Source organism: Spinacia oleracea, chromosome 5 (assembly GCF_020520425.1).
Source record: "Spinacia oleracea cultivar Varoflay chromosome 5, BTI_SOV_V1, whole genome shotgun sequence".
Lineage (NCBI taxonomy): Eukaryota > Viridiplantae > Streptophyta > Magnoliopsida > Caryophyllales > Amaranthaceae > Spinacia > Spinacia oleracea.
This window is the reverse complement of record NC_079491.1, coordinates 99,024,227-99,085,174: the sequence shown is the minus strand read 5'-3', so window position 1 is coordinate 99,085,174 and position 60,948 is coordinate 99,024,227. Positions and strand designations below refer to the sequence as shown.

The window sequence follows — 60,948 nt, the reverse complement described above, 5'->3', positions numbered from 1 at the left end:
TCTAAAGTAACATTTTTAATATAAACGTAGAGAATTATCAAGGCATTATCGCCCGTGTGAAAACGTATCGGCTTATTCAGAATTTTGCAGCGGAAAACATAAAACTAACTTTAAGTTTATAAATAATCAACTATAGATTTAATTCTAAAACCAATCAACGAAAATAAAGTAATGTAGCTAGTACGACAAGTTTAAAGTCCAATTTAACAAACCAAAGTCAACTTAGCAAAGCAAACTAAATACGGGCTCTCTAATCCCGATCTCAATGATGCATCATCTTCAAACCTGTAGATGAGCAACGCTTATTGATCCTTAGAGACTTCTCACCAAAATAGGTCATCACAGGATCAATAAGGCATAGCCATGATCAACACACACATACAAAGCACGTAATCAGCAAAGCTGAGTACTACATATTAAATCAACAATAATTCTAACAATATTCTATTAAACAAACAACCCTAACATGATACTAATAACATAAGTAAGGACAACCAAAACATATTCACTTGAAAATCACATTTGACTAGACTAGACTAGACCGGACTAGACTTTTATAACATTAATATTATTTTAATTGAAATAGTCAATGGACCGAGTTGCCTAACTAGAAGCTTCACTAAGGAAGACGAGGTACGGGCGCGACTCTGTAACCTCAGTGACCTGCGATATCGAGGAACTTTTGAATAAAATAGAACACAGTGATCAATCCGGTCCCAGAAAAGGCCATGGGCAACCACCATGAACCCCAACTCCTGTTTGTCTGTCACTTCAGACGTGCACAATCTAAAGCTATTGCTATTCAGTTTCGCTTTACATTATTCACCAATTAATACTTTGTTATGACTCGACAATCACATAAATCATAAAATCAACAAGTATTCACAACTGTTTTTATCTTGGAATTAGGTAAGTGATCACAAAGTTATCAATCAAGAATCCATTCCAATTAATTCAACCTTTCCTTTACCAATGGTTAACCACCTCTATATAGGTGTAAAGGATCAACTTACTAAACAAGGTCCTCGGCCCTCATAAAGTAGTGAAATGCTTAAAAAGGGAACAACGATCAATCGATCTAAACCAATATATATGAAATAATATAATGTTCCCAACCAACATGCTTGCATCAATCATCCACGCTAACATGTTATAATTCTCATAATAAAATCCATGTTCAACACGTTCATCCAACAACATTAAACATGTAAATTTCAACATAACCAAGTTCAAAGGCATAACATAACCAAGTTCAAAGACATAACAACATGGTTTCAACATAAGCACACATCCCCAAGCACACAGGTATGTACGTAGCTTGTGTAAACAAACTGCGAGACCTACTTTAATAATTCAAAAGTCGCATACAGAGAATTCTCCACCTAACAACCAATATATACTCATATCAATTCACATTGAATTTTCAGCAACATTAGGGTGCTATAAACGCTTCCTAAACATAATTAGATCCTTTCCCAATATCAAAAACTTGACTACTTAATCTCCTAGCATAGTGATTACTTCACTAATGACCATAATTTATCACAAACCTCAATAAACATTCCTTTTTAAAATTTCCAGCAATATAAACTATTTTAAAACTTCACCAACACCAAATTGACATGCTTAGAATCATAAAAATCATAACTTTGGTAATTCATAATCAACCTACCATGATTTAAAATCATTAAAACCTTAAAAAATCATACTTTAATAATTAAAACCATTATTTCAATCAAATTGTATAATCTGAAAATTAATAATTTAATTATGCAAAACATGAAATATGAAATTCATAATTAAGTCATAAAAACTATAATTTAATTCAATAAAAAAATGAATTATATTAATAAAATATAAATTAAAACATTAATTAGTTTTAAGGGTTTGAGAAATAACCAAAAGTGAGGGAGATTGGGACGCCGGCCGGAGGGGAGAGGAGGCGGCGAGGGTAGTAGTTGCCGGCGAACAGGGCTCGGTTGGCTGGTGGCTCTGCGGCGGCTGCGTGCTGGGTGGCTGCGTGTGAAGCAAGAAACAAGAAGCACAAAGAGGAAGAAGAATGTTGGCCTGTAGGCGCGGCAACGACGGCTGAAGTGTGGTGCAGCAAGGCGGTGCGGCACGGGGTAGACGCAATAACAGCAACCAGGTGGTGGTGGCTGAGCAAAAACAGAACCCGAGATTAAGGGAAGAAGAAGAAGAAAAAAAAAAGTAAACATGAGAGGGAGGAGTTACCGGCGGCGCAAGCTGCGGTGACAGACCACGGTGGTCGCCGGCGAGAGTATAGGTGGCTGGTGGCGGCGGCTGGGCAGCATCAGCAAAGGGGAGGAGAGAGTTACGTGAAGGCGGGAGGCTTTGGGGTTTTACGTGAAAGTGAAGGGGGGAAGGGTTTTGGTGTTTGATTTCACGTGAAGTTGAAAAGGAAGGGAGGAGAGATTTTGGGTTTTATTATTTTGGGCTTCATCCAATTGGGCTAGAATTAGGATTTTAGGTTTAGAATTTGAGACCCAGAACCGATTAGGATTGTTTTTCAATTTGGAAAGTGTTTTCGTAATTCAAATTATTTTCAACATAAAATTCTAAAATTATTTTGATTTCATAAATCGTTGAAATATTTAAAACGTATAAAAATAAATATTCGTTAATTACATATTTATTTCTAAAATTCGTAAATTCTATTTAAATATAATTAACTATGCGTTAAAGTATAATACTCCCTCCGTCCCAGATTAGTTGTAACACTTACCTTTGCACAAAGTTTTAGGTGATAAGTGGTTGTTTGGTTATCAATTGTTATTTTATTGAAAAAGTAGATGTGATAGGAGTTAGTCATATATTTTTTTTAATTGAATGAGAGAGGGTATGGGGACAAATAAAATTTAGTGAAGAGAGAGACAATATAATAATTGTGGGGTCATTCCTAATTTAGAAGTGTAACAAATAATCTAGGACAGACGAAAAAGGAAAGTGTAACAACTAATCTGGGACGGAGGGAGTAATAAAATATATAAAGTTACGGGGGATTACAAATATCGTAATTCTTAAATGAGAATGAGGAATCTGGCGACCTTTAACTAGGACTCTGGTAATCCTTAAATGGGAATGAGGAATCTGGCGACTTCTAACTGGGGTATAGGTGGCGCTTTACGAGTAGAAAAAACATCAAAGGTGCCGCTTAAAATAGGGGTATAGGTGGCAATTTACAAGTGCATCACATGTGCTGGTCACATTTGGCCAATTCACAAAGGTGGCGCTTTTAGCAGCACCTTTGATTCACAATGGTGGCGCTTATTACAACAAACGCCAAGTTTGTGAAGCTCAAAAGTGGCCCTTATTTAAAAAAAGCGCTACCTTTGAGCTTCACAAAGGTGGCGCCTGCTGTAATAAGCGCCACCTTTGTGAAGCTCAACGGTGACGCCTGTTGTAATAAGCGCCACCTTTGTGAAGCTCAAAGGTGGAACTTATTTTAAATAAGCGCCGCTTTTGTCATTTTTAACTTTTAAAAAAAAAATCTGCAATATAAATTTCTAAGCCTGTGCAATACATATTAATTTATAGCAAACTCTTTCACCAAACATCACCTTGACATTCCTCAAAAATTAGATAAATTTCAAGTTACAATAATATTACCACATTAATTCAAATGTAATTAAATAAAAAAATAACAAAGTAAGTTTAGAGTCACAGATAACTACTAGCTTGTTCTATTTACAACGAGGGTATTTCACAATCGGTGAAGTAAGTAGCCCACTTGTCTCGAACTTTGCATCTTCTCTTTGGTAAAGCGTCTCTCCCTTGGAGTATTGAAAACCTTTAAAAGAACAACAAGCAAACCAATAAATTAAATTAAGTTAAATATAAGATTAGTTGAGAGTTGGGAGAGAAAATGCAATTTTAGGCGCCTTAAACGAGCTTTTAATGTGAATATATAGTCATCTATGAATAAGATAAACCTTAAACAAATAATATTAAACATGTAAATGGTTAAGAATGAGTCCTTAGGTTCATTTTGTGAAAGTTGGGAGCGAAAATGCCATTTTAGGATACATATGACATATAACGATCCAAACGAGCTTTAGATGTGCATAAATTGACCAAAGTAGATGAGAAGGAAGATTGGCGACCTAATACTAAGTGTATTAAACATGCACAGGGATTATAATTCCTATTTTGGTTCATTAGTTAAGAGTTGGGAGCGAAAACGGCTATTTTAGTCAAAATATGACATGTAATGATCAAACGAGCCTTAATGAGCATAAATTGACCAAAGTATATGAGAATGAGAATCGACAACCTAATACTAAGTATTTTAAACATGTTAAGTGTTAAGAATTCCTATTTTGGTTCATTAGTTGAGAGTAGGGAGCAAAAAGGGCTATTTTTGTCAAAATATGCCATGTAAGGATCGAACGAGCCTTAAATGTGCATAAATTGACCAAAGTAGATGATAATGGAGATAGGCAACCTAATACTAAGTATTTTAAACATGCAAAGGGTTAATAATTCCTATTTTGGTTCATTAGTTGAGAGTTGGGAGCGAAAACGACTATTTTAGTCAAAATATGACATAGAAGGATCGAACGAGCGTTAAATGTGCATAAATTGACTAAAGTAGATGAGAACGGGGATTGGAAACCTAATACTAAGTATTTTAAACATGTATAGGGTTAAGAATTCCTATTTTGGTTCATTAGTTGAGAGTTGGGAGCAAAAACGGCTATTTAAGTCAAAATATGACATATAACGATCAAACGAGCCTTAAATGTGCATAAATTGACCAAAGTAGATTATAATGAGGATTGGAAACCTAATACTAAGTGTATTAAACATGCAAAGGGTTTAGAATTTCTATTTTGGTTCATTAGTTTAGAGTTGGGAGCGAAAAAGGCTATTTTAGTCAAAATATGACATATATCGATCAAACGAGCCTTAAATGTGCATAAATTGACTAAAGTAAATGAGAATGAGAATTGACAACCTAATATTAAGCGTATTAAACATGTAAAGGGTTAAGAACTCCTATTTTGGTTCTTTAGTTGAGAGTGGGAGCGAAAATGGTTATTTTAGTTAAAATATGACATATAACGATCACACGTGCCTTAAATGTGCATAAATTGACCAAAGTAGATGAGAATGGGGATTGGTAACCTAATACTAAGTGTATTAAAAATGCAAAGGGTTAAGAATTCCTATTTGGTTCATTAGTTGAGAGTTGGGAGCGAAAACGGCCATTTAAATACATATATATATATATATATATATATATATATATATATATATATATATATATATATATATATATATATATATATATATATATATATATATATTTGCACTCAAATGAGAAGGGAGCTTAAAATGAGAAGAATGAGAAGCGATCTCGTGCGTTCGCTAAAATTAGATCTAACCGCTCCTAAACGTTACTAGTAATGGCATAACTGTAATTATCGCAAAAAAAACAAATTATTCTCCCGACTTCTTGAAACTTATCTCTCTCCTCGTGCCATTTCAGAGTTTTTGGAACTCCGACCTTATTCTCTCTCCTCCATTTGCTCTCCTTCGTGATTCTCTCTCCTCACCGCTACCGATCCTCGTCTGCTACAACCACTGCACCGCCACCATCTCCACGCTGCTATAATCTATGCATCATCTCCTCTGCTACAATGGTTGAGTGTAATCCTTTTTTGATTTATGTAAATTATAGGTTCTGCAATTGATTAGCGATTCCTAATGGTCTATAGTATTTTTCAGCTTTGATTTGATGTTCTTCATGCGAAAATGAAGGAAATGGTGCCCTTGGTCCAAGTATGCATATAATATTAAGTCTAATAAATGCGGTTCAGTATTAATTAACAAGTTAATAATTCAGTGAGATCAAGTGAGCTGAATGCCTAGCTAGAGGCCGCTTCAGTTCAAGTGGAATTAATGATATTAATCCACAGCTTACTCTTGACTGAACCCGTAGGGTCACACAAATAGTACGTAAACGGATCAAGTATTTAATGGCATTAAATACTCCATCTATGGATATTCGGAATCGACGGATCTTGGTTTCAGTGGGAGCTGAGATCGTCACAAGCAAGAAATGAATACTCCGGAAACGATAATATTACCGGAAACGGAAATATGGATCGTATCGGAAATATAAATATTATCCAAGTCGTTATGTTGCCGGAAACGGAAACATGGTACGTATCGGAAAATATTAATGGAAATGGAAATATTGCCGGAATCGGAAATATTGTCGGAAACGGAAATATTGTCAGAATCGGATATATTATCGGAATCGGAAAATAATTCCGGAAACGGAAATATTAAATATTTGTTCGAAACGGAAATTAATTCCGGAATCGGAAATATTAAATATTGTTCGTATCGGAAATAAATTCCGGAATCGGGAATTTAATCGGAAGCGTATCGTACGAATTAGGATCGGACGAGGCCTGCCAGACGAAGGCCCAGCACAAAGCCGGGCCATCGCCCAGCAAGCCAGCGCGCCACAACGCACCAGCCAAGGCTGCGCCAGGCCCACCACAAAGCAGGCCCAGCGCGCGCCAAAGCTGCGGCAGCGTGTGGGCCTCGTGGCAATGGGCTGCGAGTGCTCGCGGGCTGCGCGCGCGCGCATGGCGCCCCTCGTGGGCTGCTGTGCGTGCGTGTGTGTGTTTGTATTCATATACGAATCCTAAATCTATCAGGATTCGATATATGATTAAGTTCCTAATCCTAAAAGGATAAATTAATTAAATAAGAGTTCTACTAGAATTCTAGTTTAATTAATTCGTATCCTAGTAGGATTCCAGTTACTTTTCCATACCTCTATAAATAGATGCCTAGGGTCATAATTTATAGATACAATTTAAGTATTCTAAAGGTAAGATTTTGAAGAAAAAAATCAGCCATACACTTGCACCTAATAGCCGAAATTCCTAAGCAACCTTAAGGGCGATTCTAGTTGGTCAAGCTTAAGGCGGATCCGGACGTGCTGTGGACTATCTACGAAGGGACGACACTTGGAGTCCTAAAGACTTGTTCTTGTTCGGTTCGGGCGCAGCTAGGGAGGGTACGCAACAAAGTGTATGCATCTAAACTATGCTAAATGATTATGTGTAAATAATATGATTTCCTGGCTTTATGGTTTTTCCGCATGATTTATGTTTTGTCATATGAATCATAACCTAACAGAAAAATACTGCAACACTCAATTATTTACTTGAATCTGCAATAATCGAGATTAAAATTGAAGTTAAACGTTCCTAATTTAGTCTAATTAGTTTCTAGGTTTTCAATTTCGTACTTGTGATTAGGAAGCAATTGAAGAAATTGTGAAAAGCTTCATTCGTATTTGTTGTCCTTTAGGTTATCATCCGTACTTGTTATTGGAGGAATTGAAGAAATTATAGTCAAACATTAGTTTTATCAGATTGAGTAGTTGCACTATTAAAAACCAACCAGTAATTTTTCACATTATGATGTTTAAATTAACATAATTATAATCAATAGTCTGCTAATGAAGATGACTGGAAATGAGCAAAGAAAGACAATTGGTGATTATTAATTCTTAAGTATAATGGGAAGACTTCCATAGTTGATCACTTGATCCCTTAAGCAACATTCTCCGAAATCAATGCTGGAAGCCTTGAGAGTTGCAGTGGAAATTCTTCTCTGAGAATATTCATCGACAAGTAGAAGAGGCTTGGAAGATAGCCAGTCGAATCCGGAATTTTACCTTAATTTAATTGAATGACAAGTCCGATACTTCTAGACTGTTAACATGACCAGCCACTTTGGAACTTGCCCCTTGAAGCTACATCCTCCCAAGGAAAGAACTTGTATACCTTCTGAAAATGCAAATGTTTGACCGTCTAGGTTTCATTTCTCCATTTTTGTTTAGTGGCTAGAAACAGAAAATTCTGCAATTGCTCCCACATTCCGGATTAAAAATTGTGTAGTACTTAAAAACTGTGTAGTACTTAGAAACACAAAATTCTGCAATTTCTCCATTTTTGTAGAACTAGGATTAAGGACCGAAACCAACATATCTTTCATTCCAAAATCTGAATATATATATTGATGTTTGTACATATTTTGATATATATGTAATCAATAGCACTGTGTAATCAATATACTAGGGGTGTGGTGATGTATGGACCGATGAGTGATAACCACGCCCTTTCATGTCTGCAGAAGGGCATGGCAGATTGGCAGCCATGATCTCAGGTCTACCTTGCTGCTATTTTTTGTCAACTTGGACCAGCGTTGAATTCTGGCTTTGTTGGTTCATATGTTGTTGTTGCTGTAAGTTTTTGAATTATTTTGCTTTACTTATTTTTGGTTTTTGTTTTACTTTTGTTGATTCTATTTAAAAAACACTAGCCTACTAGCTCAATAGGTAGAGCATTGTGCAAATGCACAAAAGATGTGGGTTCAAATCCCACGTAGGTTAATCTTTACTTTTTGTTTTATTTACTTTTGGGTTACTGTTATTTACACAACAACTATAATACTCGACTTGATATATCCCTACATTTAACAAAGAAAATTCAATTCTATCTGTAAAGAAAGATCTGTATCAATGATTTGCTATTCTTGAATTCTACTGATCAGCAGTCGAAGAACTTGCCTTACATGAGAAACAGGATAGCATGCTTCTCAACAAGCCTACTTGATAAACTGGCCTAACAACACGATCGTGGCACGATATTTCATAGTACTTTACGCTCCGGCAACCTTCAAACATTCTGTCAGATTATGATTATTAGTAGTTGGTGTTGAATTGATAGGAACAGTAGTCTGTTCAAGAAACGGATCGTCCAAGAGGAGACTCGTCGTGGGTCTGTCAAAAGCAGGGTCAACCACTCTTCTTAATGAATCAGGAAATACACCCGAACTCGCCTTCATACGAGCATGATGTTTGTTAATGTATTCGTTGTATGGAGGTTCAAGGGTGATCATCTGTAATACGCACATCCCAAAAGAATAAATGTCAACTGACTCATTACATTTTTCCCATATAACATTTTTTAAAGTTCGGATTTGTTAATATTGAAAACTTTTGCTCATCATGTCTAAACGAGCAAATAAATTTGCTCATTTCTCATAGTTTACCCAAATGAGCAAATATTTTTGCTCATTTTTAAAATTTTAAAGTTCGGATTTGTTAATATTGAAAACTTTTGCTCATCATGTCTAAATGAGCAAATGAATTTGCTCATTTCTCATATTTCACACAAATGAGCAAATACTTTTGCTCATTTTTGAAATTTTAAAGTTCGGATTTGTAAATATTGGAAACTTTTGTTCATCGTGTCTAAATGAGCAAATAAATTTGCTCATTTTTTATAGTTTACACAAATGAGAAAATACTTTTGCTCATTTTTAAAGTTTTAAAGTTCAGATTTGTTAAAATTGAAAACTTTTGCTCATCGTGTATAATGAGCAAATAAATTTGCTCATTTTTTATAGTTAACACAAATGAGCAAATATTTTTGCTCATTTTTAAAATTTTAAAGTTCGGATTTGTTAATATTAGAAACTTTTGCTCATCGTGTCTAAATGAGCAAATAAATTTGCTCATTATTTATAGTTTACACAAATGAGCAAATATTTTTGCTTATTTTTAAATTTTAAAGTTCGGATTTGTTAATATTGAAAACTTTTTCTTATCGTGTCTAAATGAGCAAATAAATTTGCTCATTTCTCATAGTTTACACAAATGAGCAAATATTTTTGCTCATTTTTAAAATTTTTAAGTTCGGATTTGTTAATATTGGAAACTTTTGCTCATCGTGTCTAAATGAGCAAATAAATTTGCTCATTTCTCATAGTTTACACAAATGAGCAAATATTTTTGCTAATTTTTAAAATTTTAAAGTTCGGATTTGTTAATATTGAAAACGTTTGCTCATCGTGTCTAAATGAGCAAATAAATTTGCTCATTTCTCATATTTTACACAAATGAGCAAATACTTTTGCTCATTTTTGAAATTTTAAAGTTCGGATTTGTAAATATTGGAAACTTTTGCTCATCGTGTCTAAATGAGCAAATAAATTTGCTCATTTTTTATAGTTTACACAAATGAGCAAATACTTTTTCTCATTTTTAAAGTTTTAAAGTTCAGATTTGTTAAAATTAAAAACTTTTGCTCATCGTGTATAATGAGCAAATAAATTTGCTCATTTCTCATAGATTACACAAATGAGCAAATATTTTTGCTCATTTTTAAAATTTCAAAGTCCGTGTTTGTTAATGTTCAAAACTTTTGCTCATTGTGTCTAAATGAGCAAATATTTTAAAATCTCAGATTACTTAACATTCAAAAAATTTGCTCTTTTTTTTTATTTACACAAATGAGCAAATATTTTTGCTCATTTCTTATAGTTTACCCAAATGAGCAAATAGTTTTGCTCATTTTTAAATATTTTAAAGTTCGTGTTTGTTAGTATTTAAAACTTTTGCTCATTGTGTGTCTAAATGAGCAAATATTTTAAAATCTCATATTACTTAACATTCAAAAAAGTTGCTCATTTGTTATAGTTTTTTTAAAAAAAATTAAAGTTCGGGTTTGTTAATACTTAATATTTAAAACTTTTGCTCATTATGTCTAAATGAGCAAATATTTTTGCTCATTACTTATTTTAAAGTTCGAGTTTGTTAATATCAAAACTTTGTTAATTGCTGAACTTATAAAAATTTAGCTCATTTTGATATTTTACACAAATGAGCAAATGTTTTTAAAAAATTTCTCATTTTAATATCATAAACAAAATACAAAGAGTTGCCTAAGTAGGATTCGAACCTACACCATTGTGCAACTGCACAAAGCTCTACCAATTGAGCTAATAGGCATTACTAATACCAACTTGACAGAAACATTGAATTTTCAGAAATGGCAAATTCTCAGTCCTCTAAAAGTTGACATCCAAACCTGTATTGGTAAGACAAATAGCCCAACTATTCTACACGATTGCACCGTGTTGCTAATGTTGGGATAATTAAGCATGTCCAGTCTGAAAATATTAAACTAGTTCTCTAAAAATATAAATCAACCCATTTAAATATGAGATGAATCCAGTAAAAATTAGGATATCTACCTGTATAGTGGCAGTGTCTGATGAATCCAAGAAACTGTAACATTGCCATAGCCATAGCCATAAGCATAAAAATGAAGAGCGTACTGAATGAGAAGACACTGGATAAACATCTAAACTCGAAAAGATGACACTGCTAAGCTGCAGAAATTGAAAGATGAAAATGATGTTGAGGTCTCAACACTGAAACAGGAGTTGGAAATGACCAAAAGGATGCATGAACTGCGCTACATGGAGTTAGAGACACGGGCCAAATTGGTGAGATTTGACTTAGAAAAGAGGTTAATGGAGCAAGAGAAACTTCTAGAAGAATCAAAGGTTAAGACAGAAGACCTTGTTGAGGTTTCAACACTGAAACAAGAGCTGGAAAAGGCAAAAAAGACGAATGAACTACATAGTTTGCAGCTGGAAAGTGAGGCCAAATCGGTAAAATCTGACTTGGAGAAAAGGTTAAGGAAACAAGAGCAGCTTTTGGAAGATTCAAAGGTTAAGATTAAAGAATTGGAGATGAATTGTCAGACAAAAGATCAGAGATGGACCAAGAAAGAGCATGTGTATGAAATTCAGTGGTCTGGTTTGGAGGTATGTATTTAATTGTTTAGAATTTAGAGTTATCCTTTCGGCAAGAAATATCAAATTTCGACCGTTCTACAAACTGATATACTGCAACACTCAAGAGCTTAAACACTCTTCAGATACCATCAAGCAAGAAATCTTGTTAACACAGAGGACCTACCTGGAGGAATTGAACCATGTAGGTAAGAAGTGCCATATTGTTCTGTACTTTATGGACAGTATTGGTTTTTTCCATCATCAAACTCAATGGTTTTTAACTATCACAGGTACAAAGCTCAAAAAGTTAGCGAAAGCAGCTCAGAGCTATCATGAAGTTCTACATGAAAATCGCAAATTATTTAACGAGCTTCAGGATTTAAAAGGTTTGTTTTCTTGCTGTTGTTTTAGCCTCGTGAAAGTCAGTGATGTTGGAGCTAATCATGTTGTTTTATCCTACATTTTTTAACCCGTAGTTTTTTCCTCATTTTCACAGGTAATATTAGAGTATATTGTCGAGTAAGGCCATTCCATTCGTGGGAGAACCAAAAGCAAACAATTCTAGAGAAATGACTGTTACAAATCCTATACTAAACCAAACGATTCTCAAAAGTCATTCCGATTCAACAAAGTTTACGGTCCTAGAGTCTAACGAGCTTGACCTAGAATCTAGAGAACCCACCAGCAAACTCGTGGTCATCCCTTTAAGAGAAACAACAGACACTTTGCTCATTTCATACTTTGCTCATTTCATACCAATTATGTCAAAAACAACAGTGTATTCACATCAATCTCAGTGTACTTCTGCATCATAGTCAATGTCAATGACATCAAACAATAAATCACGGTTATAACCGAGAAAAATAATTCCCCAAATCAACTCAATTCGAGCAAAACACCTAGTTGATTCGAGAACATCAAAAGAAAACCCCTAATTCAAAAGATTGAATAACATGAACTCAATTCACATAACTACTCAATCAAAGAAATCACCTGAATTCAAATAAAGAACCTAATCCCACAAAATCAAAAGAAAACCCCAAATTCGAGCAAAATCAGTCGAAAATATCAACAGAGTAAGATAAGAAACACGAATAAGAGAAATAAAACATTAATCGAGAACCTAATTGATCACAAATTAAATTCCACGAACAGAAAAATTGAAGAACAACAACAAAATAATCAGAAAAATCGAAGAACAATTACGGGCTAATTGAATGAAGAGAGAAAAATTAGAAAAAAAAAAAAAAAAAAACAAAAACGTACCTGGAGAATTGGAAGATCCACAAAGAAGCTAAAGGGATATGGAAGGAAGGAAGTTGAAGAAGATGAATACCCATAGCAGAGGATGTACGAGAGGAGAGAGAAAACTTGAGGATGAGAGAGACAGAATTCAGAAAATTCGATGGTGTGAGGGAGGTCATTCAACACGTCCAAAATTACTAATTTACCCTTAATGGTTTCATTTGGTCGGTAGATCGCGGGCCATTGGATTCGGTTACTTTGGACGGTTATGATCGCTTCACATCCTTCTCATTTTAATGATCTTCTCATTAGAGGGGGACCCTATATATATATATATATATATATATATATATATATATATATATATATATATATATATATATATATATATATATATATATATATATATATATACGATCAAACAAGTCTTGAATGTTCATAACTTGACCTAAGTATATGAGAATGAGTATTAGAAACCTATTATGGTTCATTAGTTGAGGGTTGGAAACGAAAACGACTATTTAAGTCAAAATATGACATGTAACGATAAAACGAGCCTTAAATGTGCATAACTTGACAAAAGTAGACGAGAATGAGTATTAGAAACCTAATAATAAGTATATTAAACATGTAAAGGATTTAGAATACCTATTGGTTCATTAGCTGAGAGTTGAGAGCGAAAACGACTATTTTAGTCCAAATATGACATATAACGATCACTTATCAAATATAATTTCACAACATGTATACTGATCGATAGTTTTTTTAGGCAGGGATTAGCTTATGACACGGATAGATCCAGGTGCAAATTTTTATTTACTTTTTTTTAGAATAAAGCTTTTTACTGATAACTAAAACATTAAAGTAAAATTCCCATTAATTTCATACAAATAAACTAACCAGACCACTCTCCACCAAAAACAACCTTTTATTTGTACTAGCTACCGTGAACTGGTAACTAAACACCTACCAAATTTCATTCTAGATATGAAGTTTCTTCATATTCTTAGATGGTACTATAATAAAATAACTGAGCTAAAATAAATGCTAGCAACATTATGACCTTACCTACTTGGAGAGGTGTCAGGGACATTCAGAGCAACACCCTTCAACGTAACCTTGCTAATAAACATTTGTTGAACATAGCACACCCATTGAGTTCTTACTTCGTCAATCTACTCTTTGTCATAACTTGAAAAATGACAACCTGAAAGAACTGCAAAACAACAACAGGGTAACAAGTTTAAAAGGGACCATTGTCAAAGAATTATGTAACGCTAAAACCAAACTTAAATTTGTTGCAAAAGATTTTGCTCTAAATGCCAAAAAGAAGTGTGATTCTGACTTAGATGCATTATAATATATGCTATGCTACATTTCTGGATCTTCTGGATTGTATACGATTTTTAAAAACCAGGATCTGGTGAATACCGAACTGCCCTTGTAAGTGACAAGATGCAAACGGGTGAGTGACAACATGAAAGGAAACTCCAAAAGTAACTATATTCTTCACAGAACAAATTAGGTATAGTCTTCACAATTATGTGGTCTAGCTCTGCCTTTAGTATATAATGGCATTACAGTGAGATTGTGAGAATTGCTTTTAGAAAGAACCGAATTTCACCCCTTACATATTTACTTCCTTTTCTTAAAACAATTTCAAGGGAATGAGTATATGCTTGATGAGAGACAAAATGGTACCTGTAGTTATAATGCTTGACAACAAAATATATAAGAGGTCCAACTCTGAGATGCTTTGAAATATTATTAAAACAGCACTGCAACCACAAGGAAACTAGTGAGACCAGGAAAAGTGGGCAGTGGGATTACATAACATGAGCCATCAAAAAGGTTTATAAGTACCCAACTAGTGAGACCAGGAAAAGTAGGCGGTGGGATTAGTGGATTACATAACATGAGCCATCAAGAACCTTTATAATCACATAAAACCTGTTGATATGAATCCTGTGGAAGAGCAATCAGTTGGTCTAAGCCTGACTCGATCATGGGGCACCAAATGCTCCAGTTGTTTATCTACCACTTCTACATATAAAATCACACTTCTTTTTGGCATTTAGAGCAAAATCTTTTGCAATAAATTTTCTCCAAAAATCGATATTGTTATCCCTGCATAGAGATAACAGTAAATTTACAAACCAACATATGTTAAAAGCATATGCTCAAAACGAAATCAGTCATAAGCCTAGCTCTGACCTCTGGTATGTGCTGCTGCTGATACATATAATGTGTGAGACGACGGGACACATCCCAGGTTAATACATGTGACCTAAGAGGCAAGTTCTGGGGTTAAAACTGTTGATGTTGTTGCTGTAGCTGAATTAATCTTTGTTTCTGCAAGAGACTAAGTTGGGAGGCTACATTAACTTGGGGATTCTTCCTTGGCATTGACATATGCTGCATGAGTTGACGTTGTTGTTGCTGATGCATGACCATGGACTGTCCTGAATTTTCGAGATCCATCTTTACAGGCCCCATAACTCGCATATTCTGCAATGTGGTTCCAACTGAACTTGATTTCGAAACTCTTAAAGACTGTATTTTATAATCAACTTAGTAAGATTAATAAATGTCAAGGTATGCAGCACATTGCAGTGTTAAATTACGGGAGGGGGCTCTTCAAAATTGATAGGCTGATACAGTAGCATAATGTATGAACATGACAGTAGAATCCAGCAACTACAAATATAATCATACTATTTTGATGCAATAATGTCTCATGTTTGACATGAGACATGAGGGAAAAGAGAACTTCCCAACCAAACATAAAAGTGACACAATAGTAAGCCCACTACTTTTTTGTCAAATAATTCCTAGCATGCTCGTACCAAAAGTTTGACCAGGTTAAACGTGGTACCAGTTATCCAACACATGCAATCACTTCCAAATATACACACAAAATGTAATCAAGACCTAGCATCGAGTTCTGTTTACATCACTGCCCTTTCCCAGCTTGTTGCAATCTGTAGAACAAAAATACGATGGAAAATGCGGAAAAAGAAGAGTCCCATTCATGAAATACCATACTAACAATAGAACAAGCATTAAGAACATAAATCCCCTTTGATTGTTGCTGTAATATTAGCATTTTCTTCATCTAACATAAAACTACATGACCTCATTTTCTTCCAAATCAACTTAAACAAGTAAAATACAGCAGCAACAACATCAAAAAAAAAATACAGCAGCAAGTCAGCAACAACAGATTACCTGACAATATGTCTGCCATTCTTTGAGGATCATGGAGCTTAAAATTCATGTTTAAAAAATTGTCTTATCAACTGTAAATACCATAGATAGAGAATAGAATCCACTTGACCAGTGTAAACAAGTAGAAATTGGTAAGAAATTACCATCAAACTGACAGAAGTTTATTCAACAATTACTGTATAATTTTATACTCAACTGGAATCTATGTCACGAATACTAATTCAACAAATGGAGTAATCAGTTCCAACAATATCCATCAGATATTAAAAATTAAAAAGAATACCAGTTGAAGCTAATTACACAAGGTATATCAAGTATAAACTGAACAACCCATTTCAATACGATGAACCCGATTAAACCCAATTAAACCATCAAAAAAATCAGCAATCACAGCAACCAAAATCCTCAAAAAACCCAATTAAACCTCTTTAAACCCTAGAAATTCCCATTCAAATTCAAAAACAACATTCACAACAAAATCGCAAACTAAATTCGTACAATTTATAAATTATATTCACAACAAAATTCGAGGAATATTTCAGCACACTACGCACAATAATTCGCATCTTAAATTACATAATAAATCGAAGTAATTCTCAGCAAAATCCTCTGTAAGTCGTAGATAAATCGAGCAATAATTCGCATAACAATTTGCACAAAAATTCGAAGCAAACAGAAAAAATATCAAACAAAAATCACAAATTTCGAACAAACCAAAAATTCAGAACTTGAGGAGAAAAATTTGAATAAGCTCATACCAAGAAAAACCCCAAATCGAACTCAATTGAAGTCATTGCCGGTCGAGTAGAGAGAATTGCGCAATGGTGGTTCTTCTTGTCGAGGTCGTCGCCGGTAGAGTGGAGATAATCGAGTGTTTAACTGCGAATTGAAGAGCAAGTGAAGAGTGGGCAGAGCAGAGAAGATGGAGAAGAAGAGTAGCGCGCGGGAGAGGCTAGAACAAAGGGGAGCACCAACAACAAAGGGGAAGCAGCGAGAAGTAGCTAGATTTCAAATTAAAACTCAAAGGATGCGCTTCCCGGAAATTGGAAAATTTGGTAATATTAATCCAACCTTTGACCGATTTTCTTTTATTAAGCCCACCTACGACATATTTTTTAATAATCCCACCTTTATTATCCAACAACTTTTATTGGGCCCAACAGGTCATAAAACTGTTGTAAGCGGCATTATTTCTCTACATGGCAGTACTCTCTCTCGATATATTCAGTCATCATCATCAATTCATCACCATCTCGTTGACTTTTTCACCGATTACCGGCCACTTAAGCCCAATAAAAGTCGTTGGGTAGTAAAGGTGGGATTATTAAAAAATATGTCGTAGGTGGGATTAATAAAAGAAAATCGGCCAAAGGTTGGATTAATATTACCAAATTTTCCCCGGAAATTAGGATGGTTCAGTTTTATTTATTTATTTTTGTTTTAATTTTTGTGAGTCAAAGGATGCCCTTGTTAAATAAGGGCCTCCTTTAACTACTCACCTTTGATGGTTTTTTTTTACTAGTGTTGTCATCCTCATTTCACATTATCATCCTAAATTCCTAACACATATCAAAATTTGATCTAACACGTATTACACCGTACAGGATTAGAAGTCAACAGGAGCATGACTAAACAGTTTCTCACCATCCATATGCTTTGAAGAGTAAAACATGTATTTTACGGAATGCTTTTTTTTTTTTATCAATGAAAACCTAATTCATCACTTGTCAATCATACAAGTTCAATGTTACCCCAACTAAAATATGCTTCTTATTCAATAAATCAGCCACAACATCACAGTCAAAACTAGGGAACTCAATGAAACAGATTATTGTGAATTTGTGATCAAGTGTCAAAATTCATTCATTACCCACATTTGTCACGTAAACTGATCACCCTTCGAAAAATACAAATCAACAACATTAAAAAACCAACAATGTTATAAAACGGTGAGAACTTTTCTATTAGTCCGAGATCAGGCTCATTCATGTAAGTTCAACGACTCGAACAAGAATTAAACCTAACATAAACTTGTTCGGAAAAGAAGTTAATACTCGTAGTAAACGTAGTTAGCTGCTCAAGATTAGGTGTCAAAATAATTAGAGTAAAGCTCGCCATGGAACTACTATAAAAACTGATTAATTTCAACCTCCAAAAAGCTACCTCTACTCCATAAGGCGCATTATCGAGCATTACAAAAAAACACTCGGTGAAACTCAACTATTGGGAATACAAGATCAACTATTGTAAGTTTCCTGAAACAGTTGACGGCCTACCAACTGTTTGAGGAAATGCCGCAAAGAATATGAGCTCAAAAGCAAGAGACATAGCCTCTAGTTAATTGGATTTCCTAAACGCATAAATTTTCTTAGAATTTAATAAGAAGAAATGAAATCCCAAATTTGCAGCTAAATACCAAAGACAAACGAAAATGATCAAAATGGTGCAAAATCTTACTTGAAAGTGAACTTCAATCAAACAACAGTAGTATACAAACGGACAATGAAGAATAGGCAAGGTTTTCAATTTGTGTTCATAGATGTTATTCAACTCCACCACAAATATTCCAAAAAATCATGAAATGAACAAAGTCCTAGAATTCTGCTCAAATTCAAAGCAGGGTTTGGAATTTTGGAATTTTGAAAGGAAACATCTTAGGTAGGGTAACTTTTGGAGTTCAAAGAAAATTTTATTAGAGTGCAACTTGTTTTTTCTTTTGTGCAAAACTGCGAATGAGCCGCAATACAAATTGGAGATGGAGGCTTGAAAATGTAATAATTTATGGTGCTCTTAGCCTTAACCAACCACGAGGCTGCGACCTTATTGGCTTATTGGTTTTGGAATGTGATTTGAGCACTTTTAGAGTTTCAAAAAGCAAATAAATTAGGAGTATCTTATACATAAAATGTGTTATTTAAAGAAAAAGAAGTTAAGAAGGGCTAATTAGGCCTTAACCGCGTTGATTTGGTGGAAAAAGAGGTCCACATTAAGCCAAGGTTTTTGCAATACAAATTATGTAGGATAATTTTGCTTCAAGTTACAACAGCTATATGGCCTGCTGGGGAATAAATATAATCCTACTGTAGGCTATAGTTAGATTGCGTGTATAATATACAAGTCAAAGATTTTGCACTTGTCAACCATCCACCTCATCAGCAAGCTTGTTAGAGAAAACGAACCTCACTTCCCAATAGATAAGGCGAAGATCCCTACAATCATTCAACACATTGAAGTATACTCCGTATATAACAATGTTTATTTAGATGGAGCAAATAAACATCATTCGTGCAATCGGGGCTTTCACATAAAAACAGAAACCTTAGTCTTTCAATAGCAAGCAACAACAACCATAAAATGAATTACATAACAGAAAGTTGCATATGTCATATGTCCATTTCCAATGGAGCCAAAGGTTCATTTGTTCTTTTGGTTTTGGAATGTAATGGACTAAATGAAAATGGCTCTTAAAACCTCTTCGCTTCCTTTCCATGAAGTAGAAGATGGTCGTCCCGTTATTGCTTTTGGGTCAATTGGAAACAACCTCTCTGCAATTGCAGGGGTGAGATTGCCTACGTCCGACCCCCCCTTATCCCGCTTCTCGCGGGAGCCTCTTTGAGACAATGGGGTAATGATAATGATAATGATGAAAGTTGCAGAGGTCATAGGAGGGAAACATACTTAGACAAATCCATATGCGCGCTTAACAGAATCCAGAGTATTGGAGAGCAGCATAGAGATTGTTACAGGTCCCAATCCACCCGGAAATGAGTAATTACAGATGCCACTCTTACAGCTTCTTCAAAGCATACATCACCACTTAAGTGGAATCCATGTTCCTTACTTGGCTCCTGCATGCCAGAATTATCAGTGCAGTACACAATTAATGTAATCAAATATCAAATATCAAATATCAATTATCACATGTATATATATATATATATATATATATATATATATATATATATATATATATATATATATATATATATATATGCCTTTCGCATATAAAGACTGCTATTATTGATAAACTGATAAACTACAAGGCAACACTTTGTTTGAATGCACTAGTAGAAAAAACCCCTGTTGCAACCCCCTTGTTGCAGCGTACATGTAATAATACGCTTCAACAACCAGTAGGTCAACGCGGGTCAAACTTTATAAAGGGTTGTTGCAGCGTACAAATTAATTGCCCGCAGCAAGAGAGTTTTTTGCAGCGTACAAAGTAAAAGCCCCCTGCAATAGCCCATTTATTTTGCAGCGTACAGATAAAAGCCCCCTGCAATAAAATTTTTTCGCTGCAAAGCTAATTAAGAAAAACATTTCATCTCAAACCTAAGGACCATTTCCACGCTCAGTACTCCCTCTTCTTCCCTCAGCTTTCCCTGCGTACTCTCTCACCTCCTCATTCTTCTTCTTCTTCATCTGCTCTCTTTCTCTCTCTAATTCGTGGTTTTTTTGGGTTTTTTGCAAGTAATTGTTGAAATTGGGTGAGGAGTGTGGATCTGGGAAGAATGCTCCTGATTTATTGCTCTGCGACGGTTGCGATCGAGGCTACCATTTATATTGTCTTAAGCCTATTCTGGCTGCTGTTCCTAAAGGCTCCTGGTTTTGTCCGCCTTGCTCCGGTGGCAAGAAGCCCAACAGTATGTTTCTGGGTTCTCTTTATTTTCATTTAATTTTATCTGAAATTTTGTGGGTCTTGTTTTCTCGTGCTTATACGCCATTTTACATTAATTTCAGCTAGAAATTTGTGGGTATTTTGATTGCTGAAGTTGGTCGGATTTAGATGTTATAATCAATTGTTCTGATTTTGGGTTTTGATCTATTTTAGGATTAATTGGGTTAGCAGTCTGTTAGTAGTTGATTTGATTTTCTGGGTTTTGTTAATTTGGTGAAATAGCTTAATATTGGATTGAATTGAAATTAGGGTTTGTTCCAGACAATCCCGATTTTAAAGATCGGATTAAATTGGGAAAGTACATTTGGGGAAAATGGGTGAAATGGTTTATTGCTTCAAATTGGAGAGAGAATCTAGTGGTGCATTGCTGGAACAAATGGTGAGATATGACACATTGCAATTTGCAAATAAAAAAATTGAGTGCTTTGCATGTTGATTTGGTTGAATTGTTGGAAATTGATCATTGCTTAGGTGGTCCAATTCTTGTAAAAATCCGTTGTTGGACTTGATTAATTGTCTTTAATTGTTCAAAATTATGGTTTCGAACTTTTGATTATTGAGTTTTCTAATGATTTTCATCCTTCTGGCTTTTGCACATTTAAGGTATCCTTTTTATAGATTATATTTACTCACCATTTTTGCTCTGGTTGCAATAAAGGAAGGGAAAGGTAATTGATTAAGGGGACTGCGGTTTGTTATAACAGCTACTGTGCTTGACTTTTTGTGTTATTTCAGCAAATCAATCAAATGATTGCGGATGTTGACAAGGATGGAAGTGGTGCCATTGATTTCGATGAATTTTGTCACATGATGACTGCTAAAATCGGAGAAAGAGACACTAAGGAAGAATTAATGAAAGCATTTCGTATAATCGACCAAGATAATAATGTAAACCTCTGTTTATTCTTGTTTTAGTGTCTTATTTCAGTCATCAGTGATTTGTTTTGTCTATTTGACCAATCTAGATTTTCCAGGTTTACGTACTAATCTTCTTTTGTGATATAAAAGTACAATCTCTGCATCTGTTTCCAGATTCTTTACTTGTAGATTTCCAATATGTAGTTCAAAATCCCCATATATATATATTGCAGGCCATTTTGGTAATTCCAGCTGTTATCTTACCTAAATATTGTATTGTTATCTGCTACAGGAACACTAATGTCCCTGTCTTCCCTGAAGAAGTATGTGTCACCTAGTTGGGGGCAGCCATTTGTAGGAGCTAGCATTTTGGCAGTTTCAGGGAATGGAGCTAGCATTTGGAGAGAGGCTGAACTTGAATCTTGGGACGACAAACTCAATAAAGGCCTGGTTGTATTTCGTGACGATGGAAGCTCAGAGACGGTGGGGGCAGAAGCAATGTCATTATCATTCGAGTGACAGATCGAAGTAGACTGATCATAAGGTTAGAAGTTGTTCACTCTTCTCTTTTCATGCTATTTGACATCTTGTAGCTTCATTTTTGTAACATCTTTAAAGATTTATTATTATAGACTCTACGAAGGCTTGCTCAGAACCGTGAGGCAGCAAGGAAAAGCCGGTTGAGGAAAAAAGTAAGACATCTAATTTTGTTTCTTGCATGTACTTTGGTGTTGGTTAATTATTTAATTTGTTTTCTCATTTAATTAATTAATGGAATTAGCTGAAGAAGGATTCCATGTGGGGAAAAAATAAGTCATAAAGCTAATATGAAAATCGGCTAAGTTTCTACTTGTTTTTATTTTTTGGTCTTTAACATGCTCTTGTATTATCTTTCTTTTTCTTTCCCTCCCTTTTTCTTTTTTGGAAATAGGCATAGGTTGTTCTTGGATTTGGGTGGAAATAGGCATATGATTAGTTGTAACTTTCCAAGACTCAATCCAATCTATTTATGTACATTTGAGACTTGTTTGACTATATAGGTCATATTTAGGCTAAAATGACATTTTCGCTCCCAACTTTGAACTAATGAACCTAAGAACTCATTTCAAACTTACTATATGATTTATATGATTAGCTTTAACTTTCCAAGACTCAATCCAATCTATTTATGCACATTTGAGACTTGTGTGGCCATTATAGGTCATAATTAGGCTAAAATGACATTTTTCGCTCCCAACTTTGAACTAACGAACCTAATGACTCATTTTATTCTTATTACATGATTAATATGCATAGTATTAACTTTATAAAACTCATTCTAATCTATGTATGCACATTTGAGACTTTGGTCGTTATAGGTCATAGTTAGGCTAAAATAAGTCATTTTCGCTCCCAATTCATAACTAGATAACCTAAGGATTCATTTCAAACTTATTACATGATTAATATGATTAGTTTTAAATTTCCAACACTCGTTCCAATCTATCTCTGCACATTCGAGACTTCTTTTGCCGTTATAGGTCATATATAGGCTAAAATGTCACTTTCGTTCCCAACTTTGAACTAACGAACCTAAAAACTCATGTCAAACTTAAATACATGATTCATATGATTAGTTTCAACTTTCCAAGACTTAATCCAATCTATTTGGTTTAGCATATTTTGGAATTAGTATGTGTTTAAAATTATCCAACCCCAGGCTAAAATGACATTTTCGCTCCCAACTTTGAACTTAAGAACCTAATAGCTCATTTTAAACTTATTATATGATAAATATGCTTAGTTTTAAGTTTCTTAGACTTATTATAATCTATTTATGCACATTTAATGCTTGTTTTATCGTTGTAGGTCATATTTAGGATAAAATAAGGTATTTTCGCTCCCAACTTTAAAATAAAGAACCTAAGGACTTATTTTAAACTTATTAGATGTTTAATATGCTTAGTTTTAAGTTTCTAAGACTTATTCTAACTACTTATACACATGTAAGGCTTGTTTGGTCGTTATAGGACATATTTAGGCTAAAATGACATTTTCGCTCCCAACTATGAACCAAAGAACGTAAGGACTCATTTTAAACTTACTAAATGTTTTATATGCTTATTTTTAACTTTCTAGGACTCATTCCAATCCATTTATGCACATTTAAGGCTCATTGTGTCGTTATAGATCATATTTAGGCTAAAATGACATTTTCGCTCCCAACTTTGAACTTAAGAACCTAATGACTCATTTTAAACTTATTATATGATAAATATGCTTAGTTTTAAGTTTCTAAGACTTATTTTAATCTATTTATGCACATTTAATGTTTGTTTTATCGTTATAGGTCATATTTAGGCTAAAATGAGGCATTTTCGCTCCCAACTTTAAAATAAAGAACCTAAGCACTCATTTTAAACTTAATACATGTTTAATATGCATAATTTTAACTTTATAAGACTCGTTCCAATCTATTTATGCACCTTTAAGGCTCATTAGGTCGTTGTAGGTCATATTTAGGCTAAAGTGCCATTTTCGCTCCCAACTTTGAACTTAAGAACCTAATGACTCATTTTAAACTTATTATATGATTAATATGCTTAGTTTTAAGTTTCTAAGACTTATTCTAATCTATTTATGCACATTTAATGCTTGTTTGATCGTTATAGGTCATATTTAGGCTAAAATGAGGCATTTTCGCTCCTAACTTTAAAATAAAGAACCTAAGCACTCATTTTAAACTTAATACATGTTTAATATGCATAATTTTAACTTTATAAGACTCGTTCCAATCTATTTATGCACCTTTAAGGCTCATTAGGTCGTTGTAGGTCATATTTAGGCTAAAATGACATTTTCGCTCCCAACTATGAACTAAAGAACCTAAGGACTCATTTTAAACCTACTAAATGTTTTATATCCTAGTTTTAACTTTCTAGGACTCATTCCAATCCATTTATGCCCATTTAAGGCTCATTGTGTCGTTTTAGGTCATATTTAGGTTAAAATGACATTTTCGCTCCCAACTTTGAACTTAAGAACCTAAGGACTCATTTTTAAATTATTATATGATTAATAAGCTTAGTTTTGAGTTTCTAGGACTTATTCTAATCTACTTATACCCATTTAATGCTTGTTTGATCGTTATAGGTCATATCTAGGCTAAAATAAGGCATTTTCGCTCCCAACTTTAAAATAAAGAACCTAAGCACTCATTTTAAACTTAATACATGTTTAATATGCATAATTTTAACTTTATAAGACTCGTTCCAATCTATTTATGCACCTTTAAGGCTCATTAGGTCGTTGTAGGTCATATTTAGGCTAAAATGACATTTTCGCTCCCAACTATGAACTAAAGAACCTAAGTACTCATTTAAAACCTACTAAATGTTTTATATTCTAGTTTTAACTTTCTAAGACTCATTCCAATCCATTTATGCCCATTTAAGGCTCATTGTGTCGTTTTAGGTCATATTTAGGTTAAAATGACATTTTCGCTCCCAACTTTGAACTTAAGAACCTAAGGACTCATTTTTAAATTATTATATGATTAATAAGCTTAGTTTTGAGTTTCTAGGACTTATTCTAATCTACTTATACCCATTTAATGTTTGTTTGATCGTTATAGGTCATATCTAGGCTAAAATAAGGCATTTTCGCTCCCAACTTTAAAATAAAGAACCTAAGCACTCATTTTAAACTTAATACATGTTTAATATGCATAATTTTAACTTTATAAGACTCGTTCCAATCTATTTATGCACCTTTAAGGCTCATTAGGTCGTTGTAGGTCATATTTAGGCTAAAATGACATTTTCGCTCCCAACTATGAACTAAAGAACCTAAGGACTCATTTAAAACCTACTAAATGTTTTATATTCTAGTTTTAACTTTCTAGGACTCATTCCAATCCATTTATGCCCATTTAAGGCTCATTGTGTCGTTTTAGGTCATATTTAGGCTAAAATGACATTTTCGCTCCCAACTTTGAACTTAAGAACCTAAGGACTCATTTTTAAATTATTATATGATTAATAAGCTTAGTTTTGAGTTTCTAGGACTTATTCTAATCTACTTATACCCATTTAATGCTTGTTTGATCGTTATAGGTCATATCTAGGCTAAAATAAGGCATTTTCGCTCCCAACTTTAAAATAAAGAACCTAAGGACTCATTTAAAACTTATTACATGTTTAATATGCATAATTTTAACGATCTAAGACTCGTTCCAATCTATTTATGCACCTATAGGCTCATTGGGTCATTATAGGTCATATTTAGGCTAAAATGACATTTTCGCTCCTAACTTTGAACTAAAGAACCTAAGGACTCATTTTAGACTATTAGGACATTGTCATTAGTTTCTTGAATGTTAAAATGTGATATTTAATTTGTATTTAATCTAATGTTTAATTTAAATTTCTGTTTTTGTAAAGGTCTACACTCCGAGGATTGCGCCTTATGCGAGGAATTTGATGTGGTTCGTGAGCAATGGGCCAAGTTTTTTACCAGCAAGTATTTATTATTGGCTTTAGCGCGCTTGATCGAGTTGGTTTAGTTGTTATAGAATAAATTTTATATTAAAATGTATGTTTATGTTGAAATTGGAACATATATTTAAATGTAATATGTGCACTTAATTTGGTTTTGGGATATATAGTATACAAAACTCCAGTTGTTGTTTTTATATTTGTTATACAGGTTGCGTTATTCTATTATTGTTTTGACAGGTTTCTATATTTGGTGCAAGACACTCTAGGTATCCCTAAACAAAATTAGAATTTTCCCGCCAAAAGTGCTTTGTTGCAGCGTACATATATATTGTACGCTGCAACAAGGGAAAAAAATTTCGCAAAAATTTAGACTTGTTGCAGCGTACAAATAAATGTACGCTGCAAAAAGTTGAGTCTTTTGCAGCGTACATATATATGTACGCTGCAACAAGTCCAAATTTTTGCCAATTTTTTGGCACTTGTTGCAGCGTACATCTAAAAGCCCGCTGCAACAAATCACTTTTTGCAGCGAACTTGTACGCTGCAACAAGTTCAGACTTGTTGCAGGCCCCCCAGTTGCAGCATACGATGTACGCTGCAACAGGGGTCTAAAAGCCCGCTGCAATAAGGGTTTTTTCTACTAGTGATGGGACACAAAATGTTCACAATTATTACCTTAACTGCATTGGTTCCTGCATCTATAACCACTGCACCCGGTTTTAACCCATTGCCTCGGACCATGTTTGGCACACCTACATCTGTAATGATTATATCTGCCTCTAGGGTTATTTCTTGTGGCTTCTTGGTGAATGAATGCACAACACTAACAGTAGCTTGGTGCCTCTTCCAGACAAAATGCAAAAAAATAAAAAATAATGACCAAGTAAAAATTAACTTCTCCACATAAAATAGACAAGTGATATGCGATAAGTACCTGCAGCAACAATGAAACAGGCAGTCCAACAATTTTGCTTCGTCCAATCACAATTTCATTCTTTCCCAGAATTTCAATACCAGACCTCAACAATACATCAATACAACTTTTGGCTGCACATGGAACAAATAAAGGTTCCCTCCCCTTCATTGCAAGACATCCCACATTCAAAGGATGAAAACCATCTACGTCCTTTTCGGGATCAATAACATCCATCATTTTCTTCTCGTACAAATGCTGAGAAAATCATGTACGTCCCACTAAACCAGGAAAACTTAAAAGGATTAATACAATAAAAAGTTACTTGTGGAAGGGGAAGTTGCACAATAACACCATGAACTGATGGATCTTTGTTTAGATTTGAAACAGCCTCAAGGGCTTCATCCTCAGTACAATCTGCACGCAGCTCAACCACAGAAGAAGAAATTCCAACTTCATCACAAGCTTTCACCTTGATATGGATAAAAGAGTGAGAATCATCTCTTTCACCAACCAAAACAATTGCCAAACAAGGTTGTTTCCCAATAGTATCCTTCATCCTCTTAACATCGTCAGCAATTTGTGACTTAATTATAGAAGCAATAGACTTCCCATCAATGATTTCAGCACTCGCCCCATCAGCTGTTTCAAAAAACATAATTTACACACTTCATACTTCCTATTAGTACTTGTTGGAGATTGATTGATTCATGAACAAAACAAAATGAGTTAAGAAAATCATCATAGAAACAATGCTTCCAATGGATTCAAATTCCACCAATTCAAGCATTAATTGGCGTACCAACAAAAAGAAAATTCAGATTCAACATGCCAAACAGGCCCATGATAGCTTAACCCCCAATCACAGAACAAAAGAATGTCAAAGGGAAGATAACAAAATATTAGGATTCAATGTAGGAAACTGGCCATTATAAAGTCAAAATCAAAAAAAAGGAAGGGAAAATGAAATTACATTGAGGTGTTAGTGGAAGGTTGAGGAGAGGTTGCAGAAGGCCAGACATCAGGAAGGTCAAAACCTAGATGATTTAAACTGGCAGACTTGCCAAATCCACTGTTTGTTTGGGACATCTTCTTTCTCAGAGATTGCAGGTTACAAACAACAAGAAGAGAGATTTACTTAAGAGAAATGCAGTTTAAAGGTTATCCAGAATGATGAACATTTACACTTAATTTATACGGAGGCTATCATAAGAAAATATTAATCCAAGAATCTTGAGCCACCTGGCCTATCATAAAGTCTAGTTGTCAACTGTACTCGCCCTTTCACGCATCTCTGTCAGCACTGAGTCGCGTTGGTCTTGAGTATTACGGTCTTCACGGTGTTTACAAGTACAGGAGAACACTAGTCTTGGCATGTATACAAGACGTACACTTTACCTAATTCATGAATTTACTAATTTAAATTACACTTTTAATGTGACATACATCCAATATATATATAGACATCTACTTTTTTTACTATGAGTCTTGTGTTAGGGTATAAAATCCCAATTATGGTCCCGGGCCGGATGGGCTGTATGATGTTGGTTTAAGATATCGTTTACTAGATTCTTATATAAACATTAAGAATGTAGGATAATAAATTATAACGTGTATTAGTGGGTTCACATAGAAGTTCAAAGTTACAGAAAAATTACACAACATGTACTAACTAACAACAGACATCTGTGTAACAAGACTCACAACACCAATGGAAAGGATCAACACAAAATCAACATCGATAAAACAAAACAGAACAAAAACAACAGTAGAAAAACTATGCAAGGCAATGTAATCCTTACATCAATAGTCAGGAAACCTTATGTGGCCTTACAGGAGGATAACCTAGAACTCTGGACAAACCAACTCAATGGTCAATCCAATCAAATCCGCAATTCATATCAGGTGCCTCCTAAATGACACTGCCTAAACCAGCTTCTGTTTCACCAGCAACAATAACCCTACAACATTTTACACTATTTCTTCCAGCAACTTTTATCAGTTTCCATATCACTATCAGACACTACCAGCTAGGATGCTTTCATAGTGACATGAAATAGTCAAAAGTGAGAGTTAATATCAAATGGAGGGAGTATAGATGTACATGATGGGTTATAGAAATACATAGGGACCTCTCCAATAAGATAGTTAAGAACAACCATGATGGGTTAGTTGCGCGGTCAGAATATTTGCTGCCTCAAAAACCTCAGCTGGGAATAGCCATCTAGTTGTAGTAGTTCATCCAAGACTTTATTACACTTATCTGCTATATCTTGCTCACGCTCATCAGCCCGAGACCAAACATTAGCCATGCTAGAAAGATGGTCATTCACGTCTTTCATGAAATTCTGCAAGCATGCCAGCTCCTTCCATGGTACGAGCTTAAAATTCATATGCCCGTCCCATGGTCGGAGCTAAAAATTCACAAGTCTCTATTTTTTTTTCCCGATTACAATAAATAAAATGCAACAACAAATAAAAATCTTAAATAATATAGACTTATGAATATTTATCTTGTACCATGGTATGGGCTTATGAATTTTTAGCTTCTTCCACGGTACAAGCTCAAACTGCATAAGTCAATACCATGGTCGAAGCTAAAAACTCATAAGCCCATACCATGGTTCAAGATTAAAATTCATGAGCCTGTACCATGGTGCAAGCTAAAAATGCATAAGTTCCTAAAAGTATTCCGGACAAAAAACAAAATATTACCTCTTGCGAAGACTCAACCATTGATGGTGGCGGTGTTGGCAGGCAGTGGCCGGCGAAGGTGGTCTCCGATGGTGGCCGGTGGTGGTGGTCAAAATTGGGGTGGGAAGGTAAAAGGGTAAATCAGGATGGTAATTGTTGAATGAGGGGGGTAAATAAAGGAGGGTATATGGGTAAATGAATGGGGCGGCTTTGAGTAATATGGGGCGGTAAATAGTAATCCCCTAAAAGAATGAACGGATGAGCTATTCTTGTTCATTCATAAAGGAAGGGCTTGTCAGAAGTGACAAGAGGTAATACATCCACGCCATTACTGATTACTTCACTCATGGAGTGATATAGAGGGGAGCATTAGCATGCGCAATGGAGTGGAGAACCTTTGGCACAAAAAACTTGAAAATGGGAGTTGCACAAGTTGTAAGCAGCCGGTCTCCACTTCTAAGTTACCAAGTCCAAAATTACAATTGGGTACACCTGTATGTTCGTCTTTCAAACAGGGTATACATTGATATTTATACCACATCCATCATTCAAATGCAAAGAATAATAAATTTATCAAGCATGAATTAGGATAAAAAGAAACAAAGTAATTCAACTTACAACTTAAAATTAGTTTGGGGGTGAAATGCAGATATTTTCCACTCAAGTCCTAAATTGTTGAACAAGCTTAATCAAGCTGTATGTCTCAACATCTGGCCTAGCCCCTCCGAGAATCATTCTCCTTAAAAGGTTCGGATTATAAACCTTGGCCCGAACATAAGATTTTATTAAACTATTGTACGCAAATGCATATCTAGTATAATTTGCTTGCTTAAGTTCTTCGAACAGATTCTCTGCAATTTCTACATCCCCGTTCTCTGCAAACATCTCAAGAATGGACAAGGTAGTCTCCAACCATGGGGTTGATTTTTTTACCTTGCTGCTTGTGATTTGCTTTGACCCCATTTCTATGGTCCTCAATGCTTCCTTGCTCAATCCAGCTTTTAAGCAACCCAAAGAAAGATGTCTATACGTTATGGCGTTAGGTTTGCTTCCATTCATATTCATCTCTTTAAAAAGACCCGAAACCTTATCAATAAATCCATTACTGCTATAAACAGATACCATGGAGTTATAATGTTCAGTTGATTTCATACCCTCCTTGGGCTTACATTCTTCCCAAAGTTGCTGAGCACGATTCAGCTGTCCCATTCTACCAAATGCCTCAATTGCCAGCAAATAGCTCTTTGACCTAACATGAGGGAAACCTTTCACAATGCTCAAAATTCGATCTACCTCCTTTGTCTTTCCTAAGTATCCATACAAAATGAAGAGAACATCAAACGTTGACCAATTATTTCCTGTTTTCGACTTCTCAATAGCCTCCACATATGTCTCACATCCACAATACAGCTTTGCAACTGCATGTGCAGTCGCTACAATGCAGTATGTAACTTCATTTGGTTCGACGTTTGCCCGCTTCATATCCCCAAAAACTTTCATCAGTCCTTCTATGTTATGGTCATTAGCTTCAATCTTCAAAAGAATGTTAAAAGTTGAGACATGACGGGCAACCTTATCAGCCCTCATTTGGGCGAGAATTTTGGGGATCATTTTCCTACGCCTAGGGGAGGAATGAAGAATTATGAGACGGTTAAAGACCAAATGAGAGATAGGATGTCCTAATTCTCTCATTTTCTTCATGTACTCTAATGAAATCCTGACCACTCCTTTATCCAAGCATGCAATTACAAGATTGTTGTACAACAAATCGTTTTGAAATTCGATAGGAACATTAGTGAACAGTCTCTCACCATGTGATATACCGTGAAGTTTAATGGTAAATTCCAGCAGATATGAATAATCTAACTCCTTTGGCCTATATGGCTTCTCTCTAATCACCCACTCCATTACCTGTCAAACATAAGAAAACTCACATCAACCACAGCCGGCAAGCAGTTACTTATACAATTTCTTTCTAATTCGACTAATTAGCAGTAATAATCAAGCACAACAACTCGGTGAAAATGCATGCACTATCATGATCCTAGGGATAGGCTTCTGTTGGGCAAGTTGAACAACGTATTTCTCCCATAAACGAATCATTACAAAACAAAAGTAAACGGCCAATATTATCTTCTATATTCATTCCTGATATCATGGATAACATAAAAGTTTTTGGGATGGATTATGGAATGTGTGCAATCAGTTTCCTATTCCATTCTTATTTACGGCAAGCCTTTCCCTGCTAGGAAAGGGTCTAAGACAAGGAGATCCCATATCCCCTTTCTTATTTGCCATCAGAAGGAGTACCTCTAAAGGTAATTTGAGTTCTTCAGGTGATAATCCTAACTTTAACTTTTTCACCCAAGATGTGAAAAGGTGAAATTGACTCGTATGATGCTTGCTGGCGATTTATTGATGTTTGCTAGAGGCGATAACATGTATGTTGATCTTTTGTTTTCCGAGTTTATGAAATTTTCTAAAGCTTCTGGGTTAGAAGCAAATGTGGACAAAAGCAGTTTTATCTATGTGGGTTATCTATAGAAGAGAGTGCTAACATTAAAGCTAACCTAAATATAGATCAAGGAGATTTACCTTTTAGGTATATAGCCATATAGGTGTGCCTTTGGCTTTAAAGAAGCTAACATATAATCAGTGTAAACCTCTGATTGAGAAAATATGGCAAGAAAAAAGACGTGGACTGCAACAACTTACATATGCAGGAAGGGTCCAGCTTATTAGAGTGGTTTTATTTGTTATTCAATCTTATGGGTCCCAATTTTTTACTCATACCAAAAAAGGTTATGAAGGAGGTTCAAAGACATTGCAGGACCTTTCTGTAGACAGGTTTTCAGAATCCATCTAGGAATGCCTCGGTTGCCTGGGAGCATTTGTATCTACCTAAGGCTGCTGGTGGGTGAAACTTCTTGGATATGCCAACTTGGAAAAGAGCTGCAATTTGCAAAATGTTTTGGGCTGTTTCTCAAAAAAAAAGATAAAATGTGGATTAAATGATTGCACGCGTCATGTTAAAGATAGAGATATATTGAGTACGCCCATTCCTAATGGTACTTCACGGGTGCTGAAGATCTTGGACAGTAGGGAAATTTTGCAGGATCATTGTAATGTGCAACAATTCACTTATGGTGCGATTTTTTCAATTAAAAAGTTGTATTTGAAGACGAGAGGTCCTTCTTTGAATGTCAGTTGGAAGAGAGTCATATGTAACAACAGAGCTAGCCAAAAAGTATCTTTATCACTTGGCTTTCCCTATTGCGTAGACTTGTAACTAAAAGATAGACTTGTGGACCCTAAATGTGGTTTGCGTGGGCTGCAGAATGAGACTACAGAGCATCTTTTCTTTGAATATAGCTATTTTTCCAGCATATCAACCAAGATTTTGCATTTACTGCTGTTTAACAGAGCAGTTTAGAGTAATTCAGAGGAAGTTCATAAAGTAGCCAAGGCTTGCAGAAGGAAGCAAAGTAGGGGGAAACTACTTGGGATGTGCTTTGCAGACAGTATATATTGCATCTGGTGGCAGAGAAATAGCAAAGTGTTCAACGGAAGATGTTCAGATTCTGCAAATGTTTTTAAGTTTATTACTCTTAAAGTTGCCAATAAATGTAATGTTAATAATACGGAGTAATTAAACATGAGATGAATCAGCAGGAGTGAGAGAGAAAAGACACCTCAAGAGCACGTCTATCCAATTTGAGCTTCCTCAAATGGTTGATGGAATGGAAAATATCACCCCTATGAATAGGAAAACCTTTACCCATCCACCTCTGAAACACATACCCAATAGATTCTCCTCTTGGTAGCCTCTCTATTCTTAAAGATAACATCTTTAGTGCTTCTTCGCCATTAGAGCTTGAATTTTTCAAACCCAGTTCAGATTTCTCACTGGTTGTTTGAGTGCAATATGCAAATGCAGCTACTATGTTGCTCATTTTCAGAGGCACACCAAGTGTTCGATAAAATGCCGCAGTGACCGAACGCCCTAAAGCAAGGGCGATTATTCTCATATTTGTCAGATTGTTCGAACCCAGTTCATTGGAGAGGTGTATCGGAATTATTGCATAAATTAAACGAACAAATCCGCTTTGATTAAGGTTCTTCAATTTCTTTGTTTTTGTACTTACAGGAGGAAACATGGAAGAAAATAAAGTCGTTATATTTTGGTTGAGCCAGAAGTGATCCACAAAATGGGACTCCTGTCGATCGTACAAGGATTTTGGTCGTAAATAGGGGCTTATAATATAGCGAAAAAAAAGACCTTTTTAAAATCCAAACTAGATTTGAAGCCCGTGCATTACACGGGTTAATTTATTGCTTTTTTTTGTTTTATTATTGCAGGGATTTTTTGCCATTTAACACCTTAAAAAATCCAACTTTTGTAATTAAACACCTTACTTAATTTAAATTATATTTAAACACCTTAAAAAATATAAAATTTGGAATTCAACACCGGTTAACGGTTTCCGTTAGATAAAACGGAGGTGGGGCCCACACTTGGATATATTCATCCAACTTTAACCTATCTTCCACGATAGTTTCGCGCTTCTTATTTCTTCCCTTCCCCCTGCTCCTGTACTACTCCTGTACTGCTCTTGCTTCTCATAGGTGATAATCAACTAACATTCACAAAATCTCCAATTCGATTTGGTGATAATCAAGGTAATTACCACTCAATAAGCTTAATTTGACTAAACAACTAACATTCACAAAATCTCCAATTCAATTTTCTTATGAACCCTAATTTTTACTAATTCAAATTAGGGGTTATTTCACCAAATACAATAGAATTTCAGCAACTAAAGCCTTATAAATCATAAATCGGGAAGAATTATACAGAAAATGTCGTTTCATTTTCATGAATAACACCTCAATTTCAATTTTAAATTATCAATATTCATAAGCAACTGATAACTAAATACTCTTAATTTATACCTGATTGTAGCTTGATTATTCTGTTTCTCCTCTTGATTGATTGCAAGTTGCATAAATTTAGTCCCTCTAGCAATTTCATAAAGTTTTAGGCAATTTTTTTTTGAGATATTGTGACTGGGTAGAGTGAAGGAGGAAGTAGGGGCAGGGGGGAGAAAATAACGAAAATAAAGAGGGAGTAGTGAGCAAGGGGGAAGAAAACAATGAAATGAAAAAAATAAAAATAAAAAGAATCGTGGAAGCTAGGATTAGATTAAACTCTAAGTTGGATGAATATGCAAATGGGCCCCACCTCCGTTTTTTCTAACGGAAACCGTTATCCGGTGTTGAATTCTAAATTTTGTAATTTTTTAAGGTGTTTAAATATAATTTAAATTAAGTAAGGTGTTTAATTACAAAAGTTGATTTTTTTAAGGTGTTAAATGGCAAAAAAATCCTTAATGCAGTCCAGATTTTTTTATTGGTTGATTTGAAACCCAATGTTATAAGGTTTATATTTAGAAAATAACAAATTCAAATAATACAGGATAATGATTGTTTCTTTTTATATATTTAATAACAATAAGTACTCCGCATAAGAGGATATAGATGACTTAAGTTAGACTTCTAATTAAATATTACAACAAAATTCTATCTTTATATTTTTGCTTTTTTTATGTTAATCTTTGAATTTATTTATTTATTTTTTTAGAGGGGGAGACCAAAATGGGGGATATTTATCTTTTGATGTTAAACTTTTAACCACAAATACGTTTTGTGAAACTTTTATCCTATAATTTTGTAATTGGATGATACGGAGTATAAATTTTTTGATACAAAAGATAAATATAAAATTTATCATACAGTCTTGATGTTAAAGGACACTCAAATTTGTTTAATAATTGAAAGATTTACACATACGGAGTACTTAATACTACGTAGTTACCTAGAGTATGATAATTTCTTACGAATTTAAACCCTGCTTGTATGGAGAATTATCATACTAAATACTACGTAGACCTAAAATATGATAATTTCATACGAATTTAAACCTGCTTGTATGGAGAATAATCATGTACATAATTAATTAATAAGGAATGAGAAAAAAATTAGTACTAAAACTTAAACTTGTTAAAAAAAAGAGCATAATTGGTTGCAGTAGGACACACATTCTTTTGGATGCACGACAAATATCACCTTCCGCTTTGAGTCTCTAGCCATGACTCCAAATCAACGAACACAATACCCTACACAATGAACCATGACCATTAACTACGGACAAAATAAACGTAATATTAAATCAACTTACTTTGAACAGAACATAAAATATAAAAGGATCAACCAAACAAAAAAAAAAGATTTATAGATCATAAAAATGTAAAAAAAAAATGAACCAAACATAGAGTTGGGAGAAGTAGGAAATACGATTTATACGTAACATTCAATAATTAATATTCATTGGTTTTATATATAGATCATAAAAATATAAAAAAATAAAAAAATAAAACGATTATTTACAAAGTTCTATCTTTTTGTTTATATATTTTGTTATCTTTTTGTTTATTTGCAAATTTTATCTTGTTTGTTGACCTAATCATATTTGTAAACCGTTATAAATTATCTAAAGTTTTATTTTTATCTTTATTTAATATTTATTTTAAATTACACTTAATGTCATGGCCATCCTATGTGGCACTCTAAAATCTCTTCAAAAAACTCCCATTTATATACATATTAGATTTTGCGAGAAATGACCCTATATAATTATTTTTGTAAAATTATAATTTAATGTAAATTTCTTTTGCGAAAGACAACCTAAGGGAAGTTTCAGGCGTTGACTGTGTTTTTTTTCGGCCAATGACTTGCACGTGTGGCTTTATTTTGCTACATTTTCAACAAAACGCATTGTTGTTGAAATACCATACTAACAATAGAACAAGCATTAAAAACATAAATCCCCTTTGATTGTTGCTGTAATATTAGCATTTTCTTCATCTAACATAAAACTACATGACCTCATTTTCTTCCAAATCAACTTAAACAAGTAAAATACAGCAGCAATATCATCAAAAAAAAAAAATACAACAGCAAGTCAGCAACAACAGATTACCTGACAATATGTCGTCCATTCTTAAAGGATTATGGAGCTTAAATTCATATTTAAAAAATTGTCTTAACAATTGTATATACCATAGATAGAGAATATAATCCACTTGACCAGTGTAAACAAGTAGAAATTAGTAAGAAATTACCATCAAACTGATAGAAGTTTATTCAGCAATTACAGTGTATAATTTTATATTCAACTGGAATCTATGTCACGAATACTAATTCAACAAATGTAGATGAAGTAATCAGTTCCAACAATATCCATCAGATATAAAACATTAAAAAGAATTCTACACAAGACATATCAAGTATCAATTGAACAACCCATTTCAATACGATGAACCCGATTAAACCCAATTAAACCATCAAAAAAATCAGCAATCACAGCAACCAAAATCCTCAAAAAAACCCAATTAACCCTCTTTAAACCCTAGAAATTCCTATTCAAATTCAAAAACAACATTCGCAACAAAATCGCAAACTAAATTCGTACAATTTATAAATTATATTCACAACAAAATTCGAGGACTATTTCAGCACACATACGCACAATAATTTGCATCTTAAATTGCATAATAAATCGAAGTAATTTTTAGGAAAATCCTTTGTAAGTCGTAGATAAATCGAGCAATAATTCGCATAACAATTTGCACAAAAAATCACATAAAACAAAAAAAAGATATCAAACAAAAATCACAAATTTCGAACAAACCAAAAATTCCGAACTGGAGGAGAGAAATTTGAATAAGCTCATACCAAGAAAAACTCCAAATCGAACTCAATTAAAGTCATTGTCGATCGAGTAGAGAGAATTGCGCAATGGTGGTTCTTCTTGTCGAGGTCGTCGCCGGTAGAGTGGAGATAATTGCGAGATTGGTAAGATTTTTTAACTGCGAATTGAAGGCAAGTGAAGAGTGGGTAGAGTAGAGAAGATGGAGATGAAGAGTAGCGCGCGGGCGCAGCAAGAACAAAGGGCAGCACCAACAACAAATGGAAAGTAGAGAGAAGTAGCTAGATTTCAAATTAAAACTCAAAGGATGAACTTCAATCCCTAGGAATTAGGAGGGTTCAGTTTTTTTTTTCAAAATTTTTGTCAGTCAAAGGATGTCCTTGTTAAATAAGGGCCACCTTTAACTAGCCACCTTTGATGGTTTTTCTACTAGTGGTATTTACTTATCGGTTGCTCGATTTAGGACGAAGTTTTAGATGCTCAAAGTTCAAGAAGGTGAAAGATATTCGTGCAGGAAGAGATGGTAAGGGATGGTAAGGATAGTAATTTCTACCCTTTGTTGTTCATAAAGAATGCTTGATTGTCCTACTTTGTTTTTCTTGGCCGTGTTTAAGAAGACGTAGATGCGTCTTTTATTCAAGGAAATTCTTTATATATTCAAATGACAGGAAACAAGTAGTTTAAGGAAGTTAGGGTCCTTTTGGAAGTGATATGATTATCTGGAAAGCAAAATGAACACAATTGCTCCAAAGTTGATTGTTGTTGTTGGTGAGCTTGTTGGTGCTCGTCTTATTGCTCACGGTGGTAACTTGATAAAACTTGCAAAGCATCCTGGAAGCACAATACAAATTATTGGGGAAGAAAAGGCTCTTTTCAGAGCTTTGAAAACAAAGCATGCAACCCCTAAATATGGGGTTATCTATGACACATCCTTGATTGGCCAGGCTGCCCCTAATAACTGGTGATATACCTGAGTGGACTTTTAAGGTGGCTTTGCAAGAAATCCTGCTCTCATAAAATAAAATAGGTGGAACCCTAGGTGATTCACTCACCTCAGCTGAAAAAGTCTTACATCAAAGCCTTGAGGTGTTGGATTTCTCACATACTCCGGGGAAATTCCATCATCAGTTGGTAATTTCAGTAGCTTGGAGTTCTTGAATTTGTCTAAGAACACTTTGACAGGATCTATTCCAAGCAATGTTGGAGAATTAAGAGCGATGAATGTTCTTGATTTAAGCGAAAACAAGTTGAATGGGAGCATCCCTACTGAAATTGGAAAAGCTACTTCTCTACAGGAGTTGATACTGGAAAAGAACTTCATTGAGGAGATCATACCTCCTTCTATTGAGCATTGCTCTTCACTCTCAGTACTGTAAGTGCTCTCATATCATCTAATGACTTCCATATTTTTATTAATTAATACCCTATGATGTTAACTGTTCTTAGTTTCTGTAAATACTTATCGCATTACCATCTCTAATATATGCTGGTCTGTAATTCTGCCTGCTTCAGCATGCTGTCTTGTATGTTATCGTTGCTATCCGCCTCGGCAGACTATTTTTTAAATCAATTTGTTAGTTGGATATTTGAGTACAATATTTAATTTTGTTATGCTGCTTAGTACAAAATTAAAATTTAAATATCTCTTTGCTTATCAAATTCGGTCTCGATTATTCTTGATGGAAAATGTAGTGGTTTCTCGATGGTGTCACGTATTATTTTCGGGTCTATTGCATTGGTGGTTATTCCGAGTATTAGTTGTTCGCCGGAGTATGTTTTGCCTATGAATTTGTGAAGGTTTTTGTGGGTGTTACTTTTGGGAATTAAAATATTTAATTGCAGAATTCTATATATAATTGTTTAAGTTGCAGAATTCTTAGGCGAGATTGAAGGAAGATACTGAGAAAGAATGGAGTTTCGGATTATGTTATGTTATTAGGGATGATCATTTAGTACTCCTATTTTTGGGTTGCAAATTAGGCTTTGTAAAGTTCTGACGCAGGAAAATGAACTAGAGCTTATTAAATAAATAAATAAATGGTAGCACCGCTAGCACATACTTATTTCGAGATATAATCTCAGACGAATGGAAGAATTTTCTCTTAGTATTCCCTGTAGGGGTTAACAGTTAAATACATAACATGATAGCGGAATAACCCCACAGCTAGGAAGCATGTATGAAGTACAGATCAAACAATACTTACGTTTGTAGCGTGTTTTCCCTAGTTTCAACGAATCACAAACACGAACAAGAACTCTAGATGTCGTTCCTCTACTTGGTTCACCGACACGTTCAGATCCATCTTGTGATCGATGGCTTAGAAGTCACTCAAGATTGTTTGCTTTTGGGAAGAACACTTTAGATGGAGGCACACAAAGAATTAGGGTTTTCTCTGTGTCTAGGTTAAAGTGTATTTTGTGAATTGTGTGTTAGAAAAACATAAGGGAGGGTTTGGTGTTGTAACCTTTCGGTTATACCACCAACCGGCCAAAGCACAAAGGCCAAGGTCGGCCAACTCCTCGTAAGCCCACACGCGCGCACAGCCACACAGCTGTTGGGCCTTGGGCCGCGTTGTTGTGCGCTGCTGCTGCTGCTGTCCCGCGCGCGCCCAGCCGCAGGCCTTGGGCCTTGCTCCTTGCGATGGCGCGCTGCTGCGCCTGATGGGCCTTGCGCGCTTGGCTCGTCGGGCCGACATCGTTGCCTTCTCGTATTAGCGTCCAATGCCTTATGGTGATTGTTTATCGTATAGTACTTGCCGATTCACCGTCGTATTGTACGATTATTCGTTTCGCCTAGCTTACGAATATACGCAATACGATATACGATTCTGATCCAACGTCATATCGTATATTTATGTTTTTCCGAACTAATTCCCGAAAAGCTATTAAATGAATTTTCGATTCATTTAATCCAGTGATCTGTTACATGTCAATGGTGTGACCTTATAGGTTCAGTCAAGAGTAAGCTGTGAGCCTAATATAGATTAGAAATCACTGATCGGAAGCATTGCTCAACCCAGATGTTCCGATCACTTGATCTCACTGAATTAATTATTCGTAATTAATTTGAACCTTGGTATTAGACTAATACACATTGGGTGAAGGACATATTTCCTTCAGTCTCCCACTTGTCATTCAGACAAGTGTGCATTCACATTCCTTTGTTGCTTATTGTTTCTTGCTGAACGTAAGGTAAGATCCAAGCCATCCTTATTAGGTCCAGAAGTGTTTCTCGAATTACTGAGTTCAACTGTTAAACTTTTACAGAAGGTTAAGCCTTAACCATTCTGAGCACGGCCATGCATTTTCACAGTACCTAACTCTCCGAGAGGCCTTGTAACACAACAACACCATATCCTATCAAAGATAGGAGGACAATCCAGTCTTGCAATCTATGAATACTCACTTTGATTCATAGTACGCCCAACAATTGCTTTTATAGTCTCCTTTTACGGTGCGACGTTTAGCGAGCATCAAAGCGAACAATCTTCAAACGAGCAATCATAATTACTCATGTTTTGAGAAATGGTTCTAATCACCATTAATGAGAACTACTTATGACATGACTTTAATCTCTTAAAGTGTTCTCATGGTCAATCCGATACAAGATCCAATAAGTATCTATGCAAAATATTTCTGACATCCAGTCCATCTAGTTCACGAAACTGAACTATAAATCAACTTGCAATCTAATCTTCATTAGTCATTGGTCGTCCACCTTTGAATGACCTGGATTAGGGATCCTTTGTGACTTCAATATTCAAGTTCACTTATGGGTGTTTATTTGTCAAAGAATTCATCTTGACATCCCATTTGAATGTTTTGAATCACTTGGACTTTTCATTTAACACTAAACCAAAATTAAATGAATATGAAATAAAGAATTTCATAAATATGAAATGGTTAAACCAATTGTTTAATACACAGATCTAACAGATGTTCTAAAACAGAACTTAGAAAATCAAAGCCATTCTCCAACAAGCTTGATTCCCATGGTTGCTACATGTGTGTTGTGCTTCACTTGTGGCAACGGTTTAGTCAATGGATCCGCAACGTTGTCGTCTGTTCCATTCTTGTAAATCTCGATTTCTTTCCGTTAAACGATTTCTCGAACTATGTGAAATCGACACTACGTGCTTGGACTTCTGGTGGCTCCTAGGCTCCTTTGCATGGGCAATGGCTTCACTATTATCGCAATACAAAGCCATTGGTCTTTCTATGGAGGGGAAAACCCCAAGTTCTTCGATGAACTTCCGAATCTAAACAACTTCCTTTGATGCTTCTGAGGCATCTATGTACTCGGCTTCAGTTGTAGAATCCGCAATAGTGCTTTGCTTAGCACTTTTCCAGCTCACTGCTCCGCCAATGAGGCAGAACATAAAACCAGACTGTGATATGAAATCATCTATGTCGGTTTGGAAGCTTGCGTCCGTATAGCCTTTAACAATCAACTCATTTGTACCACCATAGACCAGAAATCGATCCTTTGTCCTTTTCAGATACTTTAGGATATCCTTGGCAGCAATCCAATGCGCCTCACCTGGGTCTGACTGGTATCTGCTCGTTGCACTGAGTGCGATCGAAACATCCGGCCTTGTACAAATCATAACATACATGATGGATCCAATAGCCGAAGCGTATGGAATTCCACTCATCTTTCTACGCTCATTAGATGTCTTGGGACACTGAGTCTTGCTTAGATATACGCCATGTGACATGGGTAGATGGCCTCTATTGGCTTCCATCATACTGAACCTAGCTATCACTTTGTCAATGTAAGTGCTCTGGCTTAGTCCTATCATCCTCTTAGATCTATCCCTATAGATCTTGATGCCCAGTATGTATTGTGCCTCTCCTAAGTCTTTCATTGAGAAACACTTTCCAAACCAAGTCTTTACAGACTCCAGCATAGGAATCTTGTTTCCAATAAGCAGTATGTCGTCTACATACAAGACTAGGAATACAAATTTACTCCCACTGAATTTCTTGTATACACAAGATTCGTCCTGATTCTTGATGAAGCCAAATTCATTGACTGCTTCATCAAATCGTATATTCTAACTCCTTGATGCCTGCTTCAATCCATAGGTGGATCTCTTAAGCTTGCATACCTTTCCTTGATTCTTTGGATCGACAAAACCCTCCGGCTGTGTCATAAACACAGTCTCTTCAAGAACACCATTCAAGAAGGAAGTTTTGAAATCCATTTGCCATATTTCATAGTCATAAAACGCGGAAATTGCAAGGATAATCCGAATAGACTTAAGCATAGAGACTGGAGAAGAGGTTTCATCGTAGTCAACGCCGTGAACTTGCATGTAACTTTTTGCTACCAATCTGGCCTTGTATATGTATACAATTCTGTTTATGCCAAATTTCGTCTAGGGGCGACACTTGGCTTGGGTTGACACTAACTAAGTAATGAATATGGAAAGCAAATAAAGGAGACACGACACAGAGAGATGTTGACGCGGAAAACCCAGGAATAAGGTAAAAAACCGCGGATAGCTATGAGGCTATCAATCCACTAAGTATCCTAAATAATGTATATGCTTGTTTATGCTTTTTCGTATGAATAATAGCTAATACAAAGAACGCTTTAAAGTACGAGAATAATAATTGCTTGAATGCTTGAGTTAACTTGTCCTTCTGATGTCGCTGCCTTTCTCCTTTTATACGTGAGCTCCAACGGCCCTATTAGTTGGGAGAATCCCTAGAAGATAGGTATTTTCCATTGGCGTTGCCCATGATCCTCCCTGGTCTTCAACTACTTCTGCGGTCTTTGGTGGTTCTTTGGACCCGTTCCACTTATGTGACGGCACAGCATGCATGTCTTGGGCTTTGGGCCTGGATTTTGACCTATTTTTGCTTACTTCCCTGTCGGTCGTCGCTGGTTCCTTGTCGCCAGTCCACTGTCGCCCATGCCCTGTCGTCTGACATCATATTCGACGTGCTCCTTTGGCACGACGTTACCTGTGGCACGACAATACCTGGTCGACACGACATGATCAAACGTTAGAGCAGTTATGTCGTTAGTCCAAAAAGTGGGATAACAGTTTGCCCCCAATTGTGAATTTGCGGGGTCACACGGAGCAAAAGAAACAATTTCAATTTCGAAAAATAAACCGTCCACAACTGCCTAGATCGTGGGAATAAACCGTTCGAAATTCTAAAGCAATAAATACCAATCTTCGACATGCAATAAGTTCTTCACACAGCAAATTTTTGAAAAAAAATTCAGATCTAAAAAGAAGAGAGAGAAAAGTAGAAAAAGGGAGAAAGAGAAATATGTTTCTGCACTGAGTTCGCCCGAATTCAGGTAAAGTCCGCTCATTTCTTTTGATTTTCATGTAGAAATTCATAAGTAGGATGGTTAGATCTAAGTAAATTGTGGCTAAAGGGAAAGGGGAGTCGGGATCTAGTCGGGTTAAGTCCCTTAACCCGATTTACTCAGCCGTTGGGGATCCGGCTATGTTTATTGAGCTTGCCGGCTTACCTCCGTCAGCGGAGGTGAAGATTCCTGGTGCGGATGAAGAAGCTCTCGACTGCCCGGAGGGGTATGTAGTCATGTACGAGTATCCGTTCACAATTGGCTTTAAATTTCCTTTTACGCCACTAGCTAGGTCTTTCATCGAGGTTTCCATTTTGAGTCCGGGTTAGTTAATGCCTCAGATCTGGCGGATTTTCGCGGTGGTGCAAGGGATTACTTCAGATTGGCAAGTGCCATTTGACTTGGCTGACTTGATGTATTCTTACGACCTAACGCTGAAGGAGTGTTGTCGGTATACGCTGGTTACGAAGAAGGGGAAGAAGAATTTAGGTGTTGGTTTAGCTGTGAACGACAGGGGTTGCCAAAGTCGTTTTGTCTATGTGAACAAGGATTCTCTGGGAGAGAAAGGACATTTTTTGGTTGAAGGGTGGACGACGGAAGGTAATAGTGGTTCTTGTTCTTGTTTCTTGTCGTTTTACTAAACGTCGCCTTACTTGGTTTTGTTTTGCAGTTGTCAAGGCATCGTCGCTGGCTGAGTTGAGCGTTGATTCGCACGACAGGATATTCTGCCGAGGACAGGTCTTTCAGTCGCGACGGTGGTCGTTTAGACGGGTAGGAGGAAACTCAAACGGGCGACGTCGAGGACGAAGAAGAGGAGGGAGAGGAGGAGACGGACCGCTTGGTTCGTCGTCGAAAGAGGTTGGATTTAACTGAGGAGATGGTAGCAAATTCATCATCTGCTGAAGGGGAAGACGACATGGCTGATACTTCAGGTATTTTGTTTGTGTCGATATTTTGCTTGTTTTTGTGTTTTTGATGGGGTTTTTTAATGGTGTTGTGTTTTTATTTGAAGAGCATACGTTGTTAAGTAAGCCAGTGTCAAGGATGTCGCAGAGCGAGATGCTGGAAAGGGCAAGGAAACGTCTGAGGTCAACTGCTGCTGCTGGTGGGTAGAGTTTGTCCGCTGTGTCTGGTAGTCGGGCCATGCCTATCGTTCCTCGTCATTCTAAGATAGGTGCGACGCCTGAGACACCTGTCGTCATAGGAGTCGAAGGTTTTCATCCCATTGCTTCATCGTCACCTCCAAAGCCGTTCAAGGCGTCATCGACTGCTGTCGACGTTGGCAATGTTCCTCTTGCGTCGGCCAAGAAACGTCCTGCCGAGAAAGGTTCTGTCGAGAATACGGTTATTTCTCTGCCCCTACGCTTCTTGGGTGATGGCAAGGCTGCTGTTGTTTGGCCTTACGCCGATCGGTTGATTTTACCATCGACGTATCAGCGTTATAACGAGGTGGAGCCCCTTTCTGTCGCGTCGGACGCCGCTGAACTTAGCTTACCGGTGAGCTTATTTTGTTTTTACCTGTCGTGTGTTAATTTATACTGTTTTTTACTTGTCGTGTGTTAATTTATACTGTTTTTAACTTGTGACGACGTGTTATGTTTGCAGGCGTCGCAGGCTGCTCTAGCCGTGCGTCGGCAGTGTTCGCTGATGTGCGACGAACTGACTAACGCCGGGAAACTGTTGTCGGTGACGAAGAAGGCTGCCGGTTCTTGGGAGGCTAAGTGGAAGGTTGCTGATAAAAAGGTGACTGATCTTGCTGCGGTGGTTAAGGCGAAGAACGAGCAGCTAAAGGATAAGGATGAGCAGATTGCTGAGGCGACTAAGGAGTTGGAGAAGGTGAAGGGGGAGTTTGCTTCGACTACACAGGAGATGGAGGGTTTGAAGAGTTTGTATGATGCTTTACAGGAGGAGGTAAAAGATGTCGAGGCTTTGGCTATATGGAGGACAAGGGCGCAAATGATGTACTTGTGCCTGATTGGGGAGACCAGCATTTGGCCATGTCAGAAGGAGGTGAATGATTTTTTGGCTAATGGTGGTACTATGGCGGAGCTGTCTGTTCCAGTGGTGGATGTGGACGAATTGGCGATGGAGGCAGATATTGCTGGTACTGTCGTGGCTGATGTCGACACTACTCCCTTGGTCGAGGATGTTCCCACTACAGAACAGGGGGGGAAGTTCTCATAGAGCAGCACGAGGGAGATGTTCCCGTCGTCGCTTCTCAGGAGGTGGTTTTGGCAGAAGTGGAAATGCTATGGATAGATAGTTTTAGCCAATATCGACTTAAAAGCCTTCCAGTTCTTTTCCATCTGTCCAAAAGCTTGGCCGACCGCTTTCTTGGAATTCATTCATAGGCGCTTTCAGGGGATGCTTGCGCCCATAAGAAATCACGGAGCCACCCACTTTCCTTTTCCACTCAAGTGTACAAGAGGTCTCGTCCCCTGCCCAAGAAGAAGAAGTGTAATAGCTAGTAGTTTGGATATTTTTGTGTTTTTTGTGTTTTTTATGGATGCTTTTACTCGTCGTCGACGGCGGCGACGAGGTGCTTGGACAATTTGCGTGTGTTTGTGTTGAACTGTGTTTTGAAAGTCGTGGCCTTAGGGGTCGCGCAATTTTTGTTATGTAGGGTAAGCGTGTTTGTTTTTCGATCGTGTTTCTCTTGTTGACTTGGCAATTTTCTGTCATGTTTCGGATTTCTTGTTGTGCGTAGCATAATATATGTTTACAAAGAACAGACTTTTGAACGCTAGAACTATTCATATGTAAAGTAGTACCTGCGTCGCTTGTTCATTCGTCATTGTCTAGGACTTGCTTTGCCTAAGCACCGTCGCTTCAGCGGTGGGAAAGTCATTATCTGTCGTGCATCCTGCAAAAAGGAACATGGGTTTCTAGGAGGATTGGCCGGGGTTGCCAACGGCCCTCCGATGCCTAAGTCAGTAATTGTTCTAGATGAAAATAAAGCAATAAAAGTGAAAAAGAAATGACAATATGACGACTGATAAAATTGGCCACGACGAGTGTTCAAAAATGATAAAATTTAAGGTGGGTGGCGTTCCAGCTTCGGTGGACCGACTTGCCGTCTTTGCTGACGAGTCTGTATGCCCCCTTTCCGCTGATCTTATCGATCAAGTACGGTCCTTCCCAAGCTGGTGCGAGTTTACCTGCGTTCAGCTCTTTCGTGTTTTGGAACACTTTGCGTAACACCCAATCGCCTTCCTTGAACATTTTTACTTTGACGTTTTTGTTGAAACATTTTGCCACGACCTGCTGTTGCGAGCCATCCTTATTAACGCTGCTTCCCTAAGGTCTTCCGTGTTGTCGAGGTTCTCACCTAGTTCCACATCGTTTTGTTCTGGCGTCATGAGTCCATATCGTGCATTGGGCTATGTTACTTCGGGGGGCAGTACCGCTTCGCACCCGTAAACGAGTGAAAAAGGAGTCTGCCCCGTCGCCGTCCTAGGCGTCGTCCTGTTGGCCCACAGGATGGATGGCAGCTCTTCTGCCCATCGTCCCTTCTTGTCGTCTAGGCACTTTTTTAGTGATGCGATGATCGTCTTATTGCTGGATTCCGCCTGTCCGTTGGCTTGGGAATACCTTGGTATCGTCGTCTTTAGCTCGATATTCCACGTCTTGCAGAAAGCTCTTGTCTTGTTGATAAAGGGAAAAACTAGGTCGTTACTAGTCTTACACCTAAATCAACTTAAATACCTAAACTAACCACAAGAATCAAGTAGAGTAGCAAGCAAAGGGTCGATATCCACAGGGAATTGCGAGTTCCGTAGCTAGAAATGCTAACATAAGCTAATTCGAAAAGGGATTGGTTGTTGAAAAAAAAAAAAAATTTCAAACTAAGCGATTAAAATGTTAAACAAGGATTAAAAACACTAGGGGATTGGGATTCACCAAGGGATACATGCAATGGGGAAAATAAGGATTTGGGGATTAACTAAACTTGCAAAGACAAATTGAAAGGGGAATCGATCTTTAAAATCCTCAAGCAACGAATCATGCTTCCGCAATCAACCCAAAGCCTAAGAACTAATCAAAATAAATCCGATCGAAATCATACAATGCAATGACTTACAATCCCTTGCCAAATCAATGCATCGCGTTCCATTGACCAAGCAAAGTTACGTCTAACCAAGCAAGCAACGAGGACCCCCCAACTTATGCATTTAATTGCAAAACTAGGAAATCCTACCTTAAAACCCCACACATGAAAACCCTAGGCTACACCCAAACCCCTAGATGGGAACTACTCACTCATGGACTTGACTACAAATTTCAACATGATGAATTCAATGGAAGTATGCATTTCCGAATAATCAAAGAAAAAGTCCATAACCAAAGAGTTCAAGCTAGTTTCATCATGGGAATCAAATCTATAGGCAAAACCATCATCCACAATACAATTAAAATCACCAAATCTCAAGAGATTAGCAAGGAAACTAATAAGTCTAATCATAAAGGTTTAGGAAAAACTAAACAATCAAACAAGTAGGAAGGAAAAATATAAAAGTGCCTATTTTTGGGGTTTTTGATTAATGAGAAAAATAAGAGACAAAGTAAGAAAAATCAGAAATTAATGACATTAAATAGAAATAAGAGTTGAGAATTTTTACAATGAAGCTTCAAAATCCAAGATTAGGGAGAATCCCAAGCAATACAATGAGTAATGAATGAAGTTCTCCTCCTTTCTCTCTCTAAAATTAATTTCAAACTACTTTTGTAAAAAACTAGGTTTTCTAAAAGCTCCTAAAATGCTTTAAATAGTCCCGAAAAGTGGCTCAGCGCTGGCAGCAGGTTCGGCCGAACATAAATGAAGTTCGGCCGAACTAAGAGGCAAGTTCGGCCGAACATAATGCAGGTTCGGCCGTTCTAAGAGGAAAGTTCGGCCGAACATAATGCAGGTTCGGCCGAACCTGGGAAGAAATAGGAGCTACTGATTGCGATGTTCGGTCGAACAATAGGGGAGGTTCGGCCGATCATAGGTAAGTTCGGCCGAACTTTTGTGAATGTTCGGCCGAACTCTGGGCTTAATTCTTCAGGCTGTCCTGCTTTGGTTCGGCCGAACACCTCTGAAGTTCGGCCGAACATCTTGAGTTTTTAGACTCCTTCCTTCCACTTCGAGCTTTACTTGGATACCGTTGACTTCCATTGACTATTCCCTCCATTTTACTTGTTTCCCTACACATTAACAAACCCGTGAAAAGCAAAAGCTTGACAAAAATTAAGAAAAATAAGGCGAAAGGGCGGTAATTAGGAGAAACCGAGTCAACTAGCATGTAAGAGCAAAAGGACTAAAATGAGCATAAAAGGGGAGGAAAACAAACAAAAACAAGAATAAAAAGATACAAAATACTATCCTAGGAGTGACATAAATGTCACTCATCAAACTCCCCCAAGCTAGACTTTTGCTTGCCCTCAAGAAAAACAAGAGAAGAACAAGGGAAAGACGAGATTTTATTCAAACAAAGGAAAAAGGAAAAACGGGGGTGAGAATATACACTAACTCACTGTCGTAGGAATCACGATTGCATTTAAGCACATGCAATAAGCTCTTTAAACCCCTAAGTCATTCTAGAGGGCGAGTGAGATCTCGAAAGGGTTTTCCTCGAGTTTTACCCATAACTCAAATGAAAATAGAAATAAAGAAAATTAAACTACACGATCATGCCCAAGTTAACCCATCACGGAAGTGGTCCACAAATTAAGACAATCGAGTGAATTTTCGGAAAAGCTTCTTCCAAATGTATGCCAAAGCTAGGAGTAAAGGTGAGGACTAATCTAAATTGCTAGAGGACACTTCTATTAGCGCTTTTACTTGGTACATTAGAGCACATCTAGCTATTCAAAAGGTTTCATAAGCTATACTTTGGTTAAAAGAATCCAAGAATAATGGTCCACCTCCCCCAAATGCACGATTAGACCCCCTTTTGCTTCCCTCTACTCAAGACATGAACGAGTGAAAACTAAGCGTGGGAGGCATCCACAAATTGACCTCTTATTAGACTTCCTTTTTTCTTTTTCTTTTTTTTCTTTTATTTTTTTTTCTTTTTCACGCCTTTTTTAACTGTTTTTGGCTTTTTCTTTTTCCCTTATTATGGGATTTTTTACAAGAATAAACTTTATTTGAACAAAGAAGATGAAAAAAATACACTTGTGGCTTATGATGCCACTTATTGAATGACACGAAGGTAAAACTAAGTCCTTTGTAGAGTTTCACTTTGGAGGGAATAAGGGTACACTTAGGGGCTCAAGGGACCACGTATTGGGCTACTTTTATTCAATGATGAGCAAATTAGACAATTTTTCAAGCTAGATGGCAATTGCACGGTTGAAGACTAATTTTAGTGGTACAAGGAGCAATAGAGATTAAGCAACTCCTAGAACACCCTAACTCTAGCATACATTTTTTCGAGAACAAATCCTACAAATTCCCACAAAGGCCTAAAAAAAGGGAACCACATTAGATTTCATCATTTGGGCATCTTCCTTGGGCATTTTTGACCGTTTATTAAGTAATAAAGAAAGACCTTTTTTTTTTCTTTTTTTTTTTTTATTTTTATTATTATTATTATGACTATTTTATTTACAAAGAGGGAATTGCGAAAGTTGAATAAAAAGCGAAAACAAAAATAATAATTGAAAAATCTTTTTGTGATTTTAAGTTTTTTTTTTTTTTAGAAATTAAGAAAAGAAAATAACAAAAATCAAGAGAAGAAAACTCAAAAGAGAGAAATTGTTAGTCATTTTGGATTTTTAGAAATGGGAGCGATCATCCACTAAGGATATCAATGAGACATGAATCAAGCACCACAAGCATACACCAATCATACTCATGGCAAGCAAAACCAAACAAGCAATAACATCAACAACCATCAACCAACAAGTAATAGCAACAAGCAATGGCAACAAGCGAGCAACAACCAATAACACCAACAACCACCAACAACAAGCAAGCACAACCAATAGCCACACCAATAACCACCAACAACAAGCACCAACAAGCAAAACCTATCAACCCCTTCCAACCCACCACATGCTCCCAAGCAACATCCCCCAAGCTAGCTAAAATCGTCCCCCCAAGCTAACCATTTGCTCGTCCTCGAGCAACATAGTCTAATCAAGGCACAAAAAAGGGGGGAGGAAAGATTCAAGCATCGTCCATATCATCATCATCGTCCTCTTGAGGAGGTTGGTAGGGATAAGAAATGCCCGATGGATCATATGGACTAATATAATCGAACGGGGTCGGGGAGAGGTTGTATTGGCCATCCACATCGGGCCCGGAGGCGGCGGTGTAGGGTGGCCTATCATACCTAGGGGCGGTGGGGCAAACCGACATAGATGGTGTTTGGTATGCCCCCCAACATGCCCCCCAATTTTCAGAACGGGGTGGGTAAACATCGGGGCATGCCGGGTCATACGCAAAGTCCGCCCCGCCCGGCCTAGTCCAATCATATGGAGGGGGAGGGGTAATTCTCTCCTTGGGGGGAACATGGCCACTATAGTATGGATAGGTGAATGGTGCGCCATCTCCCCCCCCCCCCCAACGAGGAATTGGCCCTTCTTGGGGCGGGTGGTTGGGGTAGTTCAAGTACGGGTCAATGAGGTTGTTCCTCACATTAACATCATAGTTTGCCCGTGCATAGTACCCCCAATGATCTTGCCCGTGAAGGATATCACTAAGGGTACTTTGAATACCCTCAAAGCTAAATGGGGAGGGGGTAGAAGAAGATGACGTACCTTGCTCCCATTGGGGAGCTTGTTGTCGGGGTGCTCTCACCTTTTGTTGTGGCGGCATGGTTTCCACCAAGGATAGACTATTTGGGACGTCTTGCGGCCCGATGTACCATGGATGGTCCTTGGTGCGATCAATCTTTGTGAGGTCGTGGTTGGGAAGGACATACCACTCTTGCTCCTTGTAGACCACGGCGATCCACTTAGCATCCTTCCGCTTGGTGTAGTTGATGAACCGTTGGCTTTGGAGGGCCGCAATATTGAGAAACTTGTCGTTCGGCCACCAATGCTAGCAAGATCCTTCAACCTACCCGCAAATTTTCCTCTATGCATCCTCTTGGCAATGAGGGTGACCATGGCTCCCATGTGGATTTCTCCCTTCACGGTCCCATCCCTTGTGCCCAAACATCGGCTTATGAAGGATGCTACACAATCGTAGCGGAAATGCGGCTGTGGTTTGTCGACCAACCATAGACTAGCAACCTCGTCCTTAATCATGACTCCTAGGCTTGCTTTGAAAAAGATGGAATAAGCAAGCATTCGAGAGAAATATCGGAGGGCTAGGTGAATGATTTCCGATGCCTTGGATTGGTTGGTTTGGAAGTGGTTATGCTCGGTGATTTGGCTCCACCAATCGTTCTCATTGTAGGCAAACCCATTGGCTACTAGACTTGTGGCTAGGTTGGTGTGGGCTTCACCATCCTGGGGGAAACAGAATAATGCACCCAATTCGGAAGAGCTCAACTCATGCGACTCATTGAAAAGCCAAAATTGGACTTGCAACCCATCATCCGTTGAAGTTGTTTCGATGGAAGATAGGAATTCTAGGGTGAGCCTAGGATAGGTCTCGCAATGTAGCTTTGAGAATTCCTTTAATCCAAAGTTGTCAACCAATAACATCACCTCATTATTAATCCCAAGTGAGACTAGAGTGGGCTCGTAGTAGAACTTTGTGGCTCGGATTTTTCTAGAGGAGAGCCTCTCAAAGTTGTCCCAATGCTTTTGGGACTCGAATTGGATGTCATAGGTTGTTGAGAGCTTGGTTGGTGGGATGATTTGTGAGGTGGAACCGACATCTCCTCCCCTTCTCTTTTTAGTTGGCTTAGGAGGCATGGTGTTTTTGGGGGTTCGGTAGATGATGCAAGGGTTACTTCACAAGGTTCACAAGAGCAACAACCACAACTTCCCAATAAAAGTGACAACTAACAACTCCAATAGCACACCCCAACAAATTTCAACACAACCTCCAAAACTACAACCACACCTGTTGAAACACAATACATACAAAACAATAATCCATTAACAACATATATAAACTATCAACAACACATAATCCATCAACAAAGCAAATAAAAATCAATAATTTCTCAATTCACATTCAACAATTTCTCAAACCCTAACATATGAATTTTGAAGATTAAAGCATGAAAACAAGTAATAAGATGCAAATTAGACTACTCAAAACCATTAGGGAGATGAATAAAACAATAAAACATCCATACTTACAATCAATTTGAAGAATTTGAGGAAGTTGATGAATTTCCCCAAATTTGCAAAGTTGAGAAATTTCTGATTTTTTGAAGAATTTGTGGACTTGAATGAAGATTTTGTTGTTGTGGAGTTGATTTGTGAGTGAAAGGATTAAGGATTTGTGATGGAGTATTGAGAGGAGTTGAATTTTGTGATGTAATGGAGTATGAGGATAAGAGAAAATGAGAGAGTAGAGAAAAGAGGGTTCGAAAATATGTAGATTTAGGAGAGAGAATCGGGCAAAAACTAACTTAAGGGGCCGAATTTCTCAGCAGGTTCGGCCGAACATTAAGAGAGTTCGGCCGAACTCCTTAATGTTCGGTCGAACCTTCTTCGAAATTCGGCCGAAGTGGCAAAATGGGGTGTTCTGTTTGCATCTGTTTCACGACAGGTTCGGCCGAACCATGGATGAAGTTCGGTCGAACTTTCTCAAAGTTCGGTCGAACCTGGGAAAAGTTCGGCCGAACTCTATTTTCCTGAGTTCCTGATTCTCTGAAAAGTTCGGCCGAACAAGAAGGAGTTCAGTCGAACTTTCCTTCAAGTTCGGTCGAACTTTCCTTCAAGTTGGGTCGAACTTATTGAAAAGTTCGCCCGAACCAAGAATTGGGGGGATTCTGATCCCTGAAAATTTCGGCCGAACATGAAAGAGTTCGGTCGAACTTCCATTCAAGTTCGGTCGGACTTCTTTGAAAGTTCGCCCGAACCCAGTTTTTGGGGCATTCTGTCTCTTAATGTTCGATCGGACAAAAATGAGTTCGGTCGAACATTTTGATAGGTTCGGCCGAACCTCCCTTCTGTTCGACCGAACTTTCCCTGATTCACAACAAGCCCCCTTTTTCCTTCTCATTTAAACCATGCACCATTTATTCAAAAACCAAAGACTAACAAAAGCTCACGAAACACCAAAAATGCTAAAAAATAAGGAAATGAAAGAAAAATTTAAAGGACAAGGGTTAGAGATCACCGGGTTGCCTCCCGGGAAGCGCTCTTTTAACGTCACTAGCTTGACGTGTCTTCACGGAGAAGATCAAGTGATTGCTTGTAGATGTGTTGTGCAAACCGTCCCAATATGGGCTCCTTCGAAATACTTTTTCACTCTATGACCGTTGACCTTGAAGAAATCACATTTGTCTTTGTTCCAAAGCTCCAATGAACCATAGGGCAACACTTTCTTTACCTCAAAGGGACCGCTCCACCGGGATTTGAGTTTTCCGGGAAAAAGCTTCAACTTTGAGTTGAAGAATATTGAAAGTCCTTCTTTGTGATTTTCCGGTCATGATATTCCTTAGACTTTGCCTTGTAGATGCTTGCCGAATCATACGCATTCATGTGCAATTCCTCTAGCTCATGCAAGTCTAGGAGTCTCTTCTCTCCCGCACTCTTTAGATCAAAGTTGATATGCTTGATGGCACTTAAGGCATTGAATTCCATCTCTACCGGGAGGTAGCAACTCTTCCCATACACAAGCTTATAGGGTGTTGTTCCAATGGGAGTCTTGTAGGCCGTTCTATAAGCCCATAGGGCATCATCAAGCTTCAAAGCCCAATCCTTACGGTTCGAGGCTACCGTCTTCTCAAGAATGAGTTTGATCTCGCGGTTAGAGACCTCCGCAAGACCACTTGTCATAGGATGGTAGGATAGGCCTCGCCTTTGGATGACACCATATTTGGAGACAAGGTTTGAGAAAGCACCCTTGAAATGAGACCCACCATCACTAATAATTGCCTTGGGCATCCCAAACCTAGGAAATATCACCTTCTTGAAGAATTGGATGACCACCTTAGCATCATTTGTAGGGGTGGAAATGGCCTCAATCCACTTGGACACGTAATCAACCGCTAGAAGAATGTAGGTGTTCCCTTGCGAAGATATGAAAGGCCCCATGGAGTCAATAGCCCATACATCAAAAATTTCAAGCTCAAGAATTGGATTTTGAGGCATTTCATCTCTCTTGGAGATGTTCCTAACTCGTTGACACCTATCACTTCACAAAAACCCAAGCATCCTTGAAAAGAGATGGCCACCATAGAAGAGATTGCAAAACCTTTGCCGTGGTTTTGGAGGCACCCATGTGACCACCACTAGGTGACGATTGACACATATGAAGAACACCTTGAATTTCATCATCCGGGACACACTTCCGCAAGAGATCATCAACACCTCGTTTTAATAGACACGGATCATCCCAAATATAGTGCTTGCAATCATGCCTTAACATCCTCCGTTGTTGGGGGGTGAAGTCCGGAGGAATCGCCCCACAAACTAGAAAATTCACGATATCGGCATACCAAGGAGTGGCTTTGGTTTGAATAGCATAGAGGTGATCATCCGCAAAAGTCTTATCAATGGGGAGATCTTCACCACTTCCCCTCACTTCCAACCTAGACAAGTGATCCGCCACTAGATTCTCGGTTCCCTTCTTATCCCGAATCTCGATATCAAACTCTTGAAGGAGAAGGATCCAACGAATAAGTCTTCACTTGGCGTCCTTCTTGGCAAGAAGGTACTTCAAGGCCGAATGGTCCGTGTAAATGACAATTTTGGAACCGAGGAGATAAGGACGGAACTTTTCCAAGGCATAGACAACCGCAAGAAGCTCTTTTTCCGTGGTGGCATAATTTTCTTGTGCATCATCAAGAGTCTTGCTAGCATAAGCGATCGCATGAAGGGCCTTACCATCTCTTTGCCCAAGCACCGCCCCAATGGCAAAATCGCTAGCATCGCACATAATCTCAAATGGTTGCTCCCAATTGGGGGGTTGAATAATGGGTGCCGTGACAAGAGCTTGTTTGATCCTATTGAAAGACTCAAGGCACTCGTTAGTAAAAACAAAAGGGACATCCTTGACAAGCAAACTAGATAGTGGTTTAGCAATTTTTGAGAAATCCTTGATAAACCGCCGGTAGAAACCGGCGTGACCAAGGAAACTACGAATCCCCTTGACATTGATTGGGGGAGGCAATTGCTCAATCATATCTACTTTGGCCTTGTCAACTTGGATTCCCTTGCTTGAAATCACATGACCAAGGACAACGCCTTCCTCAACCATAAAATGGCATTTTTCCCAATTCAAAACAAGATTCACATCTTCACATCTTTTCAATACTCTTCCTAGATTGACTAGGCATGAATCATAGTCTTCTCCATAGACACTAAATTCGTCCATGAAGACTTCCATGATTTTCTCAAGAAATTCCGAAAATATTGCCATCATACATCGTTGGAAGCTTGCCGGAGCATTGCACAACCCAAACGGCATCCTTCGATATGCAAAGGTGCCAATTGGGCATGTGAATGTTGTCTTTTCTTGATCACTTGGATGAATGGGGATTTGGAAGAATCCCGAATATCCATCCAAGAAACAAAAGTATTTGTGCTTGGCAAGCCTTTCCAACATTTGATCAATGAATGGGAGAGGAAAGTGGTCTTTCCGGGTGGCGGTGTTTAGTTTGCGATAATCATTGCACATGCGCCAACCGGTGACAACCCTAGTGGGGATCAACTCATCATTATTGTTCTTAATGACGGTCATTCCCCCCTTTTTGGGTACTACTTGGACGGGGGAGACCCACTTGCTATCCGAAATCGGATAAATGATTCCCGCATCCAATAGTTTCACCACTTCCTTCCATACCACTTCCCTCATATTGGGATTCAATCTCCTTTGAGGCTCAATAGAAGGTTTATGACCTTCTTCAAGAACAATTCGATGCATGCAAAAATCCGGGCTAATCCCTTTCAAATCACCAATGCTATACCCAATGGCTTTTTTATGTTTTCTCAAAACGTTCAAGAGTTTGAAAAGCTCTTCATCATTGACTTTAGCATTGACAATTACCGGACTTGCATCATCGAGGTAAGCATATTTGAGAGTAGAGGGGAGGGGTTTGAGTTCAAGCTTGCTTACCTCCTTGGTGGCCTCATCGGACACCAAGGGTTCTTCATAATCCAAAGCTAAAAGCATCTCATGAGTCTCCATGGTGGCATTGCTTACATTGGAATCATGCACAAGAACATACTCAAGAACATCGTTAGTAGAATGCATATGCATGCTCATAGACTCATTGACAATTTCATCAAGGATATCAATTCTTTTACAATCATCCATGTGGGAAGGGCATCTCATGATTTGGTGAAGTTGAAACTTAATTTTCTCATCCCCAACACTAAGGGATAATCTACCACCTCTCACATCTATGATTGCTCCCGCGGTGGCAAGGAAGGGTCTTCCTAAGATGATTGGGACATTGGTGTCCTCCTCTATTTCTAAGACCACAAAATCAACGGGAATAAAGAACTTCCCGATCCTCATAGGCACATCCTCTACTTTTCCCAATGGAAGCTTTACCGAACGGTCGGCTAATTGGAGGGACACTTGGGTAGGCTTCAACTCTCCCACATTCAACCTTTGAAAAATAGAGAATGGCATTACACTCACACTTGCTCCTAAATCACATAGGGCTTTATCTATGACAAGTTCCCCAATTGCACAAGGGATGGAAAAACTTCCGGGATCTTTCAATTTGGTGGGTAACTTGTTTTGGATAATGGCACTACCACTTTCGGGTAGGCTAATAGTCTCAACCACATCCACAACCCTCTTCTTGGTTAGAATCTCCTTCAAAAACTTGGCATAAGTAGGCATTTGCCTAAGGGCTTCGGCAAAAGGAATGTTCACATAGAGGTTCTTGAGGACTTCTTGGAATTTTGCAAATTGATCATCAAGGTTAGCTCCGACAAAACGAGATGGGAAAGGCAATTTGGGCTTGTAAGGAGGGACCACTCTCTTTGGAACTTCAACAACCATTGGTTCACTCACCACAGCCTCTTCCTCATCTATGGTGGTATCGACAATAGGCTCACTTTCATCAATGGGCTCACTCTCTCCTTGAGTTGGACTCTTAGTAGTTGAATTCACAAGGTTTTTCCCACTTCTTGTCACAATAGCATTAGCTTGATGGGTCTCACCGGGACTTACCCCTTGAGGAGGCAAACAACCGGGAACTCTTGAAGCATTAGAGGATGACAATTGCGCAATTTGTGTTTCAAGCATTTTATTATGGGTGGCCATGGAATCAAACTTTTGGTTGACTTGAGTCATGAAAGTTTTCAACATTGTTTCAATATTTGACTCTTGAGGAGGTGGGGAATTGAGGAGTGGTCTTTGAAAACCGGGAGGAGGATTTTGAAAGCTTTGTGGTGGAGGTGGCTTTTGAAATTGAGAAGAAGAAGAGGATTGACCTTGGTAACTCCCTTGACTTTGATAGCTTTGTGGTGGTGGTGGTCTTTGGAAGTTTGAAGGTTGGCCTTGATTTTGAAAATTTTGGCCATAGTTTTGATTCCTTGAACCCCCATAATAGCTTGAACTTCCACCCTCATAGTTGCCTTGATTTCGACCATTCCCATGGTTTTGAAATTGGTTTTGACCTTGGGTTTGATGATCCTTCACACTAAACCTTGGGTTGTGCCTCCAACCGGGGTTATAGGTGTTGGAATAAGGATCAAACCGTTGGTTGTTTGCATTATTAAAAGCATTAACTTGTTCCATGGGTTGGTCGAAAGGATAGCAATATGAAGAGGGATGCTCAAATGAACCACAATAATCGCAAGACAAAGCACAAGACATCACACTAGAAGGGGATTGGGGATTAGAAGGACAAGAAGGGATAGAATTCGACCTTTGAAGTTGTGTAACGAGAGCATCAAACTTGGTGCTCAAAGCATGGATCGGCTCAAGGTCGTACCTTCCTCCTTTCTTGTCACATTCTCTTCTATCATCATTCCAATCTTCACAATTTCGGACCACATCATCAATGATGTAGAAAACTTATTCTAAGCTCTTCTTCATGATTGCCCCCCCGGCTCCCGCATCTAGGGACGTCCTAGAAGCCTTAGAAAGTCCGTGGTAGAAGCAATGGAGAAGCACCCCCATCTCTATGCCATGATGTGGGAATTGCCGAAGAAGCTCATTAAATCTTTCCCATGACTCTTGAAGGGTTTCATCGGTCCTTTCCTTGAATGTCATCATCTTGGACCGGTAGTCCGCGGTTTGTGCGGGGCTACTATATTTGTTGATGAATTCCTCCGTCACCTCATTCCAAGAGGTCAATGAGTTTGGCTTGAGGTCATCGAGCCACTTTCTTGCATTACCGATCAAAGAGAACTTGAAGAGTGCCATTCGAATGTATTCTTGGGTTACCCCATTGTGTTTCACCGTGGAGAAATAATCGACAAAAGTCTTTAGATGCTCCCTTGGACTCTCAAGTCTCGACCCGGTAAATTGGCTCCTTTGAACCATCCCAATAAGTGCGGGCCGTAACTCAAAATCGGTAGCCTCCAAGGCCGGAAGTGAGAGGGCACTTTTTGCCTCATAGGCCCCGGGGGCACCATAACTCCTCAAATCATGCGCCATATGAAATGTATCACTTGAAATACTCTTGAAAGATCGGAGACTTTCCGTCTCTCCGTCCGAATATTCTAGTTCTTTGTGCTCAAAAGGAAAAATGGGTTCCTCTTGATGATCTATGTTGTTAGATGCCCGTTGCAAGCTTCGACGCCTAGCACGAAATGTCCGCTCAATTTCCGGATCTTGAGGAATGAGGGGAGATGCTCTAGGAATTCTTGGCATGCACACTCAAGCAAACATTAGCATTAACAATCAAAAAGAAAAAAAAGCAATTAAAGAACTAGACTTATACACTAAAAGCTACTAAACTTAGCCGCAACTCCCCGGCAACGGCGCCAATTTGATAAAGGGAAAAACTAGGTCGTTACTAGTCTTACACCTAAATCAACTTAAATACCTAAACTAACCACAAGTATCAAGTAGAGCGGCAAGCAAAGGGTCGATATCCACAGGGAATTGCGAGTTCCGTAGCTAGAAATGTTAACATAAGCTAATTCGAAAAGGGATTGGTTGTTGAAAAAAAAAAAAAAAACTAAGCGATTAAAATGTTAAACAAGGATTAAAAACACTAGGGGATTGGGATTCACCAAGGGATACATGCAATGGGGAAAATAAGGATTTGGGGATTAACTAAACTTGCAAAGACAAATTGAAAGGGGAATCGATCTTTAAAATCCTCAAGCAACGAATCATGCTTCCGCAATCAACCCAAAGCCTAAGAACTAATCAAAATAAATCTGATCGAAATCATACAATGCAATGACTTACAATCCCTTGCCAAATCAATGCATCGCGTTCCATTGACCAAGCAAAGTTACGTCTAACCAAGCAAGCAACGAGGACCCCCCAACTTATGCATTTAATTGCAAAACTAGCAAATCCTACCTTAAAACCCCACACATGAAAACCCTAGGCTACACCCAAACCCCTAGATGGGAACTACTCACTCATGGACTTGACTATAAATTTCAACATGATGAATTCAATGAAAGTATGCATTTCTGAATAATCAAAGCAAAAGTCCCTAACCAAAGAGTTCAAGCTAGTTTCATCATGGGAATCAAATCTATAGGCAAAACCATCATCCAAAATACAATCAAAATCACCAAATCTCGAGAGATTAGCAAGGAAACTAATAAGTCTAATCATAAAGGATTAGGAAAAACTAAACAATCAAACAAGTAGGAAGGAAAAATATAAAAGTGCCTATTTTTGGGGTTTTTGATTAATGAGAAAAATAAGAGACAAAGTAAGAAAAATCAGAAATTAATGACATTAAATAGAAATAAGAGTTGAGAATTTTTACAATGAAGCTTCAAAATCCAAGATTAGGGAGAATCCCAAGCAATACAATGAGCAATGAATGAAGTTCTCCTCCTTTCTCTCTCTAAAATTAATTTCAAACTACTTTTGTAAAAAACTAGGTTTTCTAAAAGCTCCTA

At 37.4% G+C, this 60,948-nt stretch overlaps 2 protein-coding genes, 1 long non-coding RNA gene and 1 pseudogene across 3 annotated transcripts; 2 read left to right on the top strand and 2 right to left on the bottom strand.

Annotated features, from left to right (window-relative positions):
• Positions 1–19,510: 19,510 nt before the first annotated feature.
• On the bottom strand, positions 19,511–27,813 carry LOC110798010 (bifunctional protein FolD 4, chloroplastic-like; annotated as a pseudogene).
• On the top strand, positions 20,427–26,318 carry LOC130460706 (uncharacterized). The gene is made up of 5 exons (XR_008920771.1): positions 20,427–20,753; positions 21,524–21,676; positions 21,939–22,190; positions 22,279–22,338; positions 26,068–26,318. It is a non-coding gene; the product is annotated as an uncharacterized lncRNA (long non-coding RNA).
• A 2,578-nt stretch (positions 27,814–30,391) lies between the features above and the next one.
• LOC110798012 (pentatricopeptide repeat-containing protein At1g07590, mitochondrial-like) lies at positions 30,392–33,759 on the bottom strand. Its single transcript, XM_022003139.2, has 2 exons — positions 33,424–33,759; positions 30,392–31,642 (listed from the first exon to the last, which is right to left on the bottom strand). Exons 1-2 carry the CDS (start codon positions 33,757–33,759, stop codon positions 30,392–30,394), a joined length of 1,587 nt encoding a protein of 528 aa, XP_021858831.2.
• A 4,471-nt stretch (positions 33,760–38,230) lies between these two features.
• Positions 38,231–44,159, top strand: LOC130461729 (uncharacterized). Its single transcript, XM_056829912.1, has 4 exons — positions 38,231–38,460; positions 38,641–38,871; positions 39,012–39,022; positions 43,900–44,159. The coding sequence occupies exons 1-4, from the start codon at positions 38,231–38,233 to the stop codon at positions 44,157–44,159; spliced, it is 732 nt and encodes a 243-aa protein (XP_056685890.1).
• Positions 44,160–60,948: the final 16,789 nt, after the last annotated feature.

Bases quoted from the DNA above. Each gene is read 5' to 3' on its own strand.
- LOC110798012 (XM_022003139.2), bottom strand. From the start codon at position 33,759: ATGAGAATAATCGCCCTTGCTTTAGGGCGTTCGGTCACTGCGGCATTT. The intron at 31,643-33,423 runs GTGTCTTTTCTC...TATGTTTGACAG, and splicing joins TGGATAGACGTGCTCTTGAG to GTAATGGAGTGGGTGATTAG.
- LOC130461729 (XM_056829912.1), top strand. From the start codon at position 38,231: ATGAACACAATTGCTCCAAAGTTGATTGTTGTTGTTGGTGAGCTTGTT. The intron at 38,461-38,640 runs GTGATATACCTG...TGGTAATTTCAG, and splicing joins CAGGCTGCCCCTAATAACTG to TAGCTTGGAGTTCTTGAATT.